The sequence below is a fragment of the Micropterus salmoides genome, unplaced genomic scaffold (assembly GCF_014851395.1).
Source record: "Micropterus salmoides isolate LMB-PRFRI ecotype aquatic unplaced genomic scaffold, ASM1485139v1 Ms_hic_scaffold_19, whole genome shotgun sequence".
Classification (NCBI taxonomy): Eukaryota; Metazoa; Chordata; class Actinopteri; order Centrarchiformes; family Centrarchidae; genus Micropterus; species Micropterus salmoides.
Genome location: NW_024041039.1, coordinates 29,485,739 through 29,546,686, shown reverse-complemented (window position 1 = coordinate 29,546,686; position 60,948 = coordinate 29,485,739). Strand labels below are relative to the sequence as shown.

Below are 60,948 nucleotides of genomic sequence, written 5' to 3'. Positions count from 1 at the left end.
GTTGACCAGAAAGGAGAGCATTACGGAGTCCAGCCTGCTAGTAATAAAAAGCATGCGTTAGTCTGTCAGTCTGTATCTGCCTGGGAGAGAAACAGTTGCACTTTAACAATATTTCTAAGAGTGAGACTGATGTGAGATTCAAAAGTGAAATCAGGCACTAGAATATTTGCCAAGATTTTCTGCTAGGGATTATAAATTAGTGCACAGTATCTCTGGATCTTTGCTCCGATAATTAAACTTACAGTCTTATCTTTGTTCAATTACATGATATTCCCAGTGGCAGCTTATAGAGGCTGAACAACAGAAGTCCCAGAATGGAGCTTTGAGGGACCCCACACGTGTTAGCCGAGAAGTGGTCACCAAGGAAACCAAAAAAATGTCCTAAACCAATCTAAAACTGAGCCAGAGAGGCCAAAACATTATTGTAATCTGTTAAAAAGGATGTGATGATCGACTATCAGAAGCACAGGCTGTTTAAAAGAAGTGGACGTAGCTGGCATACCGTCACGCATTGGTTTGTAGACTACCATTTTGAAGCCTGGAGTCTGACATTTTGGCCGTTTCCATCTGTTTTTTTTTTAACCAGAATCAACTATAATCAGACAAGAGGAAGAAGCTAGCAAACTAGGTTAGCAATGTGCATCCATAACTTACAATGACAGTCACAATACAGTGATATTAATTGGGATGCTAATTAGTGCTAGCGAAAAACAGGCTTAGACAAAATGTACTTACCAGAGAAAAAGGCCGACTCCTTTGAGTGTTTTTTAGTACAGCCGAATGCTGAACAAGGCATCATTAGGCGACCAAAATGTTACAGTTAGTGACTTACTTTCATGCATTGGAAACACACATACAGCACATAAAAACAATTTCACAGCTAGTGAAATGTACACTGTGCGGAGGATATGATTTGCATCTAACCTGATTGACAAGTTGCCGTGGTAGAGACTTGTCAATCACAATGTAGCCACGGCCTAAAGTATACCCTGCTTTATCATCTATTTCCTCCCCTGAAGATTTTAAGTGAGAAGTAGGGTAATTTTGTCATAGACTCCACTCTTCAGACCTTGAGGTTGCCACTTAATCAAAAGCAGTATTATGTCTTGAAGTACTAATATTGAGAGTTCCTTGTCATCCATGTTCATCGTGTGTGTCATTTTTGCTTTACAACTCATTTCAGCTTCATTCTTTGACATTATTAATGTTTTTCTGGGAATGTATTTCACCTCTTACCTTCTTTAGGTCATGCAGTTCAGCTGCCAAATATTTCAACTTGCAGGTTTTTCAGCAGTGCAGTGCTATGCATTTGGGCTTTAAGATCGTTTGATTTTACAGTTTTTTTTAGTTGTGAACAACTCTCACACAACACACAGCCCTCAACATCATTAAAATGGCTATTTACTGAAGTATGGAACTGGGATTCTACTACTGTTTTTAGGTCTTTCAGCTGTAGTGATATATTTGTGCCACTAGAAGGCAGTCTAGTCTAACATACAGTGGATACAAAAAGTCTACACACCCCTGTTAAAATGCCAGGTTCTTATGATGTAAAATAATGAGACAAAGATAAATCATGTCAGAACCTTTTCCACCTTTAATGTGACCTGTAATGTGAATAATTCAATAGAAAAACAAACTGAAATCTTCAAGGGGGAAAAATTAAAAATAAATACTTTATAATAACCTGGTTGCATAAGTGTGCACACCCTCTTATATGTGGCTGTGTTCAGAATTAATCACATCACATTCAAACTCAGGTTAACTAGAAGTCATTACACACCTGCCATCATTTAAAGTGACTCTGATTAATCACAAATAAAGTTCAGCTGTTCTAGGAGGATTTTCCTGAGATATTCTTAGTTGCATCTCCGAGCGAAAGCCACGGATCACAGAGAGCTTTCAAAGCATCAGAGAGGATGCACATCACCCAAGGAACAGCATACCCACAGTGAAGCATGGTGGTGGCAGAATTATGCTTTTGGGGCTGTTTCTCTTCAGCCTTAGTCAGGGTGGAGGGAATTATGAACAGTTCCAAATACCAGGCAGTTTTGGCACAAAACCTTCAGGCGTCGGTTAGAAAGATGAAGAGGAAGTTCACCTTTCAGCACGACAACGACCCATAGCACACATCCAAATCCACAAAAGCATGGCTTCACCAGAAGAAGATAAATTTTCCGGAATGGCCCAGCCAGAGCCCAGACCTGAATCCAACTGAACATCTGTGGGGTGATCTGAAGAGGGCTGTGCACAGGCGACGTCCTCGCAATCTGACAGATTTGGAGCGCTTTTGAAAAGAAGAGTGGGCAAATATTGCCACGTCAAGATGTGCCATGCTAATAGACTCCTACCCAAAAAGACTGACTGCTGTAATAAAATCAAAAGGTGCTTCAACAAAGTATTAGTCTAAGGGTGTGCACACTTATGCAACCAGGTTATTTGAGGGGTTTTATTTTTCATTTTTCCCCCTCGAAGATTTTTGTTTTTCAATTGAAGTGTTCACATTATAGGTCACATTAAAGGTGGAAGAAGTTCTGACATGATTTATCTTTGTCTCATTATTTTACATCATAAGAACCTGGCATTTTAACAGGGGTGTGTAGACTTTTTCTGTCCACTGTAAATTAAACTACATTTAGCTTTTACATGCACCTAGTCCACATAGCAGACATTTCCAAGTCATTTTTTATTTCGAATATAGCTAAATGTTCCTGCTGCTTGTTGGTTGTAGTTAATGTGGACAATTTATCAAATGAGTCACATTCTTGTAATCATCAAGAATCAGTCATTTTAGGGTGGAATCGGGTAAATGTCTAAACTAGAAAATGACTGGCAAACATTTTTGCAAATGTTGTACTGCAAGGCAAAGAACCATAAGCTCATGAATACTAAAGCTCTGAATAATTCATGTTTACCATCAGTCACTGACAACAACACAGATTTACAAAGTATACTTACATTTTATTTCAAAATCATCTAAAGGTTTGTTCATTTCTTTCACATCATATACTGCTAAAATACATTTCGGCTACATACAGCTTATTCAACAAATATAAAGGCCTGCTACTCCATGGAAACCTATTGGAAATATGTATTTATAACAGCACATGTCTTTCTCTAAAATGCACAGTCACAGAGAAATATTTCAGCACTAGATCTAAGTCATTGACAGAGTAAGCAGTGCATATGTATGTCGCCATAAGAAAATATTTTATTTTGTTCAACATGTTTTAAAAACATAACCTGGGTCTCTTAACAATTGTGCACATATTGTGCATCATATTGTACAGATGCAATACAGCTGCTAGTTTAGGTAAAGACCCATAACTTGGGTTTGTTACCAAATACAAGTCACCAGCTAGATTCAGATTTTTGAAGAACGCTCATACTCAAACACATTCACTAAATGCACACACTCTCTTATCCAACAAAAAAGTTTTTTTAAGGGAAAGACCCACATTAGCATTATGTGTTCAACTTAAAGAATTTCACGAGATTTCCCACTGTATTTGTAGACGAAAATAATTTTGTACCAAAGTGAGAATAAACAAAAAGGTTTGCAGCATGTAACTTCATTTATGACTCCTACAGAAAGTGTAATACATGACTGTACAGTATATAGGGAGATTATTCTGAAAAGTTCAATCTGACGACTTTCTGTTGAATTGAAGAAACAGTGTATATTGTTAAGATCCCTAATTATGGTAGGTAGAACTCAAGTATTCAAAAGTTCAATATCCAGGCTAGCTTCTGGTAGCTAGGTATTTTAGAGGTTGGTTAATTAGATAGTGTGTAGTCTGCTTTTCTTTTGTCATGTACACTCAAAATGGTCATGGTGGGAGTGGGGAGACCAAACTGTAGAGCCAAGTCACCTGAAAAATGAGTTTGCTTAGAATTGAAAAATATAAAAATAGACAATATCCTGATCCTTTTTTTTATTTGAACAAATAACATTGTCATAGACACTTACAAACTAAGCAAGGCAAAATGATCTACTAGGTCTACTTAATATCCTGTTTCGGCCTTGTTCCATCAAAATCGGACCGATTCACCTTCCAACAACCTCTAAGCTGCCTTACACACAACATCTTCTGTATTCAAATCGTACAAAATTACATGATATTGTAGTTTCAGGAGTTGCAGTGACTGCAATGTGCACTCACTTGTCCTCATAGTGGGGTTGCCAGGTTTGCAGAATAACCCTGAACAAAACCCGGATAACAGTTGGATGATTTGGTGGCTAATTGGCTCCAACAAACATATTCAGTTTTGATGGAGGCTTACTTTTTCTCCTGCTTCCAGTCTAACCTAGTCTTACCATACCTTGGTCCTATCTCTGTACTGACGAACAGATATGAAGTTATCGGCCTTCTAATCTTACTGTGGTAGGACAGCACAGCTTTCCCAAGAAGTCAGCGTGTCCCTTAAAGCATCTCACAGTAGTCTCAAGTTAAAGCAGTTCCCAAGGAAGACAGACACGTGACGCAAAATCAGCTCTTTGATCAAATTCTTGTTGTCACAGAGAAGTACTGGTAGCAGGGTTGGCATTGTGTGCTCAGTATTTAGGCTAATAGTGTAAAGCTGCTGCTAGTCAAATCCACCAAACCACACACCATGCACACTATACTGGACACAAAAAGCAAAGAGCTACCGGTCTTCATTACATAATGGAAACATATGCAGCTGGTTCGTCCAGTGGGTGCATTGTTTGTCCCTTCACCTGTGTATCTGCTGACTCTATGAGCCCAATTTGAAATGTCGGAATCAATTTGAATCAAAATCTTTTATTGGAGCACTGACCACTGTTGACACAACCTTAAAAACACCGTACAGTGTTCTGTGGTTTGAGACTAAAATAGAGGAAAGTCTGAAATATTAACATTTCATGTCCTCATTTACATACCGTGTGTTTTTGTGGCGTTCCTCAAAGCAGGAATTTCCATTGCTTTGTAAAAGTAGGTACATAAGGTGTGAAACCAGAGCCAGCAGTGTTCATGCATACGTGTAATTCCGCTGTTTAAATATAAGTGTCAAAAGAAGAAGATAAATGAACTTCTGTCCATTGTGTGTTTATAGGATAACTCGCATATGTCATCCTTCAACAGGCTGATCGATGAAGGTGAAGGCTGCGAGTCCAATTGCAGAAAGTTTCTGTGGTTCCCGGGTTTGATGGAGTCAACGTCAGTCCTTATAAGACTGTTTAAAGTCTCACTGTGCATTTACACTGTAAACGACACAGTCATTATGTCCCGTCCATGAATTCCCAGGAAATGAAATAAAGGTTTTGATGTCAAGCGCTGTTAACTCCTCGATCGACTGAAGGTGAATATCGAAGCAGACTGTGAAAATGCAAGGCTTCCAGCGTAAACAGAGGCTCCTGCAGGGCCGATCGGTCGCTGTGTGAACGCATGGTTATTGAATTACGAGTGGAGAAGCCAATGCAGAAGTGCCTAGAGCAGCACTTCTTCTAATGACCGCTACAAACACTGCCTGAAATGAAGTCAATTTTAAAAACATCTCTCTTCACACTCTGTCACACTTTTTTATGTGTCTAGGTGGTAATTCTGACAATTATTAAACCATTTAGGAGCTATTAAGGATTAAAGTAAGCTTTTCTGGTCGTCTTGGCCTGATAGGCCAACCCAGGCTTTTATGAGGCTGGCTTTTATGTGTCCATCTGCACCGAAGTCGTGACTGCCAGAGTCTTCCAGTGTTGGCATTTCAGTACTATGTCCTGGTACGCTGAGCTGCACATCCATTATGACTCAGTTCAGTTCAGACTGAGGAGGCTGTTTGACAGCCAACAGAGCAAATCCTACACTGAAAAGCTTCCAGTCCAAACTAATAGTGCAGGTTTGCTGGGACCACTGGTGACTTCACTCGGTGTCTGACAACTATAAAGGTGCTTTAAAGTGGTTGCCTGAAAGCTGATGTCGGACGGAAGGTTTGGAGCCGGCAGCATCACCCAGCTTTCTCCAAACCACCTGAGAGGGAGGAACGGCACAGTGTCAGACAGAAGTGAAGAAGTGGGATCATTCTTAGAAAGTCAGCTATAGGAAACGCCTTATAACATACAGTGGAATGTACCAAAACAAGTGTTACAAAAACAGGTCAACATTATGGCACTGTCCACCTAAACCCTGCCATAGTCTGTCCCCCCAGGTCACACGGCCACCGATGCTGTCTGACCTCCCTAATGCTGTAAAGTTCTAAGCAAAAATTCCCAGGCTCGGAGGGGCAAAGGACAGCAGCTTCGCTTCTTCTTCCCGCCACGCTTCTGGATCTGCAGCCAACCTTGGTGCAGTGGTGTTTGCAAGTCTAGCAGTCTCTGTTCCCCCTCTTGCATTGGTAGATACAGCAAGGCAGCCAGCTGTGATCTGCCCAGAAGTAGTCCACCAGCATTATCTGAAGCTTCCTCCAGCCAGCAGGTTTGTGCCACAACAAAGATGCCACCAAATTGTCGATTTGTATCTATCCTCTGTATGAGACCTGAGGGAGAATCCACTTCCACTTTGTCAACCATCGATGAAACCCCTTCCCAGTTCTTGCTGACCCAGCCCTCCCAGTCTAGGTACACACATTCAGCTCCTCCTTGCTCCACCCTAAACCCATCTAGTTGTGGGACCTCCAACAACCCTCCAAACCACCCCACAACCACGTCCCATTTTTCCCCTACTTCACTTTTGCTGATGAAGCCCTTTGATCAATCTGAAATATACCCACCACTGCCTGAAGGTCCGACCAAACGCTCTTGGAATAATGTTTAAAATCAACACAAAGTAGCGCAACTGACCACCAGTTTCTCAAGTCACTAAGAGACGCTTTCTTAGATAGCAGTATCAGGACTGGAGAGTTGCGGCAAGCTCACCAGTAGTACATTAGCAGAAGCTGGATCACACTTCTCTGCTGCATACAGTCTCTCATTGAACCTCACAGCCCCCTCCCTTATTTCAGCTGTAACCCATCCTTTAGTGCATGTGCTTATCTTCCCACTGGTTGCTTCTCCAGCCCAAAGAAAAAGGAGGTAAGTGCATCCATCCATGTCATTTAATGTAGAAAATCTAGCGTTTACAACAGCCCCCCTTGCTCTATCCCGGAGAAAGGACCCCAAATCCCTCCTGATTCCAGCCAGGTTTTGTCTCTGGTCTGCAGTGTTATGCTCCATGACAGGAAGTTTTATAACTAAATTTGAGAACTAAGACCACGCCATAAACTCATCCCATTAATTCGCACCAAGTACTTAAGCACAGGAACCGGGTGCTCCGTACATCTACCCACAAAGAGATGGCTCCCCCGCTCAGAATCTCAACTCCCACCAGTTCCCGCCCATCTTCCCGCCAGCAGACCCCTCCCAGTCCCCTCTTCTCTCCTACATCCACAAGCTACAGATCTGATTCCTACCCCTCCGTCCCTTCATCCCTCACCCTTCTTCCCCTCACCCCCCTCATCCATCACACCTCGACCCTTATCCTTTCATCCCTCTACCCTCTCCCCCATCCCTGCATCCCTCAGTCCTCCCTCCGGACCCTCAATCCCTTACTCTCGTATCATCTCAGCTCAGCTCCATTACATGCAATAAACCATGCTGAATCTACATCTTTGCAGGCGAAGTATGTCAGTAAGTGTCTGCTGCCCTCCATCTTTTTAATTCCTCACCTCTGCAGTGGCAGACACTGTACACAATTGACTAAATGTCTGATTTGGCGCTTTTCCCATACCCCTCTATAATCCTCCTTCCTCTCTCCCCACACCACCCAAAACTTTCTAAAACTAGAGCAAAGACAGACAGACAGACAGAAAGAAATAAAGTTCTGTTGAAACCTACATTGCACATCTCTCTGACGATGGCCTTCTCTTTCTCACTAAGGTCTTCATCGTATTCGTGTGAGCTCTGTCTGTCCAGCTTCTCATGGACCTCCAGGACCTACACACAAACACACACACACACACACAAACAAAATAGGCTTTCAAGCTAAACCTTTGGCTCTTATATTAGCCATTAGGAGGCAGCTGCTGTCATTTACTCCCCATCTTCCACTTTGTTGTTTTGTACTCTGTTCTAGGCATAAAAGCAGTTGATGCCTTTATCAAAGCTATGTTTAGACCCAGAATGGGCAACTTTGATTGACAAGGTTGGTGGAAATAGCATAGGTTTACCTCAACAAAAGCAACTTGTTTTCACTCCTAAGTCATCACATATAGACTCTTGGGCAAGACCCCTTGGTTTAGGTAAGTAAAGTGATGCCGAGAGGTCTTGGGAGTGAGACTTGAAAATGATGGACGTGACGCTACTAGTTGTAACTTGTACACAGCCATAAACAGCTCACACAGGCTGGATTGTGGCCTACCTTCATTGCGTGGACCACAGCTTCTGGTTTCTGCTCTGGTGGGAAGTAGAGCCCTGTGGGGGAGAGTTCACTGCTGGGGGTCCGAGCAGCAACCTGGGGAGACAGGTGGCCCGCTCTGATCACAATCATTGGAATCACAAAGTAAACAGACATGCAAGCATATAGAGAGATACTGTAGCAACACCCAGCAGTAAAAGAAAAGGAATAACAGGAGACGCTGTGACAGGAGGCAGCAGCACTGCTGAGGCAAGTATGTATGCGTTCCCACGGCGACAGGAGACCTGCTGTGTTTGCAGTAAAGCCGTGGAGGATCAATCAGCCAGTCAGACAGACTTATCAATAGGTGAGATCGGATGTCCTGCCTCTCACATTTTCCTTTTCATTCCATTTGAATGACGTCGCTGCAGCTGTCAGCAGTGATACTGTTAGATAATGACAGAAAGGTGAGCTTTTGATACCACTCCTCTGCCAGTCTTTTTCTCTTTTCTCATCACTTCAAGTTGGCTCTGACGCAACCGAATGATCAGTTTCGGATTCAGTCCCACACACTTAAAGAAGCAAACATGCACAGTAAGCTGACATGTCTAACCCTAAGACTTGAACTCACATGATATAAGACAGAAAATCGAACCTGGAGGAGACACATGATGCCAGTTACACAAGCTATTTTTTCCTCCCACGCCTCATTCCCAATTCCCACAAGTATTTACACATAAATTCAATTATCTGATTAGATGTCCTGTGTTTGTACACTGTAAGGAATCACTGAGGGGTTTGTCACTTGATGCTATTATTGATTGTGGTTACTGCTGAAGCCACAGTTTAATCAGAAGGTGAGCAACATGCAACGGTTGAAGATGGCTCAGAAAAAAAGTTAGCGTCATTTACATTTTGGGGGAGTAAGCTTCCCCTTCCCCTTTCTCGCCAAGAGTTAGATGAAAAAGATTGATAACTTTCTCATGTATGTCCAGTAGTTGTTCAGCCCAGCCTCTGCATAAAGACTGGGAACAGCGGCTCGTCCACAAGTAACAAAATACACCTACCTACCTCCCACCTCAGCTCACACAATAACATGTTATATATGGTTTCTTTTACCCATGAAAACAACAGGTTGTGGTTTTACTTTTTACTTTTAATTAGTGAGCCTTACAGGTGCTGGCAGGTGGATATTGTTACCTTTGGACAGAGCTAGGCTAGTGTCCCCCCCCCCCCCCCCCCCTAAACTGGCTGCTTGATTTTGTTACTTCCAGGAAGAAAGCAAATACATTTCTTCCCCAAACTGTTCCTTTACGGTAAAGTGGGTACACACATCCAGGAAATAAAGATTTTTAAGAATGGGTTTGCATAGCCACCATAAAACAAAGTGAAATGTATTGAGTTGACAGAGGTGGTTATTAGATGAGGTTATTATTCTGGTTATTGGTGGAATAAAGCTACATGAGCTGAGTCTTTTAATTTCAGATGGGACATACTGTATACTGATTGATACCACATGTACAGTAATTCCTCTGTGCTGGGGATATTCAAATCAAGTGCAAACCGAATACAACTGAATTGAAGATGGAGGGGGTGCAGGAAGAAACATAGAGCTGAGGAAAAAAGGTAGAGACAAGCAAAGCTGGATAAACAAGACCAGAGTTTTTAATATTTTGAGGCTGAGCTCACACACACACACACACACACACACACACACATTGTTGTCAGTGTAATAGTGTACGTACGTTGTGCATGCTATCCTGGAACTGTGAGAGCGGAGTTGAATGATAAAGTGACAAACACTTCCGCAGCGTCTCTACTTCCCCTCCGTTCGTCTGGGAGAGAGAGAGAGAGAGAAAGAGAGAGAGAGACACTTCAGATGAAGTCTGATCAATACTGACTTTATAAGGCAGATCAGGTATGTTTGCTTCACATAAAGGCAGTGGTAGGACTTTTCCCGGGACAATGCTGTTTGCAGTTCCTTAATGTTACCGGACATATAGTTTTTCTAAAACTAGCTTAGAACATTTTATGTGTTTTAGTACATGGACAAAAAAAATATTGTATACTGTACATTTTTTACGAGCTCAATGAAGAGACATTAAGTTTAAGCTATGCAATTTACGATGGTGGTTTTGGTCTGTGAGGAAAAAATAAGACGCTCACTGCTGTTTGTAAGGTGTGTATGTGTATACAAGTACTCCTACAGTATGTGTGTATATTAGACAAGCTGGACACAAACACACTATACTCCACTAAGGGTATTCAATATCATTAACCAGTAAAAGTTCAGTACACAAAAACAATGCAACTGTAGATGTTTCTGGTTTCTGGTGTACCGATCAGTGATGGGTGAATGCACGCCTCGCTCTTGTTTTATAAGGACACCGGCGTTTTAGTCAACTGCCTTCATCAGGTTAATGATAACATCAAACATCAGAAAGACAGTCACACTGTAGGTGTGAACGTACAGCAGGTCTGTCAGATGATCACTGCCCCTAGCATCAATACACTGATTACTCAGCACAGCGTCACATGGCCATACAAAAAAATCCCATCTAGAGTATATACAGTATAGCAATGTGTGAACATTTTCCAAAGTGTGCCAAAGAGGACTGCATCCAGATTTAGTGATCCCCACTGATGTGGTTTTTAACTGTGTAAAGTGATCAGAGCAGTAGTTACCTGTGCCAGCAGCTGCTTGTTCTCGTCCTCCAGCATCCTCATCTTGTTCTCCAGCTGTCTGATGTAGCTGGTGGATACGTCTGAATGAGGAAAAACAAACAAAAGAAAGCATTAACGCCACATCCGAACCAAGAGCTTAGACTGACGAAACTGGAACATGTTAAGCACTGTGTATCCTTCTCCTAGAACGGGATCTTGATCTGTGGATATCAACAGTGTCTGACGGCTGCAGCAAACTGTTACCTGAGCCCTGTTTTAAGAGTGTTCCTCTCAACAAGGTCATTATTAGCCTTCACTGCTGCCAGTTTCTCCTTATGGCGCCTTGACTGACATGTTTGCCAGATGTTTAGTGGCCCACTTGAGCTTAATCCCCACATACAGCTAAGCACGCCGATCTAGTTAAGCCAACTAATCCTATAATTGCAGTTTTCTATTGCAATGTACAACAAAGAAATGTCTGGCACATAAAAGGCAATTTGAGTTTGTCACTGGACATACAGTGGACAGGCTGGTGTGGTTAAATATCAGGAATTGGCTCACAGAGTAAGTGCTAAGTTGAATGTATGGTACATGTATTGTCCCAATGCTAATCACAGTGACAATGCTAACATGGTGATGTTAAGCAGGTATAATGTTTACCATGTTCACCATCTTAGTTCAGAGTGTTAGCACGCTAACACTTGTTAATTAGCAGTAAACATGAAGACCAGCTGAGGCTGATGGCGATGTCCATTAGCTCTGCAGGAATTTGATCATGAACCAAAGTATTGGATTGGACATTTTAACCTGGTGATGGTGCTAGATGAAAAGTCAGAGGATCGTCAGGGTTATTAAAATTCATCCTGAGGGGAACCTGAAAGTGTGGATCAAATGTTTTGGTAATCCACCCACCAGTTGTTGAGACAATCCAGTCTAGACAAATAATGTCAACCTACTGGTGGTGTGAGAGGAAAACCCAAGGGATCCTCCATCTATAGCTCTACATGTAAAATCAGGGAATCACCTATGTCATTAGCTTTAATCCTCTGGGGGCCATAAACATTTGTACCCAATTTCATGGCAATCCTTCCAATTTTCTCTCATTGCCATTCCCACAGCTATGCCACTGGCAAGGCTAACAATGTATTACAAGAATGCATTATTTACAAGGCATTATTAAGGCATTTTATATTTTCAGTAAAACACATGAAACCTAGACCTTAACCTTGCTTTCATACAAAACATTGCTGAGCTAAACCTTTGTTTTTCAGAATCAGAATCACTTTCAGTGGCCAGGCATGTGTACACATACGACCAATTTGACTCTCATCTTACATTGCTCTCAATGTACAGAAACAGAACAGAAACAGTTGAAGATGGCGGCCAGCTGGTCTGCACAGATTTTCAGGCAGGATGGTGACACTCCGTCTGGTCCTGGTGCCTTCCTGATCTTCTGTCTCTGAAAGAGCTGACACACATCCTCTTCACATATCCTGAGTGTGGGTGGGGGGAATGGCCGGGGGTGACAGGGTGGTACGGGGTGTATTTGGCAGTGAGCCTCTTTGCTTCCTTGTGACATCTATCCATCTCTGTACAGCAGTATTATCTGACCTGCAGCCAGCCAGCCCCTTATTGTTCACACACTACTTTGTACACACCTCCATGCACACAGACTACACCCATGTACCCATCTAGGGCAATTCTCCTGAACACCACTCACTCATTGTTTTCTTCCTGTCATCCAGCCTTGGCTCCTGGTGTAACCGGGTGGAGCTCACCAGCGGAATGAAAATACCCACACACACAGGGCTTCATAGTCTTGAAGGCCTGCTGCTAGAAATTTAAATATTTAAATAAGTCACCCTTCTTTCCTTTTCCTACCATCTGTGGTTAGTGCGAGATGCACTATGATTTTCTAACTGTTAAAGCAGCCTGCTCCCAGTCATGTATCAGAGCCAGTGAGCCTCATGTCCTCAGACAGGAAAGTCCAGGAATGATTTCAATTACACTGAACACACACACACACACACACACACACACACAGTTGGCTGATTTCAATGACGTAAAGCTGAGCTGCAGGAGAAAGGGAGTAGAAGGTTAGTGGAACCGCTAAAGCAAACAGAGAACACATTGTTCCACACCCATCCCCACTTTCCCCTCTCCGTCTCTTATTCTGTAAGTAATTTGAACCTGCCATCCAGATTCCTGCAGTATGAACAGTTATTCCACCATCATGAGAGGATGAAAAGACTAAAACAGTGATGAATGCATTGTATTTAGCGCAGCATCTGGAATCCACGCACTGCATTCTCATATGCAGCATTCAGAATGTAGTGCACCGCAACCTTTGAAGTCCGTAACCAGACAACTGGAATAATAAGACTATTAATAAGACTAAATAATGCTGACCACATTATGTTCAATGGATCTGGCAAAAATATCGATTCAGAATGTATTGGTATATATAATATAGCCAAAGCCACTATACAATATCTGCTCATAGTGACTACAGCATTATGAGACTGTTTATGTTTAAGCAACAAAAGCATTTGTTTAAAAGTGGGGTATTTTGGGTTTATAGTTTAGTTTAGCTAGTTTATTATCTTTAACTATGTGCACAGGACTCTTGCTGTGTTTTTCATTAATAAGCGAACTGTTTGGTGAACTCAGAGTGAACGTAAATCAAGCTGATGTTTACCTTCTCTCTCGGTAGGTAGCAGCAGAGTGTATTTTATTATGTACCTGGGCTGTGTCTGCTCTACAGCAGGTTAGCCATACAGCAGGTACCCTCAACCCTAGACAGCTTTGTGACGCCTGAAAGCATTTGTAAAGCTCAATATCTGCTCACTGATCTCATTTTGTGCCACATTGGTATTGGTATGTCAGAGTGAACCTTTCCCCCAGAATAAGTCATGGACACGCACAAACACACACGCACACACAAACACTATGACACAAGGTGATGACCAGGGTGATGCTGTCAAAGTCAGTGGTACAGACAGTGCTCAGTCCTCTGGGCAAATCTCTCCCACACACACTCACACACACACACACAAACAACGGAAGAGACAATGCTGACAAAATAAAGAACCTTGAATTACAGTCAGTCAGCACACATGGAGTACACCCCTCTGTCTCTTTCTTTCTGTGACCTTCCATTTCAAAAGGATCACTTCTGGCTTATTAAGGGATCATTTTATCTTTTAGACATTTGTACATTGATCATTTTTACCAACAACCTGCTGCACATCCTCATTACAGTGCCAGCTGCCCACTACATCACAGCCTTGCACTGTATCAAAGTAGGGGCAAAGTAACAGAATTCCTGACTGAGAGTGTGGTCAGAATGACTCATGACTGTTGACACTTTGAAACTAAAGAATCAAGGGAGGTGCTGCAGCTGAACTCCACTTTCCTTCCTCGCATCCCTAGTCTTAAGTATACCAAACATTTAGATTTCAAAAGAAAAGCATGTGTTCAAACTGAACTTTTGATCTGATGGTGGGGCTAGAGAAAAAGACAGGAGATCAAAGTGTTTACAATTCATCCTGAGACTTTCATGGAAGTCCATCCAGTATAGAGATATTTCATTAAAAGCCAAAAGTGTAACCCTGCTAGTGGCGCTAGAAGAAAGTCAGGGGATCGCCAAAGTCAGTATGATTCACCCTTTCGGGAGCATGAATGTCTGTCCAAATGTTCATGGCAATCCATCCAATAGTTGTTGAGATCTTTGAGTCTGAACCAAACGCTGCCAACCCTAGAGCCATGCCGCTAGAATGACTAAAATGAATGATGTTATCTGAGGCCCCAGAGAGCAGCAGTGGGCAAATCAACCTAACCTGACATCAGCTGTTTCCATTTCAACTTAATTCCATGATTATAAGTCTCATAAAAACTAGAGTGAAAGAAGGCCAAGTCAACTAATAACTGTGTCCAGAGCAGCCAGTGTATCTATGCGAAGCGCGAGCTCATGGTATGGCATTTCTGTAAAACTGCACAGGCCAGTCACCTGAGATGAGCCTCTTGTTGTATGTATTTGAAGCAGTGTTTAGTGATTTGGAAGAGCTCGCTAGATTTCAGGGCATTAACATCATCTCAAACACAAATCATTTTCTCTGTCACGCTTCCATATTAGCTCCTCTTAGTCATGACCAGAAGATATGAAAAGATGAAGAACCTTACTCTTTCAAAACCAGATGAAAAGTCTGGATTTGACCTCCGACTGAGGTTTTGCTTTCACTGAGAGTAGGTGCAACTTTCTTCCTGATGATGGATGACCGAGTTTGGCATGGAGCCCAGTTAACATCACCTTGGCATCTGGTTGTAGCACCAACTAATGTTTCTGCTCTGGAGCTGGTTTAAATCTGTGTCAGTGGAACTACTTCCTTGGAATTGGTAACGTCTTAGGTAGGAAACATGTGCATAAGGCTTGTTTGTTCATGCATTCATTCGTGCCCAGCTCAACAGACATTTCTTTTGCCTTTAATGTGGGTATTAGGTAGTCTCGGGAGTTGTCTGTGTGGGGGATAGTGAAATATGTGGTTCAATAAAGTCCTAGTGGGGGGTGAACAGGTATTAGATGAGGGTTACGAGAACACAGCAGATCAGAGATCAAGTTGGACCAGTGGGGAGTTTCCTCTGAACATACCACATATTGTAGGAGTGTTTGCCTTTGGTGGGTAGACACATAGAATAACTGTTTATATAATGTTGGCTAATAAATGGAGTAGGCCTTTTAAATATGCCACAAATGTGAGCTACACTGCCTAATTCAATTCTATTTTATTTATAAAGCATCGAATCTTGACCAAAGATATCTCACTGTACTTTTCATAAAGAGCAGGTCCAGACCGTACTCTGTTATTATTGTTATTATTATTTACCCAAACAATTCCAGCTGTGGGCAAACACTTGGCCACAGTGGAAAGGAAAAACTCCCTCGAGCAGAACCTAGACTCAGGGTAGGCGGTCATATGCCTTGACCTGCTAATTTTTCTGATAATGGAAAAGCACCAAAGCTTGAAGCTTTTAAGGAAGGCAAAAAATAGCTGTCTGGACAAAAGACATTCAAATCATCCACATCATTGTGCTTCGCAGTTTGGGGGAAACAGTTCTCCTTCAGATCTGTGGATATTAACACTGTTTAACTGTTGAGATTCTGGAATGGACAGATTATGAGACCTCACACCCAAACTAGTGGTGGCTGTTGCTGGAGCTATATGATTTTCCCAAACGTTGTTAATGTGACCTGAACAGTTGTGCAGTTAACAGGTAGCATACAGTTCATGGTTTGTTAATTAAGCTAACGTTTGCTCGCTCTCATCAACATTATCATTGCAACGTAGGGCTGGACGATATGGCCAAAAATGTTATCACGATAAAAAGTTATTTATCTTTCGATATCGATGAGCATCACGGTAAGTTTCAAATCGTTATTTCATCTCGAGGTTAAAAGCTGATTTTTGCTCCTGAGTGAAAGTTGAAGAAACCAGATGGTTTATTCAACGAAGGTTAAAATCAAGGGCAACTGGACTTGGTTGAAGATACTGGAAGACAGATGGTTTATTGTGGTTTAAACTCTTCTTTATGGTCGACACTTGAGGCCAAACAGTGGAACACGTCACAGATCTGCGGTAGAACATTCAAAACAATTATGATAAAATCTTTGTTAACACATATGCATGAGTAAAATTATTAAGTCCTAATTTGTGTATGATTCAAGTGAATAAACATTTATTGCATATTTATTGAACATTTGTTATATTGTTATTGAAAAAAACTATATTGCAATAATTATTGTTTTATTTTACAGCCCTATTGTAGAGTTTAGCTACATAACAAGTCTCACATCACCTGTCAGATCTTTAGTCTGCTGATATAGCATTGACGTTAAAACAAACATAATCTACCACAAACAATTGCTCAGCTGCTCGGCAGGACCAGCAGACCCCCAGTGCTTAACGTTAGTGGTCATTGTTGTGATACTAGGTCCAACGACTGACAGCAGATTGTCAAAGTGTCTCATCTAAGCCTTGAACTGACCATTATCCAGGCCAAGCTCCTGGACTAGCTGGTGGTAACGTTACTCCTGTGATTTCTCCTCTTTCTGAGGTTCCATGTACGTGTACCTCAGTTTCCCTGTGTCCAGGGTTATTAAAGATCACCTCTCATCCCACTCACAGCCAGAGCTGACTGGTCTTTTAAAAGTTGTGGGCTACTGTGAAAAGCTTAGTCTAGTCTTAAAGCTGTTCCAAAGCAAGCCTGCAATTTAAATACAAGCTCATATTTGGTCCATTATGTTGACACTACCTCCACAACTGCTTGTCATTAATGGTTTGGCAACATTTCCTTTTTCCTCTAGTTTTCCATCTAATAACTTTCTCCTCAAATATGGTGTAAATTACACCAACTATGGCCAGACTACAGCTGAAAGAACCTCTACAAACCTTCATGAGATATAGCCACCATAAAATAGTAGACAGAGGCAGATGACCTTTGGCCCTGACTAGTCCCGGAGCCTCAGCCCTGTCATCACATTGTTGTCAGACTGAGAGGCTTAAGGCTAGACCAGCACACAAACATAATGACGTGACTGGACCAGAGAGAGACAGAGAGAGGATGGGAAGCTCCCATTCTACACAGTGAGCCTGAAGACGCTGCACGCTATTCTCAAGCAGACAATACTGTTGGACAGATGGCCAGGGCATGCAGAGCACACACACACACACACACACACACACACACACACTTTCTCTGTCTGGTGAGACCAAGAGGAAAACAAAACACGTCACTTGACATGAGTTTCAAAATGAAGTACCCAAAGAAACACAGAATAACTGTTGTGCTGTTGAACGTAGATCACATTTTGCAGCTTTTTCAAGTATGAAAACTAGTAAATGAATAGTGCAGACTGGAAGTCAAAGATAGGCCACAACATGACATAACAGGACAGTGGGTCAAACACTACCTGAGCTGACAACGACTCAAGAAAACCCACGTGAAACGGGAAATGACGCCAACCTACACACGAAACAGCTGTTGTTTGTTATTATAAAGATAGAAATTATAAAGACAAAAGAATCAGGGTGAAAGGATGGATTAGTACACGCAGGTAGCAGGGATCGTCTGAGCTACAGAGAGAGCTGGAGGGGAGTAAAAAGTGTTTTGCAGTGAAAAAGTAGCTGCCTGCTCTCATTGGCTGGATGTTTGGCATGTTAGATATCTGACAGACCAGATGTGTCAGAAATGTGTCGGGGAGCCGTTTTGATGCGTCGTTGTGTAGCTCACACATAAAGACTGGCGACCGCCGATCGACCGCTGATTTACCCCCGATCACAGCCTGACGGTCTCCGAGCGGCAAATCGGGCTAAAAATTGTGTAGTGTGAACTAGGCTTAAGAGACATCAGATTAAATGAAGAGGCCAACTACAAGTTGAAAACAATCCAAATCTGCTCTCAGTCACAGCTCTCAGGTTCAGCAAGTGCTAGCTCGTTTGTACGGACTTAAAATGAACATTGACTGAGGCTGTGTGATAACAGCTGAGACTGATGCATGACGCTGATGTCATGACATTTTAAACCTCAATATGATGTGGCATTTCTGCTTGAAAAATGACAGGAAAAATTGTAAAATCATTTCAGAACAACTGTCTGTTTATCAACCAGTCAATTAATTGACTCATTATTTCAGCTCTACTCTGAGATATAATAAAACCTAAATGAATAATAATAATAATAATAATAATAATCTTTATTTGTAGAGCACTTTTCAAAAACAAGTTACAAAGTTCTTTAACAAGTGTAAAGAATAATACAAAAACAATACAAGATAAAAGCAAGAAAACATTGAAAAGACTAAAATACACGTTTAAGATAAATATAAAATTAGTAAAATACAATAAAATAAAAGGGATAAAATAAAGTCAAATAAGATTGGGAAAGGCTCTCCTATAAAAGTATGTTTTAAGAAGGGACTTAAAAGAGTTCACTGACTCAGCCGACCTGATTTCCTCGGGCAGGCTGTTCCAGAGCCTCGGGGCCCTGACAGCAAACGCTCTGTCCCCTTTAGTTTTCAGTCGAGACTCTGGAACAGACATCAGACCTCTGCCCGAGGATCTCAAGGTACGTGCTGGTGTGTATGGGACCAAAAGTTAAGAAATATAACAAGGCGAGAGGCCATGAAGAGCTTTAAAAGTGATCAATAGAATTTTAAAGTCAATTCTAAAACATACTGGGAGCCAGTGTAATGAAGCTAAAATAGGAGTAATGTGGTCATATTTCTTTGTTCTGGTTAAAAGCCTGGCAGCTGAGTTCTGGACAGTCTGGAGTCGATCAGTAGATTTTTGGGTTAAACAGGTGAAAAGGCTGTTGCAATAATCCAGGCGTGATGAGATGAAGGCGTGTAAAATGGTCTCGGTGTCCTTAAAAGTTAACATAGAAATATAACTAAAATTCGATCTAAGTTGATAAAAACATGATTGAACAAGCTTTGTGGTGTGCTGCTCGAAATTTTAATTACCATCAAACCAAACACCAAGGTTCTTTGCCACAGGCTTAATGTGAAGATTCAATTCTTAGGGAGTTGTTGTTGTCACTCTCCAAGCTGTGCTGAGCTTTATGTTTTCCGTGTGGGAAGTGAGTTCTGAGCCTAGATACCAAACATCAGCACTGTACATATTCTACATCTACATAATAATCCATTTTAGCATTTTATTTTCTATTTTGGCTGTACTGAATTAGATTAGATTAGGTTTTATAATATTTTGACAACCCTCGCATGTAATGCTGTCACTTTTTTTGTGGTTGACTTTGGCAGTAAATAAATAACCACAATACTGTTTGATTGCATGTGATGTAGAAAAGCAAACTAAACTCAGAGACGCTACGCAGGCTCTGCTTCTGTTATATGGAAACCTTTCACACGCTCTTTGTTACCATATGCTATGCTGTGAGAAACAAAGACAAAGCACAGGAAACTGAGCAAGCAGGACACACAGCACAGCTGGCAGCAGAGAGAAAACTCTGCCTCAGCAGTGTTCCTAGCAGGAACACACTGTCACACACATCCTTTGGGTGATTTACATACTGTATGTGCAAACCATAGACTGTATGATGCAAACACACACAGTGGTTTATTTGTTCCATATTTATATTTAATAAAGCTGCTGTGCAAATGCTCCATTTGGCTGATTTAACCATTTCCTCACTGGACCCATCCCAGCAGGTGACTGGGGCTCTCACAGTGATGTCGGACAAAACAATGCACTATTATTGTCTCCTTGACGCGCCTTTTTTCCCACAGAGCTTTCGGTCCATTATGTGTGCTGGAATGTGGGTATTCCTGACCAGGCGGCTTTTCTGAACAAATCCCAGTGATACTAGGCCAGGGCTAATTGTTTTTTTTTTTACAGCACTCTTTAATAGGAGTGACGGTGCTCGGTTTTAATTGGCATGGGATCTAGCCTGGTGCTTTGTAACATTTTCAAATGAACACAAATCACTGCACCAACTGAAGAGATTTCATTTAAAGTTAATGAGAGCCAAGTGACTAAAGAAAAAACTTATTTGGGAAAGACATAAAACAACTCGTAACTTTGGCAGCGCTGTCAGTGACACTGACATTCAAGCCAGAAGACATATTATTATTAATCTTATCAAGTGCCAAGTCAAACCCCTTTATAGTTATGGCTTAGTGAAGGACTATTTGAATTAATTATTAGAATTGCTCTTCTCCACACTGACTCTGAAGCAATGTCTTCATAGCGTGACTCCCCTGTAAGAGATGGGGACAGACAGCTCTTATAAGGCTTCAGCAGTCTTACATTGGAGTTTACAGAAAGAAAAAGATTTGTTAAAATCTTGTGCACAGAGGGTAACTTTACAGCCCCTTAAATTGATTAAATGATATGCAGCTTTTATCTTGTGTACACAAGTAAAGCTAATAATATATTGTGCAGAAAAATGATCTCTTGAGACTATGGGGGCTCCATATGAGTTAAACAAATCTAGTGGCTATATTCCAAAGTCACAAACTTTTTATTATAAAATTCCCTCTTTGCGTTTCTGGACAGTATTTCCTTGCGGAGCTGCAGTGGAGGAGTCCTCCATGTTAGCTGCTTGTTCGTTTGTTGCTGGACAAAACAAACAAAAGACCTACATGCAACTGCCATGGTAAAAACCATTTGTGCTATTTCATTACAGAAAATCAGGAGTTAGGTGTTGTAACTATCTCTTGGTGAACAACAACCACCGCTAGGCTAATCGGCTAGTATACAGTCTATGGTATTTTCTCATCTAACTCTTGGACAGAACGTAACAAGTATTTCCCTAACCGATGGATGGAGAAATCCAATTCCATGACAAATACCATGATGTGGAGCAAAAAATGACACAGCAAGTAACTAACTTTAGCTAAGTTGTAGGTTAGCAGTGAAGCAGACTTGAAGCTAACATGCAGAGAGGACGAACCGGTCCCAGAGCATCGACTGTATAAAAGAAGTGGACGTAGTCATTGTGACCCCACCCGTTGGTTTGTGGACTGCCGTTTTGAAGCCTCGAGTTTGGACGATAGAGCGCCGCCATGTTGAGTTTTTGCAACCAGCGGCACCGGATGTGACCATATATGGAGACAGTGGAGCTAACCGCCGTGTGCGGAGCTAGCTAGCTTGCTTAGCTAGGTGCAACTGTAATTCATGTTATTCATGTTAACTGTCATTTTAACAGCTGACAATTTTGTCTAGTGAACAACAGTCTTAAAACTAAATGTACTCACCAGAGAAAGTGAACAGCCGACTCGTAATATGCTTTTTCAGCGGTGCTAGTTAAATTTACACTAGACTTATTGACAGGTCGCCATGGTAATGACTTGTTATGGTCTATTTTCAGGAGCATAATTTACTAAGTGAACATCATGTTGTATTGAAGAAGACACGTAACTAGCGATTGAGACCATAAACTCACTATGAAAGTGTAAGTGTAAAGGTAATAAATCAGGTGAGAAGTAGCCTTATTTTACCATTATTTCTAATGGAACCGGACTTCTTTTTGTAACCAGAGGAGTTGCCAACTGCTGGCTGTTCGATAGAATGCAGGTTTAAGGGACTTCCGCATTGGCTTTGTGTCTCAGACCGGAAGCTTCCCGCTTGTCTCAGAGGCAGCAGAACAGCACCAGACAGCGATACTCGCAGCTCTTCTGCTACTGTAGCTAACATCACAACAACAGCATGTCTTGGCCTAGAAAGTAAGCTGAATGTCAGTGGACAAGTCATTTAACGTTACCTGACACACAAATCCTGGCTGGAATAGAGTTGGGTGGCTTGGTCCGGTCCACTTTGTTTCCCATTTACAGAGCCAGGGCTGTGTACAAACACCAAATTGTTTTTCAGCGCACATACAGAATGGACAGCTAACCGTGAGGAGACATTCGCTGAATTTGACATAAAGACGTGCACTGGATTAGAATCACTTACCCCACCCCAACCTATCCTTTAAAATGGGTTTCAAAACCCTGGAGCAATACAAACTTCTGCAAAGTACACTGAAGACACACAAATTGGAAAAAAAAGAAAAGAAATTCCATACATTAATTTTCTGCCACTAATCAGGTTCAGGTGCGTTTTGTGTAATCACTAATATCCACTTTTAATTTGGTGAAACTGCCCTAAAAGATTCCCCATATGCATAGCCTAAATAAATGGCCTCTGCCACACATCCCTTTGTTTTTCCACCAGCAGACAGTGGATTCTGTATAGAAACGGGCACATTCTACCATGGGCTGTTCAAACCTTTTCATAGCTCCACACACACAGACAAAGACCTTCCCATGCTGCCTCATTATCATAACAACACAGGCTCTCCCTCCATCGCACGCTGTAAATCCGTCACACACACACACACACAAAGAGATGCCTCGCACAGATACATAGTGAAGGGTCATTCAACTTTTCATTCAAATCAACTAGAAAACCTCCAACAAACACGCACAGCTTCCTGGATGTGAACTAATTACCCACAATGTTCACATAAAATATTAGATTATTAGATTAGATTAGCTATGTAGGGAACGGGATTTTGATTGGCTAAAGACAAAACCTGTTTTATCACAATGAATTCAAACATGTGGAACAGTTTTTATTTGCACTTTCAAAGTCATGGCTCAAAGGGAAAAAGCTAAGTTGGCTGTTTCTAACTTGGGTCATTAACCTGCAGTTTTCTTCCTATAAAAACACACAGTACATTTTCAAGTCCTCCCACGTGGCTTTTACCCTCTTACAACAGCAGAAGTTATGGGTCTCCAGAGGACCATTGAGAGGCTGTATATGAGATAGTTATGGATTGCCCCAATTACAGGATCTTTCAGGAATTAAAACCAGCAATGCTGCACTGGAGGAAAGACAACAGTGGCTTTTATGAGCTGCAGGACTGGGAGAAGAAATGGAACTTCAGACAAATGTACATTTAGCAGAAGATTTTTTTCCTGTATTAAAAATACATTTTTTAGGGGTCTAAATTCTAATGCAGGTTTTTAAGGGTTAATTTTAGCAAGACGAGTCAATTAAGAGCAGTTTCTTATAAACAATGACTGCCATGGAAGTCAAATGGACATGAGTCTGTCAATGGGTAAAGGAGAAGGATAAATAAAACTATTTCTCATGGTTTAGGTTCTAGGTTCTTTAGTTCCAATGTTTTAGTGTTAGGAGAAAGCTTAATACTACAGCATACCATGACACTTTAGACAAGTGGTTCTTAACCAGGGGGTCGAGATCCCAATAACAGGCGGTAAGATAAATCTGAAGGGGTTGTAAGATCAACAGCATAGCAAGGCAGAAAAGCACAAAACTATGCTAACTTTCCTCAAATCAAATTGTCACATCTTTCTTGTCAATTATTGAGTATTAAGTCTAGAGGTGTAAAGTAACCAAGAACTGTACTTCATTACAATTTTACTGGTTGCTGGTAATTCACTTGAATTCTACTCCATCACATTTTTTAACAGATTTAGTTACAAGTTACTTTATAGATTTTGCTCACAAAACAAAATCAGCAAATGAGTTATGACGTATTAAATATATACGTAAAATGAAGCTACCCAGCAGCAGGGGTGGGCGATATGGCAAGAATATATATATATAGATTTATTTCAGGCAGGATAACGATTCACGATCTTATCACGATTCATTTTCATGTTGGTTTTTAAGACTGTTTTGCAAGTTATTGGTAACTTAAAAAGAGAAAAATAACACAACTTTATTAAATCGTATACAATGTAGCCTAATATTTAATTCAAACAAAGAACTGATTCATTTTGTTCTCGTAGGATTTTAAAGATTTTATTATAGGTCTATATTATTTGATTTGATCTTCTCATGATTCTTAGTAACGTTAGCTGTTTTAGCAAAAAGTAAATGTATCTGTTCTTCAAGATACTCTGTAAATCATCTCGGTTCTGTTTTCCCAGCTGTTCTCTGTGTTCGGTTCTGTTCATGCCATATTCACTTAGAGTAAGGTGACCAGATTTCTGAAATGAAAACCAGGGACATTTTTGGTTTGGTGGTCAGTATGTCATTAAAAAACATAATGTTATTGTATATGAAATAAAAAATGGGGAAATTTTGGTTTTAGAATCTCAAAGATAACTTAACTTTACAAATAATAATCTCTCAAATATAACTCTTCTGAATGAAATCAAGTCATTTTGAGGCAGAATCTACCATTCAGTCAATGAGTCACTTTCTGGCAAGTGGAATACTGCATTACGTGGGTTGTACTGGCCATTTAAAGGTATTTCAAAAGGTAAAAAGGTCTGGATTGGTTGGTACACAGCCAGTTAAATAATGTAGAGTCATAAGGATAATTACAAAAGAGAGCTTAAGCAGTAAGTCACATTAATCATAGGCTTCATTTCGTTTCCAAATATAAACAAGGATATTACACATATCAAACATTTACCTGACACTTTTATCCAAAGCGACTTACAGTTGCTACACGTCAGAGGTCGCACACCTCTGGAGCAACGAGGGGTTAAATGTCTTGCTCAGGGATACAATGGTGGATGGGTCACAGTGGGGGATGGCATGTTATGTCTGTTTGATCCAGATAAAAACAGCTTTAGACACAAAAAGACTGGGCAATACAGCTTTAACATGGCGCTCACGCTCCCGCGGACGGCAATCTATTTTCTGCGGATGATCACTTTTCAGCACGACACCTGTGTGCTCTGCTGTCCAGTCTTAGTGGCAACGTAAAATCGGATTTCAGGTCTGTTAACACCTTATACAGTCTATGATTAACACACATTTAAAAACAGGGACAGCAGAGGAGCCAGGGGACATGGGGACCTTTAATGTTATGACGCCCAACAGTTCCAGTGTTGCCTTTGTTGACAGAGGAGGACCCAGGCAGCTGACTAGCCATGTTGACAGAGCAGCTGTCAACTGCGTGTGTGAGCACATAACTAAAATTGATAGATTGTGCACTGTAGCACGATACTAACAATCCCTCTAAAAAAGGTAGATCGTGGAGACATTTTAATCATCCACGATCTAACATCGTAATATCACACACCCCTACCCAGCAGTACATAAAGACATTAAAATGAGCTCCATCTCTACCAGCTGCAGTGATTAACACATTAATGCATCAATAATTAGAATCCAATTTTATAATATATTATTGTAAAATGGGCCATTCTGCATAATAAGTGTACTTGGATGCTAATACTTTTGTACTTTTACTTAAGTACAATTTTGAATGCTGGACTTTTACTTGTAACAGAGTATTTGTACACTGCAGTATTACCTCCCTGAAACATCTGAGTACTCCTTCAACCGCAGGATCCTTTTACTCCTTCAGGCCTCTAAAAACTGACATACAGGTAAAGCAAGTTTGCTGATAATGTATTGATGGTTCAGACTCGCAGCACTTTGTTAGTGCTTAATGAAGAAAAAGCTGACTTCAGAACTTTAAACACAAGACGCAACATTTAGTTTACTAACATATAACAGGAATCTTTCCCTAGCTGAACACTAGCCTAAACCTAACCGCACAGGACTCAGGATGCGAACCCTGGTCTCTGCTGTCAAAGCCTTGAGACATTTGGGATTCTGTCCAAGCAGCTATTACATTTCCCATCATAATGTAAGTGGGAAAACAAAATAGTATCATATAAAAGTAATGTCTAGGAGACAGGGTAGCCATTGCTTTCTGTTAAGAAAAAGCACAAAAAGTTTATTTGATAAGTCCGGTGGAATGAATCGAGTTGCTGAGGTTTACACTGACCCAAATAATGCATCTGCTTCCAGGTTGTTCCAGATTCTTAAGTGGCGTGTTGACTTGTGTCTCTCTTTCATGTAACTAACCCCCAAAAATGCATGACTAAATAAACAATGACACGGTAGATTACTACAATAGGTGGGGGGTTCATCTGACCTGGTTGCTCCTGGAAAACTATTTCACTGCTGCGCTCTCCATCTTCAGGTCCTGCAAGTTTCTAACAAGGCACTGTGCGCATAGACACACCTGATCTGCCTGAAATCTGCAGCGTCAAAGTACAACCCAACACCAGGAAGCCACAGCTGCTCACATCTTTCATCAGGGGCATTGATGAGGTCAATGGGAATTGATGAGGTCAATGGGAAATTTGAGATATCTGAGCTGTTTATGCCACCAATAGATCACTATTGGCTATGTGTGACCAAACCAAACCACCTGAATCCCACATGAGGAGAGCTTAACTTTTATCAGGGACTACTAAATTTGAATTTGAATAACAAATATGTAAACTTTAACATGCTAACAGCAGGTCTATCTTGAGAGACATGCTGAGTAAACTTCCAAAAGTTTTCCAGAGAAATCTGGAGATGACAGGAAGTTGCACTTTAACGGAAGAAAATACAGGCTTTCTTTCTAGCGCAATCATTCTATGACTCACTCTATGTGTTAGACTAGAAATAAAAGCCTAATTATTAGCTCAGTCTGCACAGTAATATTTACTTTGCACACTGCTCACAGTGCACCGACAAATCAGACTTGAAATGAAACAATAAGCTACACTTTTGTATTAAAACACACAATAAACAAAAAGTATATTTTAAAATGTAAGATCAGTATAGGTTTGACGCCTAAACCATGTATGACATATGACATAGATTTTAGAGAGACAATGGTCCTTTTTAAGAACTGCAGATTTCCTCCATTCCCAAACTGCTACTTCAGTCAGGCTTTGCAGATTCTGGTGACCTCAGCCTCAATACACACCATTTCCAGACAGACAGCTCCGATGAGTGAGATGTGTTACCGTTTAAACGTGTAATGGAAAGGAGAACTGCGTGGGACCAACAACACACTGAAGTGGCATCTTGTGGTTTTATGTAAGAGTTACAAAGAACATGTCTCCTCAGGATTTCAACTGATTATATCACCCCTGAAACATTTTTCCAGGATGGATTCTTTCTCAGGCTTCTCAAACTCATCCAGATCAGCTGAAGCCATCAGATGTACACACCTACTACAGGATCTAGTGGACACTGCATAATGTCCAGTGTGGGTTCCTTTTCCTGTTCCTGTTAACTGAGCCGGTTCCTCTCAAGGTGGAACTGTCAGAAGACTAAAGACAACAGCTAATCACAGTAACGCACGACTTGAAACAGTGACCTGCGCCCACATGCAGGGCTGCAGATTGAAGATTTCCACAACGGAGAGTTGAATGATGTTGAATGATAAGTGCCTCAATGTTTCAGTTCCCCTGAAATCCTAAGAAAAGGCATCAAACATAACAGAGACCAAATAGAAGGGAATGTCAGAGTTCTGTATCCCAGTGTTAAAACTGTATTTTACTTCCTAAAGGTGGATCACAGTGCCTCACTTTAGATTTAAACACTGCAGGTTAGGCTTCAAACTGTAGCAGCACTCCAATTTAATAGTTTGACGTTTTGGGAAATATGTTTATTCACTTTTCTGTATGCTAAGCAAAGCTAACCATCTCTTGGCTTCATATTCATACAGTATATTTCGTACAGACATGAGAGTGGTGTCATCTAACTCTGCAAAACAGCGAATAAACGGATTTTCCAAAATGTTGAACTGTACCCTAATTATTTATAATGTAAGTCATGATTTTCCCCGTATGCTTTACTATGGCTTTTTAAAGGTTAAGGAAAAAACTTTCCACACTGTATTCTGTATCTGCTTGTTCAAACCCCTTATTATATGATGCTGACGCCAACGCTTACTCTATGACACTATGTTACTCTATGTTATTTAGTGCAGCCTTTACATCCATTAGAAGTATTCTAAATGGCTTGTGCAACATTTTATACACATTTCCTAAAAATCCAGCCTGACATATTAGGTACCTTTGTGACATTTGGGTGCACACTATAATTTAGTGTAAAGTTTTAATGGGTTCTTTAATTTCTGTGTAGCATTTATTAGCAGTCTACACATTAAAAATAGTTCACAGTGGTTAAGAGTCAAAATACATGTTAAGGTCAGTGGTGCAATGTAACTGAATACTGAGCTAGAAGAGCTGAACGGGTGCAGGACAGATGCAGAGCTGGCCTTCTTTCTTTTGATCCAGTCAGTAACATCTTATTAGCTGCTTGCTGTGTCTTGTGTTGCTGCGTTTGCTTGATGTTTGGCTGTGTTAGCAAACTTGTCGACTTTCACAGACAGAGGTTTAGCCGCTAGCTAAAAGTTGATGTTAGCAAACTAGAAAACACACTCAGACATCAGTAACGTTACTCTGCTCTTGCGTCGGTTGCTGTCTAGCTTTGTTAGCTAGCTTACCACCCAAGTTTAAAGCAACATTGTGCTGCTGCTGGTGGAGAGAGGCGACGCTGTCGAGCCAGAGCCGGGCGAGCAGGCAACATAACCGGGCTCAGCCGCCTCTATGGACATACCGTTAGCTAATGAGAAAGGCGAAGAGACCAAAGAGGACGCTGACGAAGAAGAAACAGAGAGTGACCAAGCAAGAGGGTGCCGGGCGACGTGTTGTCGCATTCACATGATGTCTGACTGCGTTAGCAAAGTTGGCGTAATGTAATCATAACAAAAAGCACTTGTACAGCTGGCCTTAGTTACAACAGCGATTAATTACACTGAAACGGCAGGGGCGCCAAATCAAACAAAAAAACACATCTTACATAATGTTGCTTTAAATTACCCATCAGGATATAAAGTTGTTCAACTGAGCTCAACATACATATTAATGCAGCAGTAATATTTATCCAGAAACATCAGGTGAAACACTGACAGTGAACATTTTACTCCACTATGACTACTTTAAGTACATGTTGCTGACATACTTTTACGAGTAAGTTTTGAATGCATGACTTTTACCTGTAGCGGAGTATTTTCACTGTGTGGTATTAATACTTTTACTGAAGTAAATGATCATACCTCTTCCACCACCTTTGGTTAAGATGCAGTTATGCAACTGCAAGGTCTATGCAGGCGTGGGAAGCAGAATTGAAATTGAATCTCCCCATTGAAACAAGACCTGAATGTGACCCTGATGACAGTGTGAGAGAAAGAACTGGTGCTGGGGGACTATCTGGATGCTCTGGCTCTTATCACAGGGGTCAGCAAAACACACTCGGAGTCTTATCTCCATGGTGGCTGTGCTCAACACTGCACATTGGGCGTATTCCAAGAATCACACTCAGAGAACAGAACATTTAGTGTAGTTACCAGTTAGTACAGAGTGCAGGACAGGAGAGCGGTGCAGCACACACACACACACACACACACACACACACATCAAAGAGAGCCACAGCTGTTGGAGCAATCTCTGCACTGCTCAGGTCGGACAGTGTGACAGATTTGAAAGGCTTTCAGTTTTACAGCTTTGTTCCAGAATGCGTACTTTCTCATTAGGATCGATCACTTTAGGGTTAGAGTGATTTATAGCACAAAGTGGTCAAAGTGACCACAGGCGGGATGCACTCAATTTAAAAAGACAGAGTCTGTGTGTACGTAAGCCGATAACAGCTGCTTAAAGCAGTGAAGGGTGTACGCTTCTTTCTGAAACTTGCTTTGGGCTATTAGATTGGGTCTAGAGCTGATAGCCAACCTTAAACTTTATGAGTTTACAGGCCACAGCAAGGGTGCAGGAGGGAGCTAGAGATCTTTTTGAACTAACTTGTATCGGAATTCTGAAAATAAAAAATTCTGGAGAAAATTAGAGAAATGTCATCTGAATAACCCAGACCCCAAAGTGACACCTTCATAACACTTGTTTTATCCAACCAACAGTCCAAACCTTGAAATGATTAACAGACAGTTATTGAAATCGTTAAAAGCAGCAAATATTCACACATGAGAAGCTGGAATCATGAAATGTTTTTAAATGAAAAATAGCTTAAACCATTATCAAGACAGTTGATAGAATAGATTGCCAATTAATTGTCAGTCGATTAATTGATAGTTGTGTTGCAAGCATTTTTTTATTTGTGCAGTAACTAGTAACTAAAGATGTCAAATAAGGTAAAATTTAGGTAAAATGTACAATATCTTCCTCTGAAATGTAGCAGAGTAGAAGTAGAAAGTGGCATGAGAAGAAATTACTCAAGTAAAGTCCCTCAATGTTAACTTAAATAAATAAATATATATGCCGGTTATATCCCCCCACTGGTCCACAGCATTAAGTTTCCAAAAGTATCAGAAGTTGGGAATTAAACGCCTTGTTAGATTCTTTGGTTTATTTACTTTTAATTAATCTAGATCAGGTTCAAACTTTTATGTTTCCCACATTAAGTTATGTAAGTGGGTTGAGCTAAATGCTAATGTCAGACTTACTCTGATTTAGCTAACAGGCTAACAACAACAATGCCATCATGCTGATGTTCATTAAGTATACTGTTAACTATGTTAACTCCAGCATTGCTATCTTCATGTTCACGTGTGAGTTTGCTTCTATCTAGATGGATCACCGTTACCGTTAACTGCAACACAACTCAAGAGTAAAACACATTTGGCAATCTGTGGTTTAAATAACCAGCTGATTAACTAATGATTAGTGATTTACACATGGAGTACTCAGCTGCTCGCTGTATTAGAAATAACCACATATCAACTGTCACAACAAACCTGGATGGAATGATAGCTATGTGAAACAGAAACTGCCAGCAATTCAAATTGCGCCCCTCCTGACCCGAATTCCACATCAAGATAGAGGTGGAGAACATGCAAAGACCTGAAGACAGCCCAGAGGCCAGTCCACAGGGAAGCTCAGAGGAGTCCCCAAACAGCTTTAGTGCATTTAATTTTACATTTGTCAGGCCTATATATATTCTCATTTAATACAGACTTGAAAAGATGAACCCATTCTTTAAGAAACACCCACCGGGAATAATGAATATCCATTCCAAATTTCATTGCTTTTCCAGAAACCATAGTATAGACAGACAGACAGAATGACCAAAATCACAAGCAGTACAGAAAGTATGGAGACTAGTGGTTTACTGCTCACTCTCCTCACACAAAACGCTACAAAATTCAGTCTATGGCTCATTTTCAGCCTGGTATTTGTCCTTCTGTGTTCTTTTTCTCTTCCCTTCTCTCTCTCTCTCTCTCTCTCTGTCTCTCTCTGTCTCTCTTTCTCTCACACACACACAGACACTGTCACATGTTGTGTTTAGTGATACTGCAGACGTAGTCAACAGCCCGTGTGGAAATACTGCATCTGTTTGGCTGAGTGCGTCATTTATTTGTGTATTTTGATGAGCCATTGAGAATTCAACCAACTTGATTCAAGCTTTTTTTTACTCATTACATCAGCAAACTCTGTTGTTAATATGCAGATGTGTTTTCTTTTACAAAAGGAAAGCAATAATTGACATAATCAGCACCTTACATGGATGGTTAAGGGCACTAACTTTCATCTTGTAATGACATAATTATGTGTGCAGCCTTCTAATCCATGCTGAATAGTATTCAGAATATGTTCCCCTCATTATTGTCTATTATTAGATGAAGGCTATTATTAGCTTTAGCCATTTTAATTATTTCAGTAAAATGCGGCTTTAAGTAAAAAGGCAAAAATGAATGTGACGTCTGGTCTACTGAGTGTGTTTATTTCTTCAGCTGGACCTGCAAGTGACCTGTGTTAAGGACTTGGCCTTCCAGCCTTCCTGCCTGGACAGGCACTGACTGCAGTCCTGAGGATTAGGCTCCAATGTTCTGAGCTTATCATGAATTCAATTTGTCAAATTGAAAAGAAGATTGGATTATAGCATCAAAGAACCAGTGTTCCCTCTCAGATCAGATTTTGGTGGCTGATGTATAAATATTACTGTATCATACAACTGCTCACAACTTGAGCTGTGTGTCATTTGGAATTTTTCAATACAGATGCCACTGCGAGCGCTGGATTTTAGCACAGATGCCAAAACAATACATTTTTGAGGAATATAAACATTGTCTTTCAACCATCAAACTGACCAAATACATCAGTGTGGAACACATAGAAGCTATTAAAGAACTTTACCTCTATTAAAAAGTTAAGGATTTAAATGAAGAAATATATATTTGAGGAATAAGTGAACACAAATCGGGCCATTAGTTTAAGATAATTGGTGGAAATTATATGAGGCCCAGGGACTCAGTTTTATAGGCTTTGGCCAAAACTGAAGAAAAAAACTAAGCTGGATTCAGGGGGCTATTAGCTTAGCTTAGCATAAAGAGTGGAAGCAGTGGACACAGCTAGCCGGCTGTCCACATTAAAGAAAATATACCAACAATGTAAAGCTTGTTAACATGTTGTGTCTTGATTGTTTAATTTGTACATAAACGGGATGCGAACGAGTCGGCTCTATAAGCCAACAACAGTAGCTGGCTCCCGTCTGAGAGCCAATTTCTTACTTTTTGCTACAAATAAGAATGTAATTTAGGCAGTGACAGACAGAAGTGGTATTAAATGAAGAGCCGTTTGAGAGCTGAAAGAGTTGGCTCTCGGAAAGGAATGGAGCTATGAGATCCAGCTCCCTTCAAAGAGCTGTAATTCCATCACTAGTTTGGTACCACTGGGCCTCCCATAACCCACACATGCTGCATTTGCCAAAGACACTCTGCCCTCAACCAGCTAAAGATCAGTTTTGGTATTTCCAGCATGAATCCCTACACCAAACCCTTTCACGCTCATGAGTTTAACATTTCAAACAAATGAGCTCCCTTTTAATATAATGAAATTCCAGCTGATCAGTCTGATTCAGACGGTTCAGTCCAACAGAAAGCTGGCCTTCACACTACAAGCTACCTGGACTGAAAACATGTTGTTGCCACTAAAGAATACACTGTAAATGCATGAAAGACACACATCCACCTGTGCAGACATGTTGCTGACAGACTGCACAGGCATTTCCAGTCAGGCACTGAAAATGCACAGCACAGCAGTGGCAACAAGTGTGAGGCAGGGGAGGCATGGGACTCAAACAAACAACCATCCTTAAAACACTGAAATTCAGGGACATTGGCAAAAGCAGTAAATGAAACCCAGTCCATGGAAGATAAAAAATCAACAGCGTGATTCCCAAATCTGAACGCTGAACAACCCGGGAGGCTTTTGTATAGGGATGAACCGATCTGATACTGATATCGGATACGATACTGACTCAAACAGCTGCGTTGGGTACACTGTTTCCCACAGAATGGGGGGGGTGGGGGTGTTGAATCTATTCAAATTAATTACACCCGTACTACATCATGCGTCAGCCGTGCGCTGGTAGGACAGCTAACATCGCATGGAGGGAGCTAAAAACAAGGGGTCATTTTTTTTTGTATCACAAGTGGTCGCACTGCCACGTAACTTCTGTTTAAAACATAGCTTGTGGCTGGAAACGTTACATTAAGTTGAAAAGAACTATGTTACACATGTCTACAGATAATATGGATGAAAGCATTAGGGTAAACACACCACACGTCAGAAATTCATAAACTGAATATTGGGACACACTCACCTTGCAGTGCTTGGCTTAAATACAAGTCCTGCTCTATTAATGCCATGTTGCCTCAACAAAGAAGATGGCTGCACTAATAATACCCAAGTATCCACAACCTCTTATACTCACAGATTAATGGTATAAATTGTTGCAAACAATACTACAACATATTTATTTCACTGATCAGGACTGACAGCACTACCAGCATTCACAAGAGTACTTCTCCAAACCAGAAAAACAAGTACGTTTACCAGTAGGCTGTGGGCCTCGCCAATCTGTGAAATGCACGCTTGATCGCCATCTAAGCTTTTTGTCTCTGCAGAAAACATACACTGAGACCTGCTGGAATGTGTCAAAGACAGGAGTTAGCATGCCGCTGACTGGCACCTCAGCTGCCACCCACCTCCTGCTTTCAACTGAATGACTTGCTGACGCGACTTTCAGTTACCGTCCTGCTGGCTCCACTGAGGTGCTAAATCCTCATTAGATCTGACTTCATCCAAAATGAGTTGAGGTAATTAGGACGGGGCCATCTGTGCCAGGCCGGCCCGGGCCAGACAGTGTCACAAAGCAAGGTGACTAGAAGGCACCACCTCAGATTTTAGATATCATGGAAGATAAAACTATGAATTAAGGTCCGGACTGAGGTTTGAAGTAGAAATAATTATACATTATTGATTGTCCTCCTCCTGGTGTTGGCTACGAGGTTAGAAGGTCATGTGTTAAGTCAAGCACTGCTGCCTTTCCCAGAATGTACTGGGCATGGAGGCAGTGATAGACACAGGGTAACAGAGCTCCTATGCTGTTCTTATGTTTTATGTAAATGTGGTATATTATAAGGCACAGGCCCTTTCTGTTCCCACACACAAAGCCATGTTTCATTAACTTGGTAACAGGCATTTGGTCTAGAGTCATCACACCAGCAATAAAATCCGTTATCACACTGATGTGGAAAGTAGATTCTCACCTAATATTTCCCTACAGTTAAGGTTAACATTGCATTTGTACATTTGAGGATACACTGGTACATCGCTCTGCTATGGGCAGCACACACACACACACACACACACACAATACTGTCTTGTGAAAACCATGTATCTCTAAATTGTCTACTCTAGAAACTAATCATTACACATAACATAAGACATTAAAAAAACCTTTTGGCTCTCTGAAAATGCATTTTTCAGAGAGTCAAAGTTTTTTTTTATGTCTTATGTTATGCATGTAATAAGAAGTAAGATAATGTTCTCATCCCACAAAGGATCATATAATGCTTCAGTGTATCTGGAAAATTCAAATTGTCAAAACCTGCCGCCTACATTAGCCAAAATGCAACAGACAGCTGGATGGGAGATAGTGGTGTGTTATGCAAGTTGTAACTTATACATTCAACCTGATCCATGATGCTGAAGCAGTCTGCTTGTTCTGTATGCAGGCTGTAACATTTGGAACAACTTTATGTTCTTGACTGTACAAATAGGAGCTGGATAAAACCTTGACTCATCTCGTGGTCTTCAGTGGATGGAGGACATATAGCACATAGGCTATGAGCATCTGCTGAAGACCCCGAGCTGCGGTTGAAAGCTCTAGGTAAAATCAATGAGCTGACCTTGATGTAAGATTATTTTTGTCATGTTTTCTTGCTTTTGAAGATCTCTAATGCACAATTGGTGCTTGGGTTGGCAGAATGAGACGTTTGACTTATAGCCTATGCTTTGTAGTGTACATTTAAGATGTATGCTCCTGACAAGGCTGGTGCAGCTGTGATTATTCGTAGAAATCACCATGGGTGCACTCAATAAATGATGGATGACCACTGGACTGCAGTTTGGCAACTGATTCAACAGCATTAACCTGTCAACATGGCAACTCCTTGACATAACAATACAGAGTTAATTTTGTAAGCCAATCACAACGATTATTATTGTGTTGTGTTATTATTGTGTCTATTGGATATGAAACAGAGTTGTGTTATTATTGTGTCTATTGGATATGAAACAGAGGTTGTGACTGGTGTGACATCAAAGAAGTGGTCCTGTAGTTATTTTGGACCTCATGGTAAACCACCCGGCAAGTGTAAATCTATATAAAATTATAAGGATGATAATTCAAATAATTACAATAAGGATGTAACTGGATCAAATATTTATGAAAATTAGATTTACAGCCCTGTCCCACTCAACCTGACAGTGTTAGATAAAGCGGAACAGGGCATTTCAGGTTGAGTGGGACAGTTTTAATGCTAATGCTAGTAAGCACAGTGCTGCAGTTTCATGAAAAAAAAGATAATGTAATATAATAATGTATTATAATAATGTATCAAATTTATGGTTGGTAATTGCTTAAATACACTAGGCTACACAAAAGATGGCACCCATACAAAGAAAAGATTAACAGAAAGATAGAGGAATTAGTGAAAGGGGGCCGGGCATATGGAGAAGATAAGAACAACAATGTAGGAAGGGAAGAAAACTCAACAAGTGGAGGGAAGAGAAAATGGCAGTGGACGTTGAGGAATATAAAGGACAGGAACCTAAAGTACAGGAACCTAAAGTAAGGTTTTTAGCCAAGGCATGGAACACCCTGAAACTGACATTACAAAAGTGAGTGAAAGGGCTGGTGAGAGGCCATGCATCAGGTAAAAGCCCCAAATAGTTTCTGAAATGCATTTATTAACTTAACTTACATAGCCTAGTATTAATAAACTGAAGATATATAGCCTTTAGACTACTCACAAACATGATTTCTTTTATGCATAGTTGAATATTTTTAACTAAATTATATCTCTTTGAGTTACTGTACACTAACACATTATATATGCTGTTAAATGTTAATATAATATTAAAATGTCTAATAATATGTTATTAAATGTTGTAAAAAGTATTTCTCATGTGTTTAATGTTTAATTTTAACTATAAATAATATAGTGTCCCACTTCATCTAACAAAGTGTCCCACTCAACCTGATTGCTTCCAGTTTGCCGAAAAGGGTGACAGATGATGTTTAAAGATAAACAATTTGATAATAAATAAATTGGCTTAATTTCACCATAGATGTCTTCACAACAACCTATTTAAACAAAATACATGTAATACATTCTAACTGATTTAGGTAATTAAGGCACTTTACCTGACTTCATCCTATGTGTTGCAGCTTGTATGTCAAAAGCTCAAACATCTCAAGTATCAAGAGCAGCCTAGTCTACTTTATGTAGCCTATTAATTCAGCCCGAGCATCACTTACCGCTGAGCCCGGCTCCTCTGTGGAAGGGGGACAGGTCGTCCATAGACCTCCCCTGAGATGCTGTCTTTCCCTCAGGTGCTTTATGTATGTGGTTGTGGTGGTCGGGACTGCCGATGCTTCCGGTGCTGGATGTGCTACTACCATCCCCGACGTCCCGAACCGGCACCGAGCCGTTCAGGTTGCTCAGACTGGACTGGCTGTCGATGGAGCTCCGGGATCCGGCTCCGCTCCTCTCCTCGTCCAGCATGAGGACGATTTCCTTCAGCTCCGTGTTCTCCGTCCTCAGCGCGTCCTGGCTGGCCTCCAGCTCCTTCAGCTTCTGCTGGTACAGCTCGACATCTTTCCAGAGGACGCTGGCCGTGTAGCGGCCGAACCGCTGCCACTCCCGGGACACGGTCTTCCCCTTCTGCCGGTCATCGTCCAGGAAGCAGCACAGCTCCCGGAGCTCCAGGTTATCGTCCTGCAGTTTCTGATTGACCTCTTTCAGACTCCGGATCTCGTGAAGGTGGATCTGCAGTCTCCGGTTCACGTCTTTCATCATGTTCCCGTGCTCCAGCATCAGGTCCATGTTGCGGCTCTCCAGCCTCCTCAGCCTCCGGATCAGCTCCTCCTTCCCCAGTGTCAGCAGCTCCTCGTCGGACAGCTGGCTCATATCCGCCCCGTCCATAGCCCCACTGTTTCTAATGTTGTCCTAATAAACGGCGAGTCTTGTAACCGGTCTATAACGGCAAAGTTATTATGAAATCAGACCCATGACATAGCCTAGTCCGCACCGGGCCACAGAGACAGACCCGCAGGCTCAGACCAGGCTGCGCTGCCTGTAATCCATCCGAGGAGCAAATTCCAGCAGAGGACTGTTCGTTGGTCTCACTTTCTTAAACATTAACGATGCAAGTTAGTTTTGGAGACGCGAGGAGACCCTGTCCGAAGCCAGAGACCAGAGCCGGTTGGTCCTCGAAGTGGAGGAGCATGGGAGGAGACAGACAGAGAGAGAGAGAGAGAGAGAGAGAGAGAGAGAGAGAGAGAGAGCTCACCCCACTTTACAGAATGTAACACAGTGTCCTCTGCAGGCAGCCCCACAGACCTGAATCCAGGATCCTGCGTTTCTAACATAAGGGCCACCAGACAGCGTGGTGGCCCTTACGCGTCCACGGCCAATGTTGGCTGGTTCTCTTCCACTAGCGCCAACTAACCCGCTGACTGTGTCATGTCCAGCTGGGAATTCAAAGAGCAATAGCCTAAATATGTTACACACTAACATTTCAGAGACACTATATTAAGAAAACTGCCAGTGGGCTTTCAGACTTCATGCCACAGCACCCAGTACATCCCACCTCCACAACCTTTTCATATAAAGTCTATGTCCACAAGGCAACACCACCCCACGTTTCCCTCATCTCTGCTCACAGAGACTCTTAAACTGAAAAGGGCACATGCACAATACCTCAGAAACTTTGCATGTACAGATACACCATGAATAGGTCACCATATTATATTTTTCATTGTAGCCTATATAGTGTGTAGGTATATTTTATATTTGATTCTGATTTGATCATAGATTGTACTTTTATTGTATTTCTTTTACTCTTTGCACTACATTCCCCTGAGCTGCTTTGGCAACTTGAATTTCCCCCATGGGGGATCAACAGAGGAGCTTCTTCTCTTATCTTGGGTATCCATTTGCCAAGCATCTGACTATTCCATTTGTCATTCTTTTGTGGAAAAATATCAGATGCTGCACACATTTACGGGACACATGCTCTTACTCCAAACCAGAAAACCCTCTAGGCTTAATAGAACCAACTCACTCATGAAAATGATATCAGATAAACCAGGAGTGCTGCATGCACAGTGGCACAATATCACAGAAGTGAGAAGAACCCTTGTGTTATTCCAGCTTGTGTGCCTCAATTGTTTTTTCAAAATGTTCCTTTAAAGTGGTTAGATACAGACCCCTTTCAGGATTTAGACAGTAGTCCTGTCCAAATTAAGCCCATTTAATATCTCTGTTTGAACAATCTGGTAATTCTCCCATTCAAAATATATCTTTTAAATCTTTTAAAAGCAAAACCCATACTTTTGACAGCGTGGACATGAAATATCAAACAAGCAACATTATGCAACATGTAACACAGTTTGGACAAAACAGAATTTAAAGTATGAATAGAAAGAGAACCCTTTCTTAGACGCATTTAGAACACTGGGTCTGCACACACGTCTTTCTTTTATTGGTTTCAAATAGGCTCACTCAACATGTTTACTAAAATAAGTGCACTTCACCAATTAGCTGCTGAATGTACTTTTCTCCCTCTGCTTACTTTTGTCCCGCTTCATTAAATCCATTGTTATTTTAAATACATTCATCTTCCCCCATTCCACGACCTGGATTTCAACAATACCTCTAATATGCAAGACTGTACCGAAATGCAACTGGAGTGAACCCTTTTCTGCCTTTCAGTGAGCAATTGCCACACTAAAAATTATTATTATTATTATTATTATTGAGGCGACTGTTTTGCCCCTGGAGTCATGATTTAGACAACGTAAGGTCGCCATCTACTGGGCAGCCAGAGTTGACATGGATGATCATTCAACAATATGTTGCGAAAGAGATCAGTTCAACTCAAGAAACTACAATAATAGAAGAACCCACAGACCCACAATGCAGTGCGTCCTCTAATTGAAATTCAGAAGAGTGGATTCAATGAAAACTATGGCAAATAAATAGGATATATGGGATTAATAAAGGACTTGCTGATGGTGATATTAGTAATAAAATCACTAGTGTTGTAGATGATGACGTCACTATTAGGTCACTATAATGGTATTGCTGTTGTTGATGATGTTATTGGAATTATTCTTGGTCTAATACACAGACAGCAGCAGGGAGACTCTCCCTGTCTTCGGTAACGCGGTTAACAGCCTCGGTCGTTGGCTTCCTCCCATTTTGTGTGCAGATGGACCGCACACCGACCGCACGGCTCCCGAATTTGCCGCCTGACGACAGACAGTCCAGGTTGACAGAGGACACAGCGGTTCACAACGTCAGAAGGACGCATAAAGCGGATGATTGGAGTTAGAGCAAAGTGCAGACAGGAAGCCGCGTCTGCACAACTTTCCCTTCCATGATCTCCAACGCACGCCATAATGGAGCGGAGTTATGGCCAAGTCCCGGGTCGGCTGTGGCTCTCGCCGATTGGCATCTGGTATTTTTTGGTATTATGTGTCGCACCTGTAATGTTGCACCCGCAGTGTTTGGACTTTAAGCCGCCCTTTCGACCGCTGAGGCAGCTGGAGTTTTGCGTCATGTACAAGGAGTTTGGCTGCTGTGATTATCAGAAAGACCAGGAACTAATGGCAAAGTACTACCAGATTATGGATAATTTCGATTATTATGGATATGCCAACTGTGCTGGGTTCGTCCAGGAGCTGCTCTGCCAGGTAGGCATGCATGGACAAAGGTCGCTTGGCTTAGTCCAAAACGTCTCCATCATGCGCCAGCAGCCTGACAAACAGCAAAAACATGCGCCAGTGGCCAGACAACAGGATAAACATTGACTCTTAAAAAAACAGAAATCTATCATGTGTAAAAACCATTTGTGTCATTTACACTGGGGACCTTGGGGACATGTCCCCACCCCATTTATAATAGCCTAGCTAATTCTGTCCCCATCACGTTTTGTAAGCAAGATTTTCTGAAAAATAGCTTGCACCAAGGAATGTTAACCAACAAATGAAGATGCTTTGAGAAAGGTTTATTTATACTGCAAGAAAACATGCAATGCAGTTTAAATATACAAGAAACAAATGTGCATTGTCCAAAAAAACCCAGTTGCTAAAAAAGCTACTGATAACTGTATTATAGCCTATTTGTTTGTTCATGAATTTTCACTTGCAAGATGAATTTTTTATTTCCCTTTCGATATATAAAGACCACCATTTCCACCACAAAGCCATGCAGAAAATGTCTCCACAATGCAGGAAATTAAGTCTTTAAGGCTCCAATTTTCTGGGGGAGGACCCCCAAACCCCCACTCCAATATTTTATCATTTCCTATTTCTTCAAAATAGCGTTAAAGAATCTTCTTGTCTTGTTCTGGTGCATCTTCACATCTCGTGACCCAAGAGTATCATCTCTCCCCTAATCTGAGCCCTTGTGTCCCCACCACGCAAAGTGACGCTCTGGGTAAAAACACTTCATGAATACCAAAACATTTCATCAGAATAATATGATCATACAGTAAAAATATACAATATTATGGCCACTTTTCATCAGGTACACTGATGAGCTGAATTAAGGTAAAGGTCTGCCCTCACAGATGTAAGCAGAGGGAGAGAAGGTGTTAAAGCTTTGACACCTAAGATGTTGATTTAGCAACAGGGGCTGCAATTTATTATCAGGCAGATGTACCCAATAACAGTTTCACCATGAGCTTCCCAATCTGTTGGATTAGATTCCGGACGTTGTGTTTATTTCTAGATGTGATGTATGTTCTTCATATGGGGAAAGACCAATTAGTCTCATTATTGGAAACTGATCATCATCAAATACTTGTTGTCCTGCTGATTATGCTTTTTTCTGTTTTGTGAAAAAATGCTTGCCTTTTGTGTGTTAAGACATTAACATAAAGTTGTGTTCTAAATATCCGTTAATCTTACATAAGCAAAAAGAAAATACATTACTACATTTGTCTGCAGGCATACAACATGAAACTTTTATATTACAATACTCTTACCTTAGTATTCTGTGCTTTCTGCAATTTCCTCATGATATTTGTGACTTACTTTACTAATATATAGTGTAATTTTCGTCTTAATTGATGTAACATGGAAAAGTAAGACCGGTCTAGCTTAGAGACATTAGCTGACCCCACAAGTGTTCACTGACCTTCCAGCTCTAGTTATTTCTCCTTATTAGGGAGACAACAGTTTAACTGATAATGTAGAGACAGTAGCCCAGGCATCAGTTCTCTGGGAATCTTAAGGTTGAGTCTTACAAGAATGTTTACAAGAACTGACTGGCTCCACAGATAAAACTCATGAGTACAACTCATGGGTACTAATAGATTCCAAGTCTAAATTCCGAGTCTAAATATCAGATAGATTTGTTGTTCTAGGTTAAGGCCAGCTAAATGACCTAATAGGGAAACCTACAGGCACTAGGGGGAAGACAGAAACATAAAATGGATCAAGAGATGTTCTCCTTCAGATTTGGCGTTGCCATTTGATGTGTTCACATGTTGTATGTTGCCACTGTATCTCCTCGGCCGGGCTCAATAAACCATGCTATGTTGTATGTATGTCTTCATGAGTCTCTGAAACTTCTTCAAACCTGAACCTGGCTCACAGTATTTCTTCAATATATAGTTTTTATGATTATTGCCGTGTTTGCTGGATGTGTAAAAGTAAAGAATATCAAGTTAAAAGGGGACGATACGTCAGTGTTGACATATTGTGTCAGTTCTCAGCTTGTTTATGCTACCACAAAACAGTGCAGTCCTCATCGCTCTTCTCCATCTGTCCAGGTATGCTCTCCCTATGCAGCTCACCTCTTTGATGCTGAGGACCCGAGCACCCCGGTCAGGACCATCCCCGGCCTCTGTCCTGACTACTGCTCCCAGTTTTGGAAGAAGTGCAGCTCCACCATCCCTTTCCTGTCTGATGACCCACACATAGCCACAGTCAAAAAAGACCAGACACGTCTCTGCCAGTACCTGGAGCTAGACGACGTGGACTACTGCTACCCACACCTCCTCAGCAACCAGAAGCTCACCAAAAACCTGGGCCAGGTTCAGTCAGACTCGGACGGCTGTCTTCAGCTGTGCCTTGAAGAAGTTGCAAACGGGTTGCGGAACCCGCTAGCCATGGTGCACGCCAAAGACGGCACACATCGGTTCTTTGTGGCAGAACAGGTGGGCTTGGTGTGGACATACCTTCCTGACCGGTCCAAACTGGAGAAACCATTTTTGAACATTACTAAGGCAGTGTTAACTTCATCATGGGAAGGTGACGAGAGAGGCTTTCTGGGACTGACCTTTCACCCCAATTACAAGTACAACGGAAAGCTGTATGTGTATTACTCTGTGGAAGTTGGTTTCGATGAGAGGATCCGGATCAGTGAGTTCCATGTGTCAGCCAACGACATGAATGTGGTGGATCACACCTCTGAGCGGTAGGTATGGACTGCCGATCCAGGTTAGCAACATTGAAACATTTAAAACTCGGCATGCAGCCAGAGAAATAAACTCTCATGAGGAGTTATACCTGGTCCTTTGTCTTTTTTGTCATGTGTCCATCCAGGGTTATTCTGGAGATTGATGAACCAGCATCAAACCACAATGGAGGGCAACTTCTATTTGCAGATGATGGCTACCTGTACATTTTCACAGGGGATGGTGGAATGGCAGGAGACCCATTCGGGAAATATGGGAATGCCCAGAACAAGTAAGATGTCCACTTAAGATTTCCAAAAGTAGACACCCTTAAATGATCTGAAGTAACAAAGGATGCATCCAACTTTAGAAAATGTAGCAAAGAACCATATGTAGGACTTTGCATGACTCCTGTTTTACTTTGTTTTAATTTAAAGACAGTAATTCTATGTGTCTATACATTTAAGATAAAATGAGATATTTTCCATATTGCCACAGGTCAGCTCTATTGGGTAAAGTTCTCCGCATTGATGTGGATAACAATGAGAGAGGCCCGTTGTACAGAATTCCTCCAGATAACCCCTTCATACACGAGCCGGGGGCACGACCTGAGATTTATGCTTACGGTGTCCGCAATATGTGGAGGTGTTCTGTGGACCGAGGTGACCCTCGTACCAAAGAGGGCAAAGGGCGCATCTTCTGCGGGGATGTGGGCCAGAACAAGTTCGAAGAGATAGACATCATCGAGAAAGGTCGGAACTACGGCTGGAGAGCCAAAGAGGGCTTCTCCTGCTACGATAAGAAGCTGTGTGCTAACAACACGCTAGGTAGGCATGCTTTGGTGATTACAGTCAAGTGGTTTGAAAACACCCATTGTTACTTTCCTTCAAACGCAGACAGCAGTGTTGGTCTCCAATAGTGTTTGCGTGATGAAGGGCCAAGATTCGGGAGTTTTTCATTACACACAAACACCATAGCAGCTCTCTTCTGTATCTTTTCTTGTCTGGATGTAATTAGCTTTTGTAGTGTTTTGTTGGAAATAAAAACTGTAGAATCTTGGCCCGTGGTATAAATGGTGACCAACTTATTTGTTGCCGCTACAATGTAAAGGACATGAACTCATAATAAAAACTAATCCAACTGGCCACGAGGCCACTTTCTCTTCGGAAACAGCCATTTAAAAAATAACTTTTGAGGTTAATGGAGATTAAAACACTTTTTAAACACCATTTACTAAACAAGAGAAAAAATACATAGATAAAATATGCATAGATTAGATTTTGATTACTTTGGGCATATAATCATTTGGCATCATCACATGGACTTTGACTTACCCTTGAGAGATATGCTCAGCTTTTAAATTTCTTGGCTTCATTGTAAAGAAATGACTAACAGAGCTAAAGGAGAAACTCAGTAACACCAATACCAAATGACTTTTGAATTTTTTCACAGATGATGTCTTGCCTATTTATGCGTACCCTCACAAAATGGGCAAGTCAGTGACCGGTGGCTATGTGTACCGAAGCTGTGAATACCCCAACCTGAATGGCATGTATATATTCGGAGACTTCATGAGTGGGTAAGGTTTAATCTGGTAAATAGCACATTTTCTTTGCTGAAAAACCCCACCAACCTCTGAAGCTTGTGTTTTTGTCAGGAACAGGACCGCAATGAAATATTTTTGAGGAATGGCAACAATGTGATGTCAGACCTTAATCTGATAACTGAAAAGATACCTGGTGTTTGTTGGATGCCTGCAGTACCTGCATTTGAGGATTTCAGAATAACATGACTTGCGTGAACTAGTTTAATTCATAGATTATCCAAATGATTATCAGGATATTTTGACACTGTGGTATTGATTGATGCTTTTACTGAATACTTCTTCCACCACTGCTGTACAGTAGAGGTTCATGTAGGTTCTCTAAGGATGTTTAAAAGTAAAAGCAAGTCCAGTTGCCCTTGATTTTAACCTTCGTTGGATAACTATGACCTGGATGACTGAGAATCTTCATAGACATGTTTAAAAGTACTTTGGGAAATGTAGGAAAGCATAAACCCAAGTACAAGTAGACAAAATTGGTTGGTAACGCTTCACCATAAAATAATGGTGCACTGCACATTAGAGATTGTAGATCTGATTCCTTTTCCAGGCGCTTGATGAGTCTGCGGGAGGACAGAAACACAGGGCAATGGAAATACAATGAGATCTGTATGGGCATGGGCCTGACCTGCGCCTTCCCCGGCCTCATCAACAACTACCACAAGTACATCATCTCCTTTGCAGAGGATGAAGCTGGTAACACATGCACAGCCTCACACTGCACTAGCTGTCATTTGGAAATGTGTAACGTCCTCCCGATGTAATGTTTTGTTCTTTCCATCAGGCGAGTTGTACTTCATGTCGACGGGAATACCGAGCGCTACGTCACCTTCAGGAGTCGTTTATAAAGTGGTGGACCCCTCAAGGTGAGTACTATAATCACTAGTTTGCTTCCTTCTTATGTCACCATCGTAACACAAAGAAAACTTGTGTGATTTGCCATCACACAATAACTGCTTCCTGTGTGTAGAGTATGTACAGTTCTATTTCTGTTTCTTGGAAAACACACATCTGTTCATAATTAGAAACACAGGCATGTCATTCTTGTCAGTGAGACCGAGGGATGTGCAGTATCATGATCATAACTGGCATAGATGTGAGCTTAGGGCTGTGTTTTCTCAGCACTAGTGGGATAACTTTCTGCTGAATGAGGACGTTATACTGCCTGTCTCTGTTTAGGTAAAGAAGGGAAATGAAGCAGTATTGGCAGTAGTGTGAAAGGCCTAAATCTCCCTCCTCTGACATTGCTTCAGACAGCTCTTGGCTCCCTCTGCATTTCTCTCAGCACTAGATGGTTGTGTCACCTAATTTGTTTCCCAGCCATCAAGCTCATTGGAACTGTTCCTCACCACTGTTGTGACTCGAGCTGGAAGTGCAACATGCAACAATATTTCATTCTGTTGTTGTTTTTCAGACGCGCTTCACCGAGACAATGTCACTACGACCCTCTTCCTGTCAGAGTGAAAAGTAACCTCATCAAGTTTGTTCCACAGGAAAGTGAGTCAATTCAGAAACACTTTGACCTCACTACCTGCTATAAAACAAATGAAATCTGTGATATTAATTTGTTTATGTTAATATGTGGTTTTTTTCATCATTATTCAGCATTAATTGGCGTTGAGCCACCAAGCAAAAACAAGCCTGAGCCACAACCCACAGAGTCCTATGACTGGCTCCAAGAGCTCATTGACAGTCTAGGTGAATTAGGACCAGACCCCACCACCCCTTTGCCAACCACAACTACCACCAAACCACCCAGACATTCGAGGCGGAAAGGCCGACGTAGGAAGGGCAAATCCAGAGCAGAGAGTGCGCCCGAGCTCCAGAATGGAGCAGTGAGGCTGGTTGGGGACGAAGAAGGCCGCAGCGACCACGGACGGGTGGAGATCTACGTTAACGGGGAGTGGGGCACCGTGTGTGACGACCTATGGACCACGAAGAACGCTGTAGTGGTTTGCCGGCAGCTAGGTTTTCGGTACGCTCTGAAGGCAGCCAAGAACTCAGAGTTCGGGGAGGGGAAGGATCTGCGGATTATTCTCGATGATGTTCAGTGTGAAGGGACAGAGTCCAGTCTGCTGGAGTGCCGACATGCCGGCGTGGGGACGCATAACTGTGCCCATTACGAAGACGCTGGGGTGATCTGTGGCAACTCGGACTATGTTGTGGAAGTCTAAATGTTTGACTACTATGAAGTCTGACCAAATTATCATTAACTAAACCTTAAAATTCACCCTTAATTTAAAACATTTCAACACTTGTATTTCAATATGGAGAATATTCTTATTCCCATGACTGTGCACACCAAACATAGCCCTTTGTGCCATGATATTTCCAGCAGGTAAAATGGAGTTAAATAGTATAAAAGTGATCTTAAATTTCTGGATTTTGTCGTCAGTCCATCACTAGGCCGAAAAACAAAGGGACATTCTTGGAGCAGTGCAACCACAATACGTAGTGCTTTGCATAAGGGGCATGGAACAAATCTTTCAATAGAAGAAAGTTCAGGATCATAATCTGAAGCAGGAGGTGATTTAGGTTGAGGCAAATTATTTCATCAAAGCATTATTAGATAGCCTGCCCTAACTGCTGGAATGATTATATCTAACACTTTAACCATATCCCAGGGTGGGGGGTCTCCTACTTGCCAGTAATTGGCACAAATCACTCACACAGGTAAATGTTTATGTAAGATTTTATTTTTAATTTGTCCTTACAGACTTTTGAATGTTTAATTTGAATGTATGTTTGGCACTATTGTATTTGCCTCCTCAGTGATTTGTTACTGTAACAAACTTAAGGGTCTGAATGCCACTCTTCCTAACGTTTTAAATGTTCAATACCCACTGACTGAATGAATGTACGGTTGTAGCATGGTTATTATTTTGGTAAATGATATTAATAAAAGCTTTGTAGTTTCTTCTGGCTTCCTCACAAACTAGACCAAACAGGTAGGTCTGACATACCGCGACATATAGCACTGTTTTATGAGATTACAACATGTAGACCTATTGAAAAGAAGACAACGTTTGGAAATGCTTTATAAATTGTTTTCACATCTTGGCTTTATTGACAGTCCAGCAAAATAACACAGTTATACAATAAAACAATATCATGTAGCTGAAACGTAAGGACGTGCTGGCGAGGCTTGTGTTTGTTTGTAATGTTAGCCAATTTGGCCTGTTTTAGCATGACAGCCTGCACGTTCTGCTTCAGCCATTTTAACATTAGAGCACCGCAAACTGTATGTTGTTATTCTGAAGCGTTAATGTGACATGTTCTGACCATACTGTAACGTTATATAAAAAGGTTACGACATAACTTTAATAACTTCTAGCTTAAAGTTAATTAAAGCGTCGAGAAAAACTTATAATAACGTCACTGTCTAGGGTTTCGCACTGCTGTCGTTTGGTTGTTAGTGTTTTATCATAGTCTACTGCTTAGTTAGCTTGAGGTTGGTGTTCAACTTACCTACTAGCGAACAAAATTCAAACCTGTCGTATGAGAATACCGAGTGGACAGCTAATAATAATAAGAAAGAAGAAAAAGAAAAGAAATGGTCGACTCAACACCATTGGCTCCATAGCTCAGTGGTTAGAGCACTGGTCTTGTAAACCAGGGGTCGCGAGTTCGATCCTCGCTGGGGCCTTGTGAATTTTCCGCAGCTTCAGCTGCTTTTTGTCAGTATAGCAGGAAGCTTGAATTGTACTAAAGGTTAGCGCGCACGTCCACATTCAGTTCTGACTAAACAAAGGCGGCTCTGTACTGGCACCTTCTGGACTTCAGCAGAATTGGATTCTCTTTAAAATGTTTAAATATTTCATGATGATTCGCGTCTGAAATTATTATCAAAACATCAACTTAAAAATAAGTAATAGACAAGTAAAGTGTAAATGACAAGCCTTTTATTCTAACCCATTAGTGCTTGTTTGAGCGGTCTTTCCTCTGTGTTCTGTTCTGTCATTGATATGCTGAGCATCACATCTCAGGGGCTGTAGCCAGGCTTACAGCCTGCCAATGTGTGGCCCTTGGCTCTGTTTCTTACCTTGGTTCTTTCCATCCAGCCTGATATCCTAAAGGTCATAATTAAACAATTTTGGTTGCTTTGGTGTGGAATGGTCGTGTATATTTCCTGGAATTCTCTTCTGAATTGTTCCCCCTCCCCAGTGGTCCCTTCCTGCCACAGTGTGAGTCCAGTTTAGTGTAATTTGAATTATAAGATGGAGAGTATAAAACACACACACCTACAAAAATATAAAGGATACCACAATAAATGATGCAAGACAGCAGGTGACTGGGTCCCACAAAATCAATACAATACCCATAAGCAATAACATCACTCTGCCTCATACATCCCCAATAACTAAAAATAGTTAACGTCATAAGCTTTTACGGCAGCTTATCACATGAAGGACATGGCAGTGCAATTTTTAAAGTGTGTAAAAGTTGACTACATGTTGAATTCAATGACAGAATGTACCCTCTCTTAAGAAAATGCATTTTTTAAAAAACAGATTCAAAGTTGTTTTTGTCTTTGGGTCAAAGCAGATTGTTCATACAGGTTGGAAACCAAAACTACTAAAATGCACATAATTAGCATGCAACATTATCAAATCTTGGCATTTCAACAAAACAAAACAAACAAACAAACAAACAAAGCAGGTGAACAGCCAGCTGAGAGCATGACCATCATGAGGTAGCTCTTCCTAGTATTTGGCAGTTTGCTACAGTAAGTGTGACCTGCCACCAGGTGGCAGTGCTGTTTCATTCAAAATTCTCTCCGCTGCTTCAGCCTCAAGCCTTTTCACAGTTTGTGATTTGGGTAAAGTAGATTAAATGAAGTCTGGACTATTAGATGTGTGTTTGCCTTTTGTACAACCAGAGGACAAAAGAACTGACAGATAATTTTAGAGATTTTTTGATCAATAATATGAGTCTCTGTGTTAGTCTGGGTGACATGACACGAAACCTTGATGCAATTAAATCAGTTGTTTGCTTAAATTAAATCTCTCTAGAAATGCTGGTATCTGCAAAATGTCAGCTCTTCAGGAGCTAAGAGCAGCTACCGAGCATTTGTCAGTTTAGCCTTTGCTGTTTCAAAGGGTTTAAGATATTTTCAACCGACTGAAAACCCTCTAATCCTTTAATTGAAGTGAAAACACAAAGATCACCAAACGTGGGTTTAAGAGGTTTTCACTTCACAGCATGTTACAAACCATGTGAGGGTCTGTGGCTTGTGGTGTAGAACCTCAGTGCCGCTACTTGCCGCCATTTCTGAGGCCCTGAACTGCCTCCTGTCAGCAGAACATAATCCTGTTTCACGTTTGATATCAGTCAGGAGCTCGGGAGCAGATGGCGACCTCACTCTTTCTTTTTAGTTTGTTTTCTCGACGCTTCTGACTGAAATCTTCCCAACGAGATATACGTTCTTTATAGAGAGAAATGACAAGAACAATTTCCACCATTCTTCCAATATGCCTGACTTAACATCATCTTCTGAACTACTTTCAGATGGCTTCACACATAAACGTATTAATAATTTAATTTATAGTATTATTTGTCTATCTCTTTAAATGTCTGTCTTATATTTTATGCATACACTATGCAGTTAAATTCTGTTTCTTTGAAGTAAGTCTCTTAAAGTAAAATATAAGCTGCTCTCAGTAATGAGAAGTTCGCCTCGCGGGGGATCTCCACCCAGTCCAAACCTCCTGCATATCTTGTCCTTCTCTCTTCTCCCAAATATTAGCTTTCATGCCCCACCCCTCTCTCTGCCCGAGCCGGCTAGAGTGGCATCCCGACTCCACAGAAAACGCCTGGAATTTGCACCTCCTCCTGTCAGGGTTGATTATCAGTGGAGCCATCAGTGTGTGTGTGTGTGTGTGTAAAAGAGAAAATGTGTTTCAGCCCAGCATATTTTCATTATAAAACAAATCGGCACATCTGTTGTAAATATACCTTCATTTATGAACATAATCAACAAGATTGATTTATATGTTGTTACATGTTCAGTGTGTGTACTCTTTCATGCAATGTTACAATTTACCTAAAGAATGCGTTTTCTATAGTAATAACAATAACAATAATAATAATAATAATAATAATAATAATAACAATTTGCATTTGTTTAGCACATTTCCCCAAGGACACATTGCACATAGGGAGGCAGACAAAACAAATAACACAAGAACGTAAAATGATAGAATCAACGTTTGTTGGGGAGAACAGACTAATTAAGTCCTTAGGCCTTAATGGAGAGGCTGCCACACTGAAAGCAGGTGACGAGCAGACCTGTGTCTGAGGACTGCAGATTCCGGGGGTGTATAGGGGTGGCTGATAGGTACTAGGGGGGGAAAGGTATGCAGAGATTTGTGGGTAAGAAGGAGGATTTCGTACAAGATCTTGACCAGGAGCCAGTGAAGATGGATGAGGGTGTGGGTGATGTGCTGCCAGGGCTTGGTGCGGGTCAGTACACACGGCATCTGAGCTCTGCACATACTGGAGCCAGGGCAGGGCTCTGTTGCAGAAGGGTGTTGAAGGCATGGATGAGGGTCTCTCCCGCAGAGTCTGTGAGTGATGGCCACAGAGTCTGGAGATGGTTTTGAGTTGGTAGAAAGCAGATTTGGTGATGCATTTGATGTGTGACTGAAATCAGAGGGTGTAGCCTAGAATGAAACCCAGGTTGTGGACTTGAGGGGATTGGCTGAAACTACAAAGTGTTGGTCTGTCTCTCAGTACATTCTGACTTCAGTACCCTGTATGTGGGTCTCAGCTCCAAGCCCAATCTTTACAAATGGATAACAAATGTAAAGTTTCTTTTAAAAAAAGGCTCACTATGCTGCTCTACCTTGTTAGCTTTTCAAAATAAATGCAAAGATGTTACAAAATTAAAGACAATTCTATTATAAATGCTCATTTTAAAAATAAACAGACTGCACCAATTGGATAACAAACTGAATAAGTCTTATTTCTTCCAGGAACAACTGCAGAGCCAAGACTCTTGGCTAAAGCTAATAAGAGCAGCCATAAGATGGACGCTTCTAATGCCGTATTAGCTTACCCATGGCCTCACACATGCATTTTCACTATGGTCTTTTCCATTCACAGGTCCCTCCATATGGACAGGAGCCTGACCCTATTAATAGGCAGAGAGGTGACGCAGTGAACAGTGAACAGACACCATCGGGTCATTGAGCAGAGATGGAGGCTCCAGCCGGGAGACACTTTGTCTCCTTCATCTCATCACACAGCTTGGGGTCTTGTGCCAACACCCAGCCTGTGGATCCCTAACACCCACCAGAACCACTGAGGCACAAACATCCGTACATCTCAAATTAAAAATCCTTTCTACCATAATCTCTGAATATGAATATATATGTATATATATTTATATATTTTTAATATCTTCAGTACCATTTTGGTAACTCTTCAAACATGATCCCCTCCTTCAGATGGGCTATCCTAAAATTGGAGTCACGATTTCCTGTGTGAAGGCCTCTGAGTGCAAAGGGTAGCTACATAAGGATCAACACAAGGTACGGTTACTCACCCCCACCCCTTAAGAGTTCCTCTGAATGGTGTGAACAGCACACCATAATTTTAAATCATCAATGTAACAGGGAAAGGCAAATAACCACAGCGAGAAATCATCCTCTTATAGGACTTAAGAAGTATTTATAGAATGGAATTGCTAACCTCTTTTGGTTGGACGTGGAAAAGCATTATGTAAAGTGAGCCCCCTTTTCCTCAGTTAGCCCCTCTGAGCTGGTTTTGGAAATAACTTTCGGATGTACTTTCTCTCCCGGTGCCATGATCAACAATGTGTTAAGTCTCAGTCCAAGTTTGTGTCCCCAAATTCACTCCATGCATTTATTTTGGCGGGTCAATCGTACGCGTTGTCATGCCAGTAACAAAATAAAGATGAAAGCCCTCGAGTGATTTGTGGCGGTTTGTGTTTGCTGGGAGGTTCATTTCCAGTCATCGTTGATCAGCTCCCTTTACGAGCCTGGGTAAACTCAGTCAACAGAGGCAAAGGCACGATTGCGCGTTGTGTCAATTCATGATCTCGGCACATACTAACACTTCTCCTCTATTCCCTCCCTACAACACCTTAATAGACCTCAGATGGCAAACGTTTGTTTCTCATTTATCTTAAACAACAGTTTTTTCTCTTTCTATCCCTCAGCCTAATTTCTCAGTTCACATTTTACAGGTAAACTACAAACTCGCCAGCACTGCAAAGCCTTGTTTCTCTATTCATCCAGGCATGTTGTACTCTATTGACCCTTGACCGCCGTAAAAGCTGGACAAACACGCGACTCAAAGCAAAGATAATGAGGATAAACAACACTGGCACTTAGTATGTGTGTGTGTGTGTGTGTGCTTATAGACTCTCAGCACAGATCTCTCAGACACAGTGGTCAGCATTTCGGCCGTTTTGGATCATAGCTTCAAGACAAAGGCCGGTCAAGAAGTGTGTGTGAGCAGTCAGTCTGAGTGAGCGTGTGGGCTCACTGATAACCTCTTGAGAAAACAAGGTTTTATGAAGTAAAGAGTCCACCAGACAATGAGCTAACGTTTGGTGGACAAGGTCCAGCTGGAGACTCAGTTCTCAGCACGGGAACACAAGGGAAGGGTAAATACAAGTTGTCTGAGAGCAAAGGGAGGTCAACTTCCTCCTCTGTTCCACTGCTATATATATATTTAAAAGAACTACAATATTTGGGCTGTGTCATGGATATGACAGTGTCATGGATATGACAGTTGAAGTGGGTTTCTGTAGGCCTGTTTTAGATTTAACTGCTGCTTTCTCCTAATGTTGCTGTGTTTTTCACTCAGCTTCTGCTGTTCAAGAGTGGCTATTATAAAAGATTTTTTAAATTAGCATTTGTCTAATCAGAGCTGTTCAATAAAGCAAACTCCACTGCCATGGTTTTCAGTGAATTTTTTTCTGAGGACAGGAACTATGGCTTTGGAAATCAAATCAGAACCAGCTTCATCTGGTTGAAAAGGGCATAGGTACAAGCTCATGAGCAGTGGTCTGAATGGCTTCTGAATTCTGGGAAAAGTTCCTGCAGTGGAAAGTTAGTGTTTTTTTCAATACTTATAGAATGACATAGGAGTTTCTTCTAGTCAGTACTAAGCGTGGATATCTTAACGTTTGCCCATTTCCTTTGACAAAAATACGCAAATGTATTACTTGACCAAAATGTGTTTCTCTGACAAAAACTGTTTTTTGTCAATTAGAAGGAAACTGCACAGAGTCTTTACCATAATCTTAATCATGCTTTACTCAAAACCTAATCTGAACCTTTACCAATTTTTTTAAACCCTTTTAATTTTAGATGAAAGGTGACTCCCCATAATTTGAGTTTTGCTCCTACATGTAACATGATAGTAGAAACCATGTTTGGCTTTTGTATGAAGGAGAACCTTACAAAAACATGACCTATATTATATAATAATAATATTATGTTTGTAATTTTGTATTAGGTTATAGTGTACAGTTTTTGTGTAGTTTTCCAGCCCATACATAGTATGTGGCACTCTTCGCCCTTTCCAGCAGCAGCAGCTGTTTTCAGAGAAAAAGCTGTAAAAAGCCACTGTACCTACCTGCTGAGCAGCAAACAGCAGACAGGCACAGTCAAAGACTAGCTGGTGAACATAGTGGAGCATTTAGCAGCTAAAAAGCCAGATATTTCCCTCAGGATGCAGTGAAGACCAAAGAAGAGAGCTAAAATGCGAGTCCATGGCATTTATCTTTCAACTAAACTTTTTCAACAGAATTTAAATGTCTTGTTTTAAAGTGCTGAACACCCCCCTCACACACACACATATAAAGCCAAACACCTGAGATTCTTTATGGTAAAGCCAGTTTCCAGCGAGTAGAGAGTTTTTGGACAATGACTATGATAGCTCACAGATTCCTTGTCCCTTCGTGCGGTTACATCTCAGTTCAAATGCACTTCAGTATGTAAAACGTATCACATTTCAAATGGACTTCAGTACCTACAACAGTAAGTAAATGTATCATCGTAAGGAGGCAAAGTTTTGCACTTATTCTCTTAGTTCACTTCTTCTCCAGTAGTATGTTCAGTTCGGTGCAAAAGTAGCCTGTACAAGCCACTTATCTGCGAGTTATCACATTCTTATTCTTTCTGTACTTTTGATAAGCTTTTACGAGGAAGTAACATACTGTAAATCACAGCTGAGCTGACAACGGTGCTCTCAGTTACCAGTGAGGAGCTCCACCGCTGAAAGTTACTGATTCAGTGAATGAGAACGTAGTCAGTTCACGTTCCTCTGGAACCTGCCGGTGTGCCTATTCTGGATTGTTTACTTTGGGCTACGTTTTTCCCCCAGCGCAATGAGCAGAATTGAGTTGGTTTGTGTATGTGGCTAGATTACTCTCCAAAAATTGCTAAAATTATTTCATAAAATGTGGATGCTAAACTGTATTTATGTACGCTATCTTCGTCTGATAAACAGACCTGTTTTCAGTGGGACAGTAATCGTCGTCAATAACCAATCAGTTTCCCAAATTTTCAAAAGCCTGCAGCTTGTCTATAATTTGCTGTAAAAGATGTCAAGGAAGTAATTAGCTTGTTTTCCCCCCCAGAAAAACTGTAATAAAAAGCAATACAAAACAATCATAAGTGGAAACATGGAAAACAGATGTCTCTTCCATGGCACAGATGTTTTATACACGGGAACACGGTCTGAATGTGATTCTACAAAGCAGTGACGAGGAGGTAAGTGATCTCCTTATTGTAAGGGGTAATTGTACATAGAGGAAGGAAAAGAAGTGAGTTGTTTGTGTGCATGTGCGGGTGTGTGCGCACGCGCATGCAGCAGTGAGAGAGGTTGGTCATTATAAATGTTTGTAGCGTGTCCTCTGAAAGCTAATGCAAATTGCTTTAATGTGGATGTGGATCAGACCTGAATGGACATTTTTGGATGTTTATATAAGAGCAAGACTGAGCTGGAGTAAAGCACATCCCCCTCAAGCCATTTACATTAGCTTCAGAGGGTTCCACTCAGCAACCTGCTCTGTATACAGGTATAATTACAGGGAAATAATAAAAAGTTTGCTTTCATTGGATGTCAGCACTGCTGAAGACGACTCTATGCAGTCCCATGGACTAGAGCCAAGTCGGGGGGGGGGAGCAGAGGTCGCCATGGTCACTGCCCTAATACATATCAGTTGTAGGTCAAAGATTCTTGTGGTTCAGACAGGTTTGAAGGTTATAATGGAAAAAGGGACTAAATGAGGCAGATCAAAACTGTTCTGGAACATTTTAATTCCTTATTGTGTGTTTCTTAATTATGTAAACTTTGTCTGTTTTCTGAAATGTATGAATGTCTATAGACAGGTTTTAATGTGTTTTCCACAAAAGTTTACATTATTTCTTGAATTTTACAGTATAGAACAGCTCATTTATTGAGGGCACTTTCACTGCAGAAAAATAAATAAAACCTGATGTGATTCCGTTCAAAATTCAAAAAATGTTTTTCAACTTGACTTGTCATCGTCTCTGCCCCCCACTGCTGTACAGCCTGACAGAAGCAGCTGTGTATGTTGTGTGTGTGGCAGTGGTAGGTTGTGGTCGTGGGTGTGTATGGTGGGGTGCTCAGAATGGCTTTTAGTTTCTGGTAAATACTGGCCTTTGAGCTCTGTGAGCTGCTCAGGACCTGGTTGGATAGCTTGCCACAAATGAAATAACACATCTTTTCATGACAAACTGCTGAATGTCTCATGATATATGCTTACAGTTTTAAATGTTACTTTTCTGGTGTTTCTTTTATGCTTTATTATCTCGTGAGGTCTTCTTGGCTACAAGTGCTTTATAGAGTACATAAAGATATTATGGCTCCCTGCTAAAGTACCTCGCAGCTCTACTTTTGGCCTGCACAGTCTACTAGTGATGTGGCCGTAAATCCCAAAGTAAACCATGTTGGCCACTCTGTGATCATCATAAGAAACACAACCCCCAACAGAAACATAAATCAGTTAAAACTCCAGAAAAGTACCCCTTAAAAGACCCTGTTCTCTCAGTCCTCATCAGTTTTCCCTGCCCCTCTTCTGTTATGGAGCCCCAACCAGAAGAAGCTGTGTTCTGCACCAGCTCAACTTAGTAGAGGGATATCTGTGAGAATGGTGAATTACAGTAGTCCAAGCAAGATAAGATAAGAGCAAGTACTACTAATATTTACTTCTTAAAGCTGTACACATGGATTTGTTATGATCACATTATTTATGATCAAAAACTAACTGCTAACAAAGCCAAGCATAAAGCAAGTGCGACAACACAAGACACAGCAAACCAGCTAAGAGGTTATCACTTACTAGTCCATCAGAAGGAATGCTAGCTCGGTGTCTTTCTTGTAGTCTTTTATTTCATGAAGCTTTCACCCTTAGCCGTGAGCCTCTTGCTTGGTCACTCTTTTTCTCTTCTTAGCTTCCTCCTTCCATGTCCTCTTCGGTCTCTTCGCCTCTGTCATTAGCTAATGTTATGTCCATAGAGGCTGCTGAGCCTGGTTATGTTGCTTCCTTCCCCGGCTGCGACACGTCATGGCGCCGCCCTCCACCAGCTGTTATTTTATGGTAGAAAAGTTATATAATGTTGCTCGGTCGCTCGGTATAAATCTTTAGTTGATTTTAGCAAACTTACTAGATAACACTATTGGACACGTTACTGTAAGTGCTTTTGCGTCAGTTGCTGTCTAGCTTTGGCTAGCTTGCTACTCGGTCTCACACACCTCACCAATACACCCCTTACAGTTGTCTCAAGAATGTGTACCTGTAATATTTCCCTCAAACCACTATACCGCTAACCACTAATATTTCATCATCATGGATCCCTGCGTAAATTCAGGAGTGTCAGACTTCATCCAGCCAGAGGGAACGATCACCAACCGTCTGCAGCGGGCCAGTTGCTCCGCGATCTCCTGTCCCTAGTCTGCCCTGTAAGTGCCAGATCGGTACCGCCAGCAAGAGCCATTCTTCACATGTGCAAAATCTGTTCTGTCAGTCAAAGAAGGTTACCGCAAATCTGCCTATTCAAATCTGCCTATTCAAATCTGCCTATTCAAATCTAAATCTTTCATATCGAGATAACAATGTTTTTTAATCACTGGAGATTTAACTGTTCACTATGATGTAATATGACTATACTTTAGATATTAAAAACGTTAAAAATGTAAGCAACACAAAGGAGGCACACACCCTGATGGTTAGGGTTAGGATAAGATGCTTTGGGAAGCTGTCAATGCATTTTATACTAACGTAGCTAGCTAGCTACCTAGCTACTAGCGCTTCCGGTCTAGACAGGGCGTCTCATTCAGACGAACACAGAGGCGTCTCATACGGACGTCAAAGGGTACCTTTTTACCAATTAACGATAATAAAGCGTAAGTATTTGATGTCCTGAGATGAGAACAGACAACACAAGAATAATTATGAACAGGCACATTTGCGGTAATCCTTGACAGACAGGACCCCTTTTGCACATGTGAAGAACGGCTCTTGCTGGCGGTACGGATATGGCACTGACACCCCCCACTCCCTCTCCGGTACGGGTTTTGATACATATATGTATATATAAATATGTTGTATATATTGTAGTACAAGTAGTATTTGCAGTAATAAAGTTCATTTTCCTGTTTATGTCTCACCTGGCGTCTTGACAACATTTTGACAGCACTGTTGGGCAAGTTACTCAGAAATTCTATATTACTTACTTATTACTCCTTTAAAAAGTAATAATATTACTTTACTTATTACTGGACGATAAAAGTAACTAGTCACGTTACTCGTTACGTTACTATATTACTTTCACTATGACCCATCTCCTCCCTTCTCCCCCGACTTTATCATCTTCATAATAACAGCAAGGAGTGTGATTTTTACAAAACATATAGCCTAATGTTTCTTAATAAAATATAATAAAGCAAGTAAATCTCTACTTTTGAAATAGGCTACATTTTCTTCTACATATGTAATAAGAGCAGTAGCCTATTATTCAGTATTCTTTGTTAACGTTGTTACGTTGCACGCCACTCTCTCCCATACCAGTGCATGCATCAATGGCAGTAGCGGCATAAGTTTCTTTAAGTTTAACATTGCTGTGCTACTCTAGCAGATGCTTCAAAAAATTAAATGTAGAATTGTTCACAGTTGAAAGCTTTTTGCTGGTTGCACAACGTTTACAACGGACGACAATGTTCTTTGCATCTTAGACTGTGACACAAGATTTGGCAGTACAGTTGGTGAAAGAACGCCTCTCTCCCTCGTTCTCCATTCTTCCTTTAGTATTTGTCGTTATACAGCACAAGAGAAGCTCCCTAAGGCACAAACCTCCCTGTCTGACAGCCGATAGTCTTGATCCTCACTCTGTGGACTGTACACACATCTTGTCCACATAACCATTCCACCCTGTAGTGTGGATCAAATGTGGTCTATATGTGTTCGGCCATGTTTTCCTTTTTTATCTGCCATGTCACTTATAAATTAATAATTGCTTCACCACCCCTGGCCATTAGGGTCTTAAAGCCTTACATTTCAAAGGCTGTCACACAGAATTCCAGATGGCCAGCGCCATGCTCAGACATTTGTCATACACTTATATGACCTTCCAGATCCACCCTCTCATCAGTGATTAATTAGCGATGAAGTCATCTTCTTGAGATGGGCTTAGGATATATTTTACACCTCAGAATTAACAGCAGCTTTGGTGTTTTCATTTCTGCCTCACAAATTTCTGAAGAGACCTCTGCTTTGTTTTGGATATTAAAACCCAGAATTGGCTTTCATCCTATTGAAAAGCTAAGCTAACATTACTGCAAAGCATATAAAAATATCTTGGGATTTTGTGTTTAAGTTGGCTCAAGTTAGATACTGTTAGCTTGCCAACTAACGCCGACCAGTTGCTAACGTTATCCATTGCAAAATACTATTATATATTGCTATCCTCTGTACCAGTATTATGTCAAAGTGTTGATTTTAGCAGTGACGTTTTCTCCCAGAGGCCAAGGGAAGCAAGACTCTATTTATCATTTTAATAAAAACGCAATGTTTTTAGTTTCGATAAATCTTATAAGCTGTTGCTGTCATCTCTTCCTCCTTTCTCATGTGTGGACAAACACTTTATTGCACCACCGTAACAGTCTGACTACGCGAGGAGGCCCGGAAGAGTTGGCATCCCTTTGTGGAAAAAAAACAATCAGATGAGGCCACTGTCACGCCACTGCCTAACTGTGATTAGTCAGGATGATGCCAAGGGAAGCCAGCCGCTGTCTGGCTTCACGCCAATCAAATCACAGCATGCGATCAACGTCATTCAGATGAAATAACGGGAGCTGTTAGCAACTTTAGCTGGTGCAGTTTTGGAGGGTGGAGATTTGTTTTTAGTTACAAATAGTTTTACTAAACTACCACTACAGCTGCAACTTAAGATTAAATCTGATAGAAGACCAACGCCAAAACTGGAGCTGTGCCTGGAGAGGAAAAAGGGGTTTCAGACATTCAATGAGGAAAACTATATCCATACAGAGTGACTAGCTGGTAGGGCCAAACATCAGCTGACTCTGTTGTTGCGAAGGACCTAAAAGCCAGTGGGAAATTCTATAACTTGGTTATTGACTGCAGACAGCACCTGCCACAGGGCACTAGGCAAGGTTAGGCTACCTGAATAATTGTTTTTACTCTGTTGGTCTGGTACTTTGTTGGTCTTGAGTGATGTTGTGTTATGAACATTTGGCCAAGCATTAAACAAGAAGTATCTAGGCCTATTTGGGGTGGCACGGTGGTGCGGTTGCCCCAGCCTTTCTGTGTGGAGTTTGCATGTTCTCCCTGTGTCTGCGTAGGTTCTCTCCGGGTGCTCTGGCTTCCTCCCACCATCCAAAGACATGCGGTCTAGGTTAATTGGTGACCCTAAATTGTCCTTAGGTGTGAGCGTGAGTGGTTGTTTGTCTATGTGTGGTCCTGCGAAGGACTGGCGACCTGTCCAGGGTGTACCCCGCCTTGCGCCCAA

The 60,948-nt window shown here is 41.3% G+C and overlaps 2 protein-coding genes and 1 non-coding gene across 3 annotated transcripts; 2 read left to right on the top strand and 1 right to left on the bottom strand.

Moving 5' to 3' along the window:
- Nucleotides 1-2,940: 2,940 nt before the first annotated feature.
- Nucleotides 2,941-38,144, bottom strand: ccdc85ca (coiled-coil domain containing 85C, a). Its single transcript, XM_038728174.1, has 6 exons — nucleotides 37,166-38,144; nucleotides 11,010-11,089; nucleotides 10,070-10,159; nucleotides 8,349-8,441; nucleotides 7,826-7,924; nucleotides 2,941-5,984 (listed from the first exon to the last, which is right to left on the bottom strand). Exons 1-6 carry the CDS (start codon nucleotides 37,830-37,832, stop codon nucleotides 5,895-5,897), a joined length of 1,119 nt encoding a protein of 372 aa, XP_038584102.1. The 5' UTR covers nucleotides 37,833-38,144; the 3' UTR covers nucleotides 2,941-5,894.
- Nucleotides 38,145-40,044: 1,900 nt separating this feature from the next.
- Nucleotides 40,045-47,837, top strand: hhipl1 (HHIP-like 1). Its single transcript, XM_038728173.1, has 9 exons — nucleotides 40,045-40,606; nucleotides 42,691-43,337; nucleotides 43,466-43,609; nucleotides 43,816-44,144; nucleotides 44,770-44,896; nucleotides 45,471-45,616; nucleotides 45,705-45,786; nucleotides 46,335-46,417; nucleotides 46,526-47,837. The coding sequence occupies exons 1-9, from the start codon at nucleotides 40,313-40,315 to the stop codon at nucleotides 47,092-47,094; spliced, it is 2,421 nt and encodes an 806-aa protein (XP_038584101.1). The 5' UTR covers nucleotides 40,045-40,312; the 3' UTR covers nucleotides 47,095-47,837.
- Nucleotides 47,838-48,493: 656 nt separating this feature from the next.
- trnat-ugu lies at nucleotides 48,494-48,566 on the top strand. Its single transcript has one exon. It is a non-coding gene; the product is annotated as a tRNA-Thr (tRNA).
- Nucleotides 48,567-60,948: the final 12,382 nt, after the last annotated feature.

Excerpts from the sequence above, each read along its gene's own strand:
- ccdc85ca (XM_038728174.1), bottom strand. The coding sequence starts at position 37,832 with ATGGACGGGGCGGATATGAGCCAGCTGTCCGACGAGGAGCTGCTGACA. Across the intron at positions 10,160-11,009 it reads ACAAGCAGCTGCTGGCACAG|ACGAACGGAGGGGAAGTAGA; the intron begins GTAACTACTGCT and ends TCTCTCTCCCAG. Across the intron at positions 7,925-8,348 it reads CTGTGGTCCACGCAATGAAG|GTCCTGGAGGTCCATGAGAA; the intron begins GTAGGCCACAAT and ends GTTTGTGTGTAG.
- hhipl1 (XM_038728173.1), top strand. The coding sequence starts at position 40,313 with ATGGAGCGGAGTTATGGCCAAGTCCCGGGTCGGCTGTGGCTCTCGCCG. Across the intron at positions 43,338-43,465 it reads GTGGATCACACCTCTGAGCG|GGTTATTCTGGAGATTGATG; the intron begins GTAGGTATGGAC and ends GTGTCCATCCAG. Across the intron at positions 45,787-46,334 it reads AAAGTGGTGGACCCCTCAAG|ACGCGCTTCACCGAGACAAT; the intron begins GTGAGTACTATA and ends GTTGTTTTTCAG.